The sequence below is a fragment of the Arvicanthis niloticus genome, chromosome 4, assembly GCF_011762505.2.
Source record: "Arvicanthis niloticus isolate mArvNil1 chromosome 4, mArvNil1.pat.X, whole genome shotgun sequence".
NCBI classification, from domain to species: domain Eukaryota; kingdom Metazoa; phylum Chordata; class Mammalia; order Rodentia; family Muridae; genus Arvicanthis; species Arvicanthis niloticus.
This window is the reverse complement of record NC_047661.1, coordinates 96,078,609-96,150,697: the sequence shown is the minus strand read 5'-3', so window position 1 is coordinate 96,150,697 and position 72,089 is coordinate 96,078,609. Positions and strand designations below refer to the sequence as shown.

Below are 72,089 nucleotides of genomic sequence, written 5' to 3'. Positions count from 1 at the left end.
AATAAACTATAAGAGACTTAAGATCAAATTAAAAAAAAACTATACCATAAGAATTTGAAATCAAATTTTATAGTACATCTTATAAATTCTGGTTAAGGTATCTGAAAGCCACAATCACACACACATACACACACACACACACACAGTCTCATGTATGAACACTTGTCCCAGACATTTTTTTGTGCTGTTTGAAAAGGTTGTATATCCTTTAAGGGCTGAAATCTCAAACCAGTGTGGGTTTATGAGATATGGTCCATCGTGGTTCTAGCCCAAGATTCTCTCTTTCTTTCTGATCTGATGAAAAGTACCAATTTGTCATGTTATTTCATAGCCAGAATCCCAAGGTTTTGAGTTATTCATAAATGAAATGTTTCTCCTAAATTTTTCTCAAGTATCTTGTCTCTGAGTTTAAAACATAACACTACACATATTACATAGAATACTATAGTATCATAAATGCATCATCACTGGCATTAGTGTAATGAGTTTCCTTTCCTTCACTGATGTCAGGATTAATGTCTTTATAAGTTTTCTGCACCAGGCTATCACCCAGAGAAGACTCTACAAACATTCTGAGTAATCTCACTTCAAGCTTATAAACTTACCCTCAAGAAGGCAATAACTGAAACTCTCCTTTTCCATTCTCCCATGTTCCTTGAAGATATTCATATTTTGCTGTTTCTTCTTAAATATTCAACTTCTCCCTCTTTTATGTTTTTGAATGTTTCTATGGCTATAATTTCTCCTTTCTATCACTGAAAAATTTTCCTTGTGGGGTAATTACTTCCTCAAATAAGAGGCTGTGTACTTCAGAGCATGATCAACAACAGTGCTGTTGTATTTTTCTAATGAGGTCTTACTTAATACATAAAGCTAGATCAGCTAAATTTTAAGCAGAGGGAGAAGTGGGCGTTTTGGAAGTCTCAGAGTTCTGGATAGTCAGCCAACCTCTTGTTATCCTCTATAAAAGGCAACTTGAATACAATGTATTTTTGGAAATAATTCTGCCTTTCTGATGCCCCATTCTTCCTACTTTCTGGGTCAATCAATTTTTCATAGATAGGAAAAGTTAAAACACTAAGAATCCCCAGGGCACAGATGCTTGGAAAGGGTTACACCCATCATTACTGTCTTTCTTTCAAGCTGGAGTTCAGTGTCTCTTCCTTCATTCTTTCAAGGGTAGACTCCTGTAGAGTTTCACATCTCAAAGACTTACAATTTTATACTGAGTTACCTTCTCATCTAGTACCACCTCTCAATTCTTCAGTTCTGCATGTCTAGTTCTATCCTCTAAGTTGGTGATGAGTCTTCCAAACTTTGACTGAGACACCATATACTGCGGTCCAAGTTTCTTGTCCTGTACTCTAAGAAATTCCTCTTTCTTGTTTCTTTTCATGGTCATCCAAAGACATTTTCATTGTCTTTCCAGTTTTAAGACTTGATGCTCATCTTTGAATTATGCACCTTTCTGATGTAACACACCAGAGGTCATGATGCTGGTTGAATTCTTCCCTGTTTCCTGCTAAAGATAGGGTGATAAACACTGTGAGAATCCAGCGTCCCTCACATACAACCATCACATTCATTGTGGACAGTCAGACCTTCTTAAAGAAGTTCTCTACTTCACTGCTCCAAAGTCTTAAATGAATTGCCTTCACCAACTGAATTTTAGAAACATTCTTGGGCTATTCACATTGCTCAATGGGTAAAATACCTGCTGTGTGTTCATGACAACTTAAGTGCAGTACCCTCATAAATACCAAATTGTTGGTAGTTCATTCATACTTCTAACATATATAGTATCCTCAGAGCAAGATAACAAGCCAGATTAGACAAACTGGTAATTCTTGAGTTCACATCAGAGACTTTGTTTGCCTTAATATATAAATTAGAGAGTTTATGGATAAAAACTATTTATTAATCTCTGGCCTCTATACTAATACCAATGTGGTAGTACAAAAAAACATTCACACACACACACACACACACACACACCACCACCACCACCACCAGCAGCAGCAGCAGCACCATCACCACATACATAATGAAAATTAACAATAATTAAAAAATATATTTTACTTTCAAACATTCATTGCCCTCTGAAATATGCTGTGATGGTTAATTTTAAGAATCAACTTGTCAAATATGGAGTCTCCTAGAAAGAGAATCTCAGTGAGGAACTGTGTAAATGAGGTTTGCCTGTAGGCATGTCTTTGGAGGATTATTTTAATTACAGTGATGGAAATAGGAATATTTGACCAATTTGGTGGCACATCCATGCAATCCTAAACTGCATATGAACAGAGAAAGCTAGTTGAGTGCTTACCTGTGTGTACTCATTTCATCTTTGTGCTTGACCATGGATGTGATTTGAACAGATCCCTTGAGCTTCTGCTATTGTGAATTCTCTGCTATGATGGACTGGAACTGTAAGCTAAAAGAAGCCCCCCTTTTCCTAGGTTGCTTTGAGAATTTTATACATTGTACTTTGATCATCTGTGCCTCTCTTCCTGAAGTTTATTTTCAATTCTGTACCCATCCAACTTTGTGTACTCATTATTTTTAATTCACTAAATCCAATTATTGCTGGCTATATATCTTTAGGTGAGACAGCATTAGACCTACCAGAGACCATACCCATAAGGAAAGCTAATTTTCCTTCTCCTGGTAGCTATTAATTAACAATATCTTCTCAGCTAGTGGTTGGGCTTCATAGCTATCTTATACCTTCATGCCAAGACTTTATCCAGCTTGAGGGATTTTGTTTACGCTGTCACATGTATGCAATTCTCCTATTGTGTCTGGAAAACACTGTTTCTTTGCCATCTCCACTGTTTCTGGCTCTTACAATTTTTCCACCCTCCCTCATACCCCATCTTCTACAATGATCCCTGAGTCTTGGGAGAAGTGGTCTGACATAGATGTCTCATTTAGGGCTGAGCACACTAAAGTCATTTATTCAAGCATCTTGGCAAGTTGTGTTGTCTAGTCTTAATCACTGTCTAGTGTAAAAGGAAGCTTCTCTGATAAAGCTTGAGATATGAACTAGTCTATAGCTCTAATAAGTCATTCTAACTGTGTTTAATACTATGTGCCCCTGGCAGAGTAATATTAGCAGGTTGTCTCCTAGGCCCTATGATCTGTCGAAAAACAAGTTCTTGGCCTTGCTATTAAGTAGGGGTTCTATCTTGGGATGTGGGTCTTAAATCCAATTAGAAAGTGGTTAGTTGTCCTTGCACTAGTTACTCCATTAGTGCCGAAGAAGGCAGACCTTCCCAGGCAGATTGTTACTATAACTCACATGGTTTATAGATAGACAAGCATTTCAGGTGAGAGGATGGAGCTAGGGGGAAAAAGGTATTCTGAATGAGTTAACCCAGACCCAGAAAATCAAGGACTGGATGGATTTTTGGTGTTGTTGTTTTGTTTTTAAATTTATTTTTTATTGGATATTTTATTTACATTTCAGATGCTATCCCCTTGCCTCATTTCTCTTCCCTAGAAAACCCCCATTCCATCCCCCCTTCCCCTTTTTGCTCGTATACAATTTTTTAAATGTTAATCAACGGCTTTATAACTTTGGTAACGCTCAGTAACAAGATGCCCATACAATCAGAAGTGTAACCCAATACTCAACCTAGATATATCAACTATCTTTGACTGGCCTAGACATATGAACAGCCACCTCTCTCTCTCTCTCTCTCTCTCTCTCTCTCTCTCTCTCTCTCTCTCTCTCTCTCATCACCTAGCTCCACCTCTCCTTCTCCTCCTCTCCTTGCTCCTCCTCTTCCTTTCCTTACTCCTCACACCTTAGCTTCTCCTACATATCACCCTTCCTGTTAAAAATAAACATTTCTCTCAAAATACAATTAGAGCTTATCTATACCAATTTGTGTCAGTAAGGTACAAGATAGACTTAATACCCAGTCCATCATTTTGTTGACTAACCAGAACCTCTGTCATCTCTCCTAACTAAAATACTTAGTTCTGAACCTGGCTTTTTTCTTGGCTTTAGAATGAATGTCAGCTGAAAACCATCCTCTCAAATATTTTCTCTCAAAGTAAATAGCCAGGATTGAGTATGAGACTATAAGTCTTCAACTCCATCAGAAATCCAGAATGACTGAGTTAACTGAAATTACGGGATGCACAAAGCATAGCTTCTAAAACTTAGCCAATTTATAGAGACCGCTCAACACCTGGACAGTCCCTATACTACAAAATGTTGGAGCACCTGATCTTCAGCCTTCTGTCCCAGGATCATCTGACAGACCTAGTGATGCAGAACTATTAAGGGCTGATTACTCTGTCTAAGCATATATAATCAGTCGAATATTCCCCAAGTGTGTCCTTTTCTGGACAGTAATTTGTTTATAGATGAAAAGAGGCAATTCTTGCTTAGTGGCTGTCTCACCACAACTGGAGTAACTCCAAAGATGCTCAATTTCTTCTTAGAATCCAAGACAGAAAGCTGTCAGGAGCAGACATGTCTCCAATCAAAATGAACATTAATACAGAAATTTTTGTAACATCAATTCTGTGGACTTCTGACATTTTGAAAACCAACTATTCATGTAAGGCAATCTGGACTATTATCTGTTAACTCCTCTCAGCCATTTCTAAATAAAATATAGAAAACACCCTAACAATAAACTCAGAGCCACAAATTTGCTATAGGTCCTTAACTCACAGGCTAACCATCTCAAATCAGTTAGAAAATTAAAGAAGGACTGGGTCTAAGCCTTGTATTCCCAAATGTGTTATACATGCACAATGCCTATGAGAGTAACAATATTAATCTCACGTTTATATCAATAAGAAGCTCATACTAATGAAAAACTTAAATTTGAAATCAAAGTAAATTTTGTACCATTTAAGAAATTATAACTCCATCTTAGTAACAATTATACATATTTCTACCAATAGGTCATGGCTATGCAATAAATCTTAGCTAATCCTCCAAGTTCCAACAAAACCACTACTTTTCCCTAGAAAGACAGCCCAATATTAGCCACTTCAGTCCCCAAACCCAGGGATTAGGGGTGCCGACTCTTCATTAAGTTCTTCAAGCTGATTATGGGCGTTGAGATATTAGAAGAGGGGCAGGAGGAAGAGTAAATTGATAAGCCTCTGACGCTGTGTCTTCACTGCATCCAGCTGAAATTCCAGGGCATCAGAGGTTTGAGCAAGTCTGCTCAGCTTACTTGATGAGTAGATGCACCAAAGCTGTGTATTCTGCAATAAACAATTCTCAAAACAAAATTTAGTATTAAGATAATTTTTTGTTTGATTTCTGGAATCTAGTTTTCTGGTGGCCTGCCTCTGTCATGCATAATGCATATAATTCTGGAAGTTTCTATGAGGGTGTGCTCCCACCATCCTCCCATTCCTGCCCCCCTGCTCTTGAATTCCCAAACACTAGGGAATCCACACTTTCAGGCACCAAAGCCCTCCACTTCCACTGATGCCTGGCAAGGCCACCATCAACTACCTATACAGGTAGAGCCATGAGTCCCACCCTTTGTGTTCTCGGGCTGGAGATTTTAGAATGGCTACTCCAGCTTGTTTCTTAGGACCATTTGCTTGAAAAATTGTTTTCCAGCCTTTTACTCTAAGATAGAGTCTGTCTTTGTCACTGAGGTGGGTTTCCTGTATGCAGCAAAATGCTGGGTCCTATTTACATATCCAGTCTGTTAGCCTATGTCTTTTAATTAGGGAATTGAGTCCATTGATGTTAAGAGATATTAAGGAACAGTGATTGTTGCTTCCTGTTACTTTTGTTATTAGAGGTGGAATTATCTTTGTGTGGCTATCTTCTTTTGGATTTGTTGGAAGAGGATTACATTCTTGCTCTTTCTGGGGTATAGTCTCCCTCCTTGTATTGGAGGTTTCCCGCTATTATCCTTTGTAATGCTGGGTTTGTTGAAAGATACTGTGTAAATTTGGTTTTGTCATGGAATATCTTGGTCTCTCCATCTATGGTAATTGAGAATTTTGCTGGGTATAGTAGCCTGGGCTGGCATTTGTGATCTCTTAGGGTCTGTATGACATCTGTCCACCATCTTCTAGCTTTTATAGTATCTGGTGAGAAGTCTGGTGCAATTATGATAGGTCTACCTTTATATGTTACTTGGCCTTTTTCCCTTACTGCATTTAATATTCTTTCTTTGTTTTGTGCACTTGGTGTTTTGATTATTATGTGACTGGAGGTATTTCTTTTCTGGTCTACTCTATTTGGCATTCTATAGGTTTCTTGTATGTTTATGGGCATCTCATTTTTTAGATTAGGGAAGTTTTCTTCTATAATTTTGTTGAAGATACTTTATTGGCCCTTTAAGTTGGGAGTCTTCACTCTCATTTATACCTATTATCCTTAGGTTTGGTCTTATCATTGTTTCCTGGATTTCCTGGATGTTTTTTGTTACGAACTTTTTGCATTTTGCGTTTTCTTTGACAATTGTGTCAATATTTTCTATGTTATCTTCTGCACCCGAGATTCTCTCTTCTATCTCTTGTATTCTGTTGGTGATGTTTGCATCTATGACTCCTGATTTCTTTCCTAGGTTTTCTATCTTGAGGGTAGTCTCCCTTTGTGATTTCTTTATTGTTTTTACTTCCATTTTTATGTCCTGGATTTTTTTTCAATGCTTTCACCTGTTTGGTTGTTTTCTCTTGTAATTCTTAAAGGGATTTTTGTGTTTCCTCTTTAAGGGCTTCTATCTCTTTACCTGTGTTCTCCTCAAATTCTTTGAGAATGTTATTTACGTCCTTCTTAAAGTCCTCTATCATCATCCTTAGAAGTGATTTTAAATCTGAATATTGTTTTTCTAGTGATATGGGAAATTCAGGACTTTCTTGTGTCAGAGCACTAGGTTCTAATGATGCCAAGTACCCTGGGTTGCTGATGCTAATGTTCTTGCATTTGCCTTTCGCCATCTGGATCTCTGTAGTGCTACCTGCCCTGTCTCTGACTGGATCCTGTCTTTTCTTTTATCTTGGTTGTATCAGAACTGTGTCAGGTGGGTGTTACTATTGGGGTTAGAGCTGGGGCCCAAGATCTGCTCAGTTCTCAAGCGCAGACAGGAAGTTACCAGTGCTTCAGGCCAGGAGTGATTTCCTGAGTCCCAGTGGGTCCCAGTTACTCACTGTTTGGGGCGGGTATTACTGCCTCCTAAGATAGTTCCCAGGTTAGAGCTTCGGTGAGGCCCACTTCCTCTGGGTTCTGAGAGGTTGGGGGCAGAGCTCCCAGGACTGGATGTTTTATCTCATGTGCCTGTGTGAGCTTTGAATTTTTAGATATGAGTTATCTCATTTTTAACACCTACAGAGTTCATAAAATTAGTAAGGCCCCATGAATTCAACTTGTGTTTCTTGCCAGCTTGGGAAATCCATATTGAACAGTTCCTAGAGTCATTCTGATACTTTATTGAACTATACCTGATATGATAGCCACTGTATTTTGTGCATTTCCCCTACCTACTGATATATTGAGTACTAATCTGTTATATCTTCTCTTTCACCATCATAGCAAAATATAAACATGTAATAGTTGTGTTAAAGATGCCAGTAACAAATAATGCTTTTAAATATACAAAGATACTTCTTAAACATGCAGAATTTTAAAATAAAATTAATTGAATGAACTCATATGAATATATTTCTATTGTCTCTAGAAGCCATAAATTTAATGAAATGGAAGATTTAAAAAGAAAGAAAGGGACAAGAAAGGAAAAAAGATAGAAATAAAGAAAGCCAATGGACCAAGCATATTTTATAAACTGGTCAATTAAATATGAAAGAAAAGAGAGTTTCAGGGACAGGATTCATTTGGGCCTTTTTGTGATTCCTATTTATTTATTTATTTATTTATTTTGTATAAATAAAAAGTTCTTGGGCAAGTCTATGAGGTATTTTTTTTGACTGATATTCAATATGGGAGAGCCCATCTTTCTGAAGGTGGTGCCAACTCTGGGCAGACAGTCCTGGGTTGTAAAGGAGAAAGCAAGTTAAGCATTCTATGAGAAACAAGTCAGCAAGCAGTTGTTCCTCTACAGTTAAGCTGCAGCTCCTGCCTCAGCTTCCCTTGATGATGGGCTATAATGTGTACATTAAATAAAGCCTTTCCACCCACACAAACAAACAAACAAATAAAAATAAATAAAACATTTATCTGATATAAAATAAGTAGAAGAATTCTAATGATATTGTAGTTATCCAAGCAGCCATTTACAGAGCATTTGCCCACTGTTCACTGAGAGCGTTGTTATGTAACAATCATCCTGGACAGAACAGAGCAGCAATTAACATTAAGGTCTCACTGTGCACATATTACATTGATCAGCATTTAGAAGGCTGATGGAGGCATTTATTTTCTTTAATCTCAGTTCTTAAGAGGCTTACAGTTAAAGTAAATATGTTAAGGAGGCTTGCATATCCATACACGTATTAACAAGAAATCTGAATGATCAATACCGAGTGTGGGGGAAGAGAATCATAACGCATTCGAAAATATTCTCTTTTTGATGCTTCTTTGAATGGATCTGATCTGTAGAATAAAGGAAAGATGAGTGGGACTGGAAATGCTGCTGAGAGAATGAGATGTAGATGTGTGTAGTGGGAGGGAGGGTTCCTGTCTCAAACTGCTTTCTTGTGTTCTTGTACCTTCAGTACATAATAAGGATGATTGAGTTTCAGAACCCTGCTAATTCTCTTTGTAAATATATTCAACATAACGTTTCTTCATAAAATAAACACACCATGCACTAAAATCCACCCATCATATTTTCTATTTCTATTTCATAGGTTTCTCTCTCTCTCTCCTTCCCTCTCTCCCTCCCTCTCAGGCTTGGTGTCTTTTTCTTCCTTTTGCACAGAGACTTAATCATCCGCATCTTGAATTTCTATTGCAAACAATTGAGACAATTTTACTTAATAGAAGTTTTATGCTCTTCCTTAAGTGATGGTGTCTCCTTCCAGTCTTTTTCCCCCTCCTTTTCCTCCTCCTCCACATACCCCTTGTTCTCTCTCTTCCTCTTGTCTTAGAGGGCTCCATTGCATACCCTGAATCAATAATGAGTTTTCTGAAATCCAATTTAGAATCTAGAAGCTGAGAGTCTCACTTTGTTCTCCTGAAATAGGTTGAGTGCCCCAGAATCCTACAGTCATAGTAGCAGTAGCCAAGATTTACTACAGTCTTGATTCCAAAGCCTGCTTCAAGACCCAGTGATATGTGCACTTAACATATCAAAAAAAAAAAAAAAAAAAGATGCTATTCTTTTTCTTTAGACCTAAGGGTTTGAAGTTTCAGCAATAGCTTCACAGTTGGTGATTGAATCTAAGTATTTATTATGAAGAAGTTAGTGTTGAATTCTCTGGTGAGTCAGCCTTAGATATCTCATGTCAAGTTCAAGACTAAGCTACACAGTTTTCTACCTTCATTGTTGGCTCCTGTTTTCTCTACTTAAGTTATCTCTTCTTTCTAATCACCATGCCCTCCCATCTCTAGGTTTGACAGTTCTTCCCACATTCAGCCAATCAGCACACACCTACAGGATTCATCAATTCCTGCCAAGTTGAAAATAGGAATGGAGAGATACTGTGATAGACAATGAGGAAGACTCCATTGTCCATTTTTCAGAGGGTATGGTGGCTCACACAACAGAGGGTGGACTCACTGTTAACAGACTTGTAGGTGGGTCTCTGCAACACAGGCTTCTGTCCTAGACAGGAAGCTCAATCAAGCTAGCTACCAAGAGTCACTAGCTGTTGCAGGCAGAGGAATTTCTTTCTGTTTCAGCCTCGTAGACTCACTTAATAGCCTGGGCTGCAGAAGAGAATTTTTTTCCAGCAACTGCTGTTTTAGAAACCTATGATACCATCCTCCAAGTACTACTGGACTCAGGACACTGTTTCTCCTACTCCTCTGCCCCACAGACTTGTTCTGTAAGGGACAGCTCTCATTTGGCATTCCAAGTCTCACCTAGAACTTTTGAGCTTTACCTGGCTGGAGAGCTGTAACTCCTCTCAGCCATAATTCTGCTCCTACTAAGAGTTCGAATATATTCCATGTAAATTCCCCAAAACAACCTGTTTTTAATGGCTTTATCCTATTTAAAGGCTTCTAACCAAATTGCTATGTACTTCCAGTTTGTACTATTTGCTGTTTGTCCATGGCATTTAAGAAAGATGCTCCATCAAGAATATGATGGCAGACAATAAAAGATCTTCACTCACCCACTTCACTTTCAGCCATGCTGGTACTATCTTGGTTTGTTTTGTATAATTTTCCACTTAACAAATATCCTCTACATATAATTTGTTGGATGCTCATTGGCTTATTCACATGCATTCATTATATTCTTGCAGGAACTACTGCTATGGGCAGCATTGTCTGTTCCACCTCTGAGTTCATAGCTTGAAATGTCAACTCACAAAGAGATCAGTGAGATGGTATTTGAAATCGGTCCTTAGGAGCAAATGTAGTCATGAAACCAAGACTCTTAGAATGGCACTAATGCCCACCCCTCTCCAAGAAAAATTGTAAGCTTAAGAGAGCCCACATCAGAACCTAACTATAGTCCTAGAACTATAGGAAAAGTATTTCTGTTCATAAGCCTCTAGTCCTCATCCATTATACCAGGACTGAGCCAATGCTGTCAATTGCCTTCAGAGATTATAGTACATTGTTCCCATTTTTACCAACTCAGCCTTTGCTTTACTGGAATATGACCTGCCTCCTTGACATGGAGTAAAGTTGTCCTAGTGCAGTTCCCACACTCTGTAGACTTAGTCTATGCATTGCCTCAGGGTATCATTGTTCCCTGCAGCCTGGCATTTCTATCCACCCCACACCCAAGCCACTCTTGCCTTGTACAGACTCTGAGACTTGCATATTACAGATTGTTCCATTAATGTTCTTGTGTATTTCATTTTAAAAATTAGTTAAGATCAGGTAATGTCTTTTCAATAAAATGTAATAAATAACGAAGCAGTTCTTAGCTGGCAGGGGCCACGAAGTTGCTTTCTGTTGCCACGCCTATCTGCTTTGTTTGACTTTGAGAACATACAACTTTCTTCCTTTGTCTTTCCAACTTTGAGAAAAGCCACCAAGTGTCCTTTCTTATATTTCTCCATGTCTCTAATTCTGAGAAAAGTTCTTGATACATATGAACTATTCAATAAATGTTTATAAAGGTCTTCTTGTAGTGGAGAGGTAAAGGAATGAAGGAAAGAGTAAGGAAAGTCTATGAGCACTGATTCCTCTCACCCCTCTTTCTGGAGAGGCTCAAACACATTTGCTTTCTAAATCAAAAGAGGAAAGCATCTTGAACCCAGTAAATGATTTAAAAAAAATGTTACTAGTCTCTCTACATTCCTAGATTTGGGTGGCAGTTGACCAAAAAAAAATTTTTTTTCACTTTATCTGTCTTAAAATAACCCTTGACTCCTGGGGGGGGGGAAGTATCTGGACACAAGACAATGAAATATGGGTTTTTAAATTCTAAAGGAGTAAAAAAGTCTTGAAACTTTTCTGAATTTAGTCAAATGACCAATTCAGTTAGTAAAAAAATGTAGAAATACCTGGGGACAGATGCTCTGCACCAGCTGCATGCAGAACAAAAACAGTACTCAAGGACATACTGAAAATTAAATAAAATATGACTTTGAAAATATATAAATATAGTATTTCTTTGTTTTTTTTCTTCCTTTTCCCAAGTAGTGGCAAGTGAGTATGATCTGTTGAAAAGAAAGAAAGAAAGAAAGAAAGAAAGAAAGAAAGAAAGAAAGAAAGAAAGAAAGAAAGAAAATGTTGAACCAACTTGTGGACTAGCATTAAGAAACTGAAAACCCAGACTACAAGAACAGTGGTATTCTCCTTACTGGAAAGACAGACACTGTGAGGCAATGCATGAGGCACAGGCCCACTGAACTGCTCTTACTGCTGAGTTTCTCATAGGTTCCAATGATTATTTACATAAGGAACGCAGTGCTTCACAGACTATACATACTAGTGTCCAAGTCAAGACATTACAAACGGTAGAGAACTTGCTGTGACCTGAAATCTACTTGCTGGTATTTCTCAATGTTTTCTTTCTTTCTTTCTTTCTTTCTTTCTTTCTTTCTTTCTTTCTTTCTTTCTTCCTTCCTTCCTTCCTTCCTTCCTTTCTTTTTTTTTTAACATTTTTATTGGATATTTCATTTACATTTCATATGTTATACCCTTACCCCATTCCCCACCCCCTGCCCAGTAACTCCCTATCTTATCCCCCCTCCTCCTGCTTCTATGAGGCTGTGCCCCCACCTACCCCCCACTCCCACCTCCCCATGCTCAAATTCCCCCTCATTGGGCATCCAGCCTTTATGGAACCAAGGATCGCCTTTCCCACCAATGCCTACAAGGCCATCCTCCCCTACATATACAGCTGGAGTCATGGGTTCCTTCCCATATGCATCCAGGCTGGTGGTTTAGACCCTGGGTGCTCTGGTTGGTTGGTATTGTTGCTCTCCTCATGGGACCACAAACCTTTACAGCTCCATCGGTCTTCTCTCAAACTCCTCCATTGGGAACCCCTTGGTCAATTTAATAGTTAGCTGTGAGCATCTGCCTCTGAATATGTCAGACTCTGGCAGACCTCTAAGGACACAGCTATATCAGGCTCCTGTCAGCATGCACTTCCTGACATCCATATCAGGGTCTACCTTTGGTGACTGCACATGGGATGGATACCCAGGTGGTATGGTCTTCAGATGGCCCCTCCTTCAGTTTCTGTCCCACACTTTGTCTCCATATTTGCTCTCTTGAGTATTTTGTTACTCATTCTAAGACAGACCGAAGCACCCACACTTGGTCTTTTTTCTTCATGAGCTTCCTGTTGACTGGGAGTTGAATCTTGGGTATTTCAAGTTTCTTGGCTAATATCCAATTATCAGTGAGTGAATGCCATGTATGTTCTTTTGTGATTGGGTTACCTCACTCAGGATGATATTTCCCAGTTCCATCTATTTACCTAAGAATTTCTCAAATTCATTGTTTTTAATAGCTGAGTAATACTTCATTGTGTAAATGTACCACATTTTCTGTATCTATTCCTCTGTTGAAGGACATCTGGGTTCTTTCCAGCTCTGGATATTATAAATAATGCTGCTGTGAACATAGGAAAGCATATGTTCTTGTTGTATGTTGGAGCATCTTCTGGGTATATGCCCAGAAGTTGTATAGCTGGGTCCTCAGGTAATGCTATGCCCGATTTTGAGGAATTGCCAGACTGATTTTGAGAGTGGTTACACCATCTTGCAATCCCACAAACAATGGAGGGGTGTTCCTCTTTCTCCACATCCTTGCCAGCATCTATTATCACCTGAATTTTGGATCTTAGCCATTCTGACTGGTGTGAGGTAGAATCTCAGGGTTGTTTTGATTTGCATTTCCCTGATGACTAAGGATGCTGAACATTTCTTTAGGTGCTTCTCAGCCATTCGAGTTTCCTCAGTTGAGAATTCTTTGTCTAGCTCTGTACCCCATTTTTAGTAGAGTTATTTGGTTGTCTAACTTTCAAGGGGAGACTTGATCAACATCTACTCACACCAGTGAAAGAACTCTGACATACTGAAGAACCCACCCTCCAAATCTAGCTTTTAAAACTAATGAGTTTATTGAGTCTTTCAGGAGCCTGCATGAGTAAAGGCAGCTGCATCAGTAACAAGCTCAGCCCAACATGATTAAGGACCCAGAAGCACTTCATGCCCAGTGTTCATAGCATGGCTTTCCACTGAGACAGTTTCACTCTAGTTTACTATATGTAAACTACATGGTTTGGAGAGTAGCCTCTGTGACTCTTGTAACTTTCTGACTTCTCAGAGACTTAAAAATTACCTTAACTTTCTCATTGTTTAATTTTTCCTCCTCCTTACAGGTCAGATCTATACACAATTTGGTACAGAGTAAGATTTTTGTTTTGAGGAGGGGAAGTAAATGAAGGATCTCAAGAATGCTGAACCAATGCACTATCCCTGGGCTGCACCTACATGCCAGATTGCTTTGTATAGCAAGGCTCCCGGGATTAATGTTAAAGTAAAAATTAATGTGGCAAAAATCTTTTTATTAATCAATTATTTTATTTATTTATATCCCAAATGTTGCCCCCCAAGTCCCTTCTCTTAATATCTTAAATAATATCTTAAAAGTATACTGTTACACAGATTTTGTTCCTAGAGTCCTACGTGTATTCTTTTAGCTATTTCATTAGTAAAATTAATGAAATGTTAATGCTTTCTACTTTGTTTTTAATCTTGGTGTTCTGTTAGGAAATGGATGTTGTTTTAAAATTATTTGAGGAAGATTATAGGCTGAGTAAGTATGAATAAAATACACAATCTAAATGTCAAAGAACACAACTCCTCTGGGGACTTTAATATTGAATGCTAAATGCTGGTCATAGCTAGATCATTCACTAATATCATCAAAACACCCAGTTACAGATGCCAAGTAAATATTATACAAAACCAAGTAAGATTTAGCCTGATGAAATGACCATGAGAAAAAAAATGATGCTTACTACCAAGCCCAAAGCCTTGGATATAACACCTGGAACCCACAGGATGGAAAGCACACCATCTCCTGCAAATTATCCTCTTGCACACAGTAGCATACACATGTTCACACACAAAATAAATAAGTAAAAACAGAGCAAAGCAAAGTGAAGAAAAGAAGAAAACATTAGCAAACAACCAGAAAGTTCTTATATAGTCTAATGGTGCCCATTTTCAAAACCCTCCCTAGACTTCATAGCCAATAATAACAACAAAATGTCTTCAGCAGTGCCACAATAATCTCAACATTGTCACTTGAGCCCCCAAGGAAACAACTTCCAACTTTCAGGGCCAGTGACATGCAACTGTAAAACAAAATTCCATATTTGAAAAGCGGATTTGAAAGTAAGGCAAATACTTGCTAAAGGCTTACACTAGGCAAGGAACCAGTGGCCTAGAAGTTACTTAATTATTATGTAAAAAATTCACATTCCACGTACAATTTAGAGATCAAAGCAGGAAAAATAAGAGGTATTTTTGTCTTTGAAGAATTATTTTCATTTCTTTGTACATAATGATTCCTAATAAACCAATGACGTGTATTTAACATTGTTTCATTTAATAGTTAATTTTGTATCTTTTATGTCTGTACACATGTGTCAGACATGCACATGGATGTCAAAAGACAACATGAAAAAGTCAGTGTCTTCTTTCACCTTTCCATGAATTCTCGGTTTTCAGGTTTAAGCAGTAAGTGTCACTACCTGCTGAAACATCGCACCACCCATGTGTTTCATTTTAGAATCACATAATGTTCATATGATCTAATAACAACCCTTAAGTTTTGTGGTTGTGGCTCAGATGTAGAGCACTTGCTTACCTTGTGTGAGACTCAGGGTTTAATCTCTAGCACTGAAAAAAATGTTTAGTTGTCTAAACAAACACATAGATGAATCTTGACTTAATTTGAGTTTCATCTTCTTGAATATGCATCAGAATAGTAATGTTACTGAGATGCCACCATAAATGATGTAGGTAATCACACTTAGTTGAAGACAATGTGCCATACCAATGTCTGTGCTATTTTGATGTTTAATTCCCATGGGTTTCTTTAAACCTTCCAACCTTCAGTATATCTGCACCATTCTTGTCCTTCATTTGTATGACTAATAAGACCTCTATACATTGTATTTGTTCAACTTATTGACTATTTGCTATGTGCTGGATATTTCATTACATACCATGGAAAATTCACAGAGATACAACTAGATCTCCGCAGATAAAAAATACTAACTGCCAGATACCTGAAACTTTCTTCCTTACATAATTTTTGAAAAAAAAAAATAGATGGACCAATCTGGAGTCATGAGAACTTGTTCTGAGTGTTGGGTTTGAAAAAGTTCTATGTTTCAGATTACCTGGGGCACCAATGAAAAGAGCCTCAGATACTTTCCAGATGTGGTGTTTTCCTGTTGAGCATACATCATGAAAATTGATCAAAAGGCTTTTCATGAGTGTATGTTTGCAAAGGGCAGTGTTGACATGACTAGATGATCAGACTCATAGCAGAAGGAGGTTAAATAACACCCAATTCAAGCACACTGTGGAGGAAGGCTGCCGTTATCCTCACCTAATTATGGTGACCATGAGATGAGGCTGGTCTCTCCCTTCCTCTTTCATCCATTCACCTCTCCTTCCCTCCCCTCCCCTCCTCTCCTCTATTCTCCTCTTCTTTCCTCATTTTCCCTCTCCTCCTTCTTTCAACCCTCAATCTCTCTTTCCCTCCCACTCTCCCATTTTTTTAGTGTGTGTGTGTGTGTGTGTCTGTGTGTGTGTGTACGTGCTTGTGTGTATGTATTTGTGTGTGTGTGTGTGTGTGTGTGTGTGTATAGGAGAACAGAGGTCAATCTTAGGTGTCATTTCTTGAGAGCCATTATTTTGCGGATACATTGTATAGAATTTGCCTGCTTTAACCTCTGTAGTATTACTAGTGCAGACAACCACCTTTATCTTTTTAAATGGGTGCTGAGAATCAAACTCAGGTCTTTATACACACATGGCAAGCATTTCTGTGACTGAGCTATCTTCCCAGCCTCCAGCCACATCTCTTTCAAGTAAGCCCAGAGAAGCCACGAGAAGCTTGGAAAGACACCATGCAAAGTGCACCATCAGATCAGATTTGTCTAAAGTGAATCCACATGCTCTCTGAGCTGTCAAAGAAAACTTGCACCAGATGGAGTTATTCAGTTAAGGAAGCTTTATTCAAGACAAGTACAGCAAAGCTAAGACGGCTGAAGTAGGAAACAGATTGATCTCAACCTCACTATGAAAATGTAGAAGGAGGAAGGGTTTTTCAGCACTCTGGTGAGTTAGAAAGCACAGGAGGGTGCTAGTGGGAGGTTCATTAGGCATTGTGATCAGGGCACCTATGCAAGCTATTTATTGCTTTACCACAATAGGCTGCTTGTCCCAGAGACAGTGGGAAGTAGAGGGACATATCCACACCTTTCTTGGCCTTTACTCAGACATTCTTGGGTTACAAAATGGACAAACTAAGAGAAAACTTCTTAAAGGTAGAAAAAGAATTTGCAATGGTAAGCTGTAAGTAGATATTATGTGAATATGAGATTAGAGGCTTACAGTCAGAAGGAAATTGCTTATAACTATATATAGCCAAACTGAGGGGAGCCCTGAGACCATCATAGTCATTACTATGCATAGATTAACTACCGGTTAAACGCTCATCTGCGACTGTGGAGACAAGAACATGTCACCCCTCTGGTTGGAGACAGCCTACATTGTTCCTCTTGTCCCAGATGGCCCAGTATATCTATTGGTTTTACCTATGCAGATGTGTTCTCATTGCTGATGGTAGTTTCACTTGCAAAATTTTCATGGACTGAGTGTACAGCCCTTTGGTTTAGAGATTTTAATTTTACTGGATAATGATCTTGGTGATTTTAAACATTTCCTGTTGCTTGTTAAACTGCCTGCTCGATTCAGCTCCAAATAACAGCTTAAGGCATACAAGTGAAAATTTAGCTCCTCGTATTTAACAACTACTATAATTTTAAAATCTACTTTCAATTAAGAAAAAACCTTGTAATTCTCAAAAGTGGTCGTGTTCCAAGATGTGCTAAAATGTCGAGTGAATACAAGTCCACTTTAGGTCTGGCAGAAACTATTCAGTTATCATGTGGCTTTATATTGAAAAGCCCATTCAGTAGTGCTACTGACATGACTGGTATAGTGAAGCATTTAATATTTGTCTTTATATATCTCCCCATGATGTCAGAACAGTCTCCAGTAATCAAAGGAGTTGAAAAGAGTTAAAGTATTGCTAAATCTAAATATGTACAATTGAATTCTTCAAGAAAACGTGCATAATAGATGTATCGATTTAGAAAATGAAGATCATTTATGATTCTGCATACATGGTGGCTTTTGAGATGGACAATAATCTATTTTATGCTGCCAACACTATTAGATGAAGTCAGTCTTCCAAACAGAATGATTATCTTTAAAGCAATTCCCTCCCTTGTGAAACTTACTTGAATGACCCTGTCACTGAAGAATAAAGTCCAAGCTCAGAGTGAATATTCTTTGTATTTAAAAATGAACTCGATATTAATGTAGACAGTTGAACACAGAAGTGAGCTTAAGAGTGGGCACTGAGACAGTGGAGATATTACTTGCTACATAGTAGACTTGGAAGCCATCAGTTGATCATTTCCTGGGTACCGACCAACACCAGAATTTTATAAATGTAGGAGACAGCAGTATTGCTTTAACGGGAATAGAAATCGTTGTGGTTTCAGATAGGAGAAATAAGGTTATGGCTATCTGTTAGGATGAAAGAACAAATTTGTGGTGGAAATTAGAGCTTCATGATCTTCTCAATGTCCATCCTATAAATAAGTATGTTATTTTTTTGAACAAACATAATTTAAAGAAATTGATCTGAATTTTATATATGCATGTTTGCATGATATTATATTCCAGAAGATACAAATTTTAAAATGTGGTACATCGATTTCACATTTGTCTGTGTGTGCGTGTGTGTGTGTATGTGTATGTGTGTGTGTGTGTGTTTGCGTGTGTGTGTGTGTGTAAAATTTATTTTTCTAGATCATCTCTCAACCTTAGAAAATTGTTTTGATTAGAGAGACAGGTCTTTGAGAGGGTTTTCAGTGAGTGCTTCATGGCTTATATAGGCAGGCATGTTCTATTTTCTTTTCTTCTTGGCTTTTTGTCTGGCCAAGGACATCTACATATTATGTCAATAAGCACACAAATTTATAGATGGCAGTTGAGCACAAGTTTCTTTCTCACGTAGTCACAGAGCTAAAAATATCAAATGGAGCACATTTATACTTAAGAGGGCTTGGGATGTGTCCTTCATCTGAATTGCGAACTGTCTTCTTTTTAATATGTGCTTTTAGAAATGTCAGGAAAGTTTTATATACTGTTTATTAAAGCAGAGTGCACTGAAGATAGACACTGAAAGGCTTATTTCAATCTTCTACTCTATGCAGTAGGTAGAGCTGTTGCCTACACCGGCTCTAGACAGTCCAATTTACTCGTTAGTACTCGTAAATACATGGTGATTTTTTTTCACCTGTTAATGTTACAATTCTTCTATTCTCATTAAAAGAGACATATGTAGCTCAAATATTTAGGAAAGCAGTAAGAATCTATTTAAAGGAGTTTACATCAATTTACAAAAAAAATTTGACATTGTCAAATATCACAAGAAGTAAAAAAATCAAATTTAAAAACTACTTGTAATATGCTTAACGATAATGCTTTGAAACAGAGTAATAAAGGCTGATGCTTGGGAGATGGCACATTTGGTTAGGTGCTTGCTATACAACACTCAATGATGGATCTTCAGCACTCACGTCAAATCCAGACATGATGGTACAAATCTGCAACCTCAGAAATGAGAAGAATAAACAGGAGGATCCTGGAGCCTCTCTGCTCAGCCAGTTCAGCCTAATCAGTGAACTCTAGGCTCAATGAGAGACTATCTACAAAAAAAGGTAGAAAGGGATTTAGGAAGACAGTTTAACATTAACTTCTGGTGTTTTTATGTGACAATATGAGGGAACACAACTACACACATGTATACATCTCTGTGTTTCTGTCTCTCTGTCTCTCTATTTCTCTCTCTCTCTCTCTCTCTCTCTCTCTCTCTCTCTCTCTCTCTCTCTCTCTCCCCTCTGTGTGTTTTCTCCCATAAATACAGTGATAAAGGATGTTAGCTTATTTTCAAGAATGTAACACTTTATATTTATTTTCTCATTGAATAATTCAATACTAATCATTAGCAGTTGTCCAAATTTCAACATATAGTTGGCATATCAGTCTTTATGGAGTGCTCAGATTTATCACAGTAAACAGGTTTCTGAGTATAGCTTTTCATTCATTCAGAGAAGAGCTGATTAGTTTCCTAAATGTTGAACTTCCCCCTCCTCATGTGTCTGTGTTTCCGAAACCAATAACCCTCTAGAGTTCATAATCCCCAGAGTAGCTTGCCATCTTCAGTAACCAGGGTGAGGCTAAACTTGCTTTTTCTGGCGGTCCACAGTTTATGACACAATAATCCAGTGCATAAAAAGTAAGGCACTTTAATTGTTGAAGTAAGGAGAAGCATAGATTTAGCCTCAAATGTGGGTCAGACTGCTCAATACTAGGCTGACCCTGGGAGGAAGAACTGGGAAGAGTAGACAGGACTTCCATTAGTATAGGAAAAAAAACCCTGGAATCAGTTGGGTTTAAAGTGAAAACACAAGTGTGGGTATTTTGAGCTCCTCAGAGGATGAAGTGTGGAATTTGCTGCTGAGTTCTATGACATGAAAAGTAAACTACTGTGGCCAAGGGAGAGAGAAGACAGAATTATTTTTAAGAAAGAGAAAATGTTTTTAGCTGCAAAGATTTTAAAGATATATATACATTGATGATATATATATCATCAATATGAGCCCCTCATTAGCTTTCTGTTCTACCCCACAAAAAAAGAATAGTTGTAAACTGATGAAACAACTGAGCTTACTTTTGCCTTTTCTTGTGCTACAGTTATGAGAATATTTTGGTTTGCTAGAATTGCTAACCAGTGGAAATAAATAGAAGAAGTACATTTTATTCAAATTAGATATTAAATGTGTACAGAACAATTCTGAAACTGCATATTTGTTGACCTAGAGATATCATTTTAAAAATATGGAATAGTAACATGATCAAACCAAAATTTTGCTAAAAAACCATGAAGATTCAATAGACAAAGTTAGAAACTTTTTCTGTGTTCAATAGTCTAAATATTCATATTGACATGCCTGACTTTATACTTCATAACAATTGTGCATTAAAATATATCAAATATTCCAAACACCAGGTATAAAGTAGTGAGAAAACCCCACAAAATCTATGTTCCCATAGAATCCACATTATACATGGAAGAACTGACTATAAAAAAGGGACTTTTGATATTCATATTTAAAGAAAAGAAATGAGCTGTCAGTATTGGGTTTCTAGGAGCTAATCCAACAGTGGATGAATTCCACGCTGCTGTACATTCATTCTTAGGAAGCAGATGTGACTCCAGTATGGTAGGGCTGTGAAGAAGGAAAACCTAGGGAGAGAAGGAACAGTAGGTCTGTAGCCTGGTAACTGAAAGCAGTTTCTGGTTCAGTGAGGTTGAAACCTCCTCAAGATACCACCTCAGTAGCAAACCTAGGCCCATCAAGGTGAGGTTGGGAGGGAAACATGAAAGCATGTAGTGACTGGTTTCTGTTTCCCATGAGCCAACTGCTTCCTTTTTTTGATACTTTATTTATTTATATTTCAGATGTTATCCCATTTCCCCATTAGCCCATTAATCCCCTATCCCATCCCTCCTCCTCTTTTTTTGTTGCTTTTATAGCTTTAAATTACATGCAAGTATTAAGATCAGTTCTAGTTGAGGAACTAGCAATACAATAGATGCAAATAGTCCAGGAATAAGGAAGACAATAGACCCAGATAGTCAAAGAACAAGCAGGACAATAAACCAAGTCCCATGATCACTCCCATAAACACTATTTCTAAGGGCTTATCAAGATGCCCAAAATATCTGAGCCTACTTCCCTGTTTTATCCCAAAGTCATTTTCATGCCTGAAGCCTACTTCTTTATTCTAGCTTAAGATTTAGATTTCGGCCTGTAATTACTTCTTTGTTCTAGCCTGAGATTTAGATTCCTGTCTGAAATTTCTTCTTTGTTCTAGCCTAGGATTTGGATTACAGCCTGAAATTACTTCATTGTTCTAGCCTAATGTCAGATTCCTGCTGTAGTCCACTTCCTTGTCCTTGGCCAATGTCATATTCTTGCCAGGCAGCCCCAAAAGCTCTCCACTTCTCCCCGCTTTTAATCACATAAACCAGACTGAGTCTGTCTTAGGTGGTTCTGACAAGAATGCCTTCCTTACCTGTCATGGAATATGCATTATCAAATGCAATGCATTTCTGTCTTAGGTTAGTAAGGCTCTGTGCAGAATCTTACCCCTCCTTCAGTTGCCAGCCTGTTAAATTAATAACTCTGTCTGGGGATCCATTTTCAGTTTCAAGTAATGTACTTTGGCTGCCAACATGTTGGTGATGTTAGAGACAAGCTTTAACATGATGGGCAGAAATATAAGTATTCCCAGGACAAAAAGGGCTAGCATGATCGAACTATATATGCCATGAGGTTTGACCAAAGTAGAAATACTGGCCTCGAGACATGAATAATTCTATCAGCATTATCTGCAGCATCAAAGCTCAGCAGAGCAGCATTCTTTAAACTCATAATCTCACTATGCAAAGTTAAAACAGCTAGAGAGGTGTTAGAATTGTGACAAATACCCTACAAGTATCTTTAAACTTTTTTTCTAATTATAATGACTATCACTGTAAATTTTAGAAGTAACATAACTCCAAAGGTATTTGTCATGACACTTGAGATGGCTCCTAACTCTTAAATCCTGAACCTCCATCTGATAATTTGAATAGAATATAGAGTATCAATCTGTTGTTCTAAACACCTATATAACTGCTCTAGTATACTCATAACAATAGTAGCATATTTTTACTAAATGATTAACAAAAGTAGCTGTTTTAACTTCTTGTGTCAAAGCTATTGCAGAAGCAGTGGTGCTAGCAATTAATGTAATTAAATCTGTTATACCAGCAATAATCAAGCCAACTACCCTCTTGCTTCTGCTTTAAGCCTAACTTACTTCTCCTAGCACTTGCAAGCTTTTTTTTCAGAAAATCAAGGTTTTCTAATACTCAGGGCAGTAAGACAAAAGCTGGTTCATAGAACCCCATAACAGACATGCCAGGTTTCAACACACTAACACAATTAGAAAGTACACAGTCAATGCAACTTACAATAAATACTGTAGACGAAACAAAAGTAATTTTAACTTGACAATTAAAAGAGTCTTAACACATGTACTAACATTTGTTTGATATCCAAATCCTGTCCCAACTTTATCTCTTGCTATCATAACATCATAGAAAATTGAAGCTAACTTCCAAATATGTCTCTTAAAATGTCCAGATCCAGCCTTCCAAATGAAGATTGTTATTTCCAATATTGGATTGATTTCTAGACCAGTACATAATTGAGTCTGAATAACTGTCGCCTTTAAAAAAATACAAGAGTCATTATTACTTCTCATTTTGATTTTCTGTTCCACAAGGTCTAAAAACTTGAGGCAAGGCAGCTTATCTCATCTAGAATATAGGCAAGTAAAGGTGGGTCAGGAACATATGTTCAATACAGCTTTCCAGTCACCCTTGTCAGGGCACTCAGCAAGCTCACAGGTCAGCATCATTCTTTGTCTCAGCAACAGCATGTCTCACCAATCATTCTGGCAGCCATCATGCTCCTTCAGCATCCTGCAGCCAACTGCTTCCTATGATGCACAAACTGTCCCATGTATCCAGACTACTAATGCATGCATTTTTATACAAATTGGAAATCAAAGGCATAGAAAGAGGAAATGGGGTGTTGAAGGCTTCCACTGTGACCCAAAGCATCCAAGTATGCCTGTGTGAAGTGATTCAGTCCATCTAGGAGACAACTGAGAGCTGAGGTATGTAGAACACTGATTGATGAAGAATAGACAAGAAATTGCTATACTCTGATTCTATTTTTGGTATAGAAATTACTAAAATGTCAACACTGATTGTGGTTAAATTTTTAGAATACATTTTTTACATATTTTATGTCCATTTATTTGGCTGCTTTTTTAAAAAAAAGTATGAACTACTTTTTAAAAAGGTAACTCTAAAAGGTAAATTTATTCTCTTTTATTACTGAGTAAATCATACCCATCTGCCCCCAAAAGGTTAATTACTTACTAAGGTTAAACTTAACATTTTTCATGTTTAATGGTATAAAAAAGGATAATCATCTCTAGCAAGGATAAGATTTTCAAATTAATTTTGAGTTCCCCATAAAATCTACACCCTGTGCTGTTGTTGATGATGTGTGTAATAATCCCACTATAGAATATGCTGGTCATCTTTAAGTGCTTAAAAAATTCAAAACAGAAAAAAATTAAAATGAGTAAGTCAAATATATATGTATACAGACTATTTGATAGTTAAAATACTATTTATATGTAGAGGAGATGAAACATATGGGGGCTGTTTACAATTATAGATGAGGTGGATAAACTGTCTCCCTGGTCTATTGACACTGAAGAAAGAAAGGAAGAAAATGGTGAAGTGATTCTAAAGATAATTTATGGGACTGTGTGCCAGGAGGGAATGGAGGAAAGCCCTGAGATGGTAATGAGGATGCTATTCAAGGAGCAGCAAGGAGGCTGTAGTGGGCAAGAGGAGTGACAGGAAGAATGGGAGAATCATATTGTGCTATACAGTGTCAGTGCATTCTAGTTAGTCTAGCTGTGGTGTTGGGAAGGACACAGCATTTCTGTCCAGTATCTCCATAGCTTCAAGTCTTCATATAGCATCTTGCAGAATTGACTAACTCCTTTATGCTTGCATCCTATAAGGTGTTAATCTATATTATATACATATTTAAAACTTTGTCAGTATCCACACTGTTACTTGCTGAGTTCTCTTTGAAGTGTCTGTGTAATGAAAAGCTCAACGAGGACAGTACTCGGCAGGTCTTGTTCCTTAGTGTGGTCTCCTATTGGCAGCTAGATGGTTTTGGAAAGATAACTTTGCCATCTTTCTATGGGAATTTATAGAACAGATAAAGTTAAAATATGAATGAGGCAATTAGCTGAAAATTAAATCCAGTTAAAAAAACTAAACTAGAGAATGTTCAGAAATATTCTGAACTAAACTGTGTGTGTATGAAAGTGGGCAGAAGAGTACCCTGTAATACTGGAGGCATGACAGTACAGAGTAGCATCCAAAGCCAGTCATGTAGACCAAGCTTACAACAGTGGCCAATTTCTAGCGACATAGATGCCACTCTGTCTTCATAGTTTTCACTTGACTCTATTTCATACAAGATGTAGAGTAAAAATAAATGTGTTTTTAAAGGAGCACAGCATGCCAGCCTGGTCTTTCATATTCCTACTTTCTGTCATAAGAATCTCAAATAAATCATTCCTTTGTATGCTTTCCTGGCCTCCTCTCCTGGCACTGGCTAATATACTCAATCTTCAGGTTTCAGAACAAATTCCTTCCCAAAGATAAGCAACTTCAACCATCAAAAATAATTCAGGTCATCTTGTTATAGGATGATACTATTGCATCTAATTTCTCCAGGAGAGCCTTGAACTGTCCTGTAACAAGAATTAGGAAATTACCCATGCACTTCCAGAGTTTCCTACAGATATGAAGTCTAAAAACTTCCCTAGCTATGTCACTAGGTTATTGCCTTATCACTAGAACCTGGGAGGTGTCTGAAGCACAGAATGCACTCGAGTTTATAGAGATTAAAGATTATTACTTATAACCAGAGTCAAAGAAAAAAGTGAACTCTGCTCCTTTCCTAAAAAGTCACATAGAGTACAATGGAGTCAAGTAAGCCAGAAATAAAATGTTTTTACATACAAAAAAATAAATTAAACTTGTGATCATTGGAAATGTTTTCAATACATTAAAATTATCTTCTTTGCCCAATACCTCTGTGTTCCATTTATGGTCAACACTTCTAACTGCAATCCTGGATCTGTATTCTACTCCCAGGGCCACAACTGAGTCTGCCTCCCTGGAGGCCTGATGCCACTTAAGACACCCAGAGGCCTGCTGCCATTAGGAACTACTAATTATACCTAGAGAACCCTGCTACCACTCAGGACATCTAGGTCATCCAACTAAAGACCAGTGTAAAAACACAATAAACAAAAGCCAGGCTAATATGGTACCATCAGAGCCCAGTTCTCTTACTACAGCAAACTCTTGAAAGCCTAAGACATCTGAAGAACAATAAAATTACCTTAAATCTCATCTTATAAAGATAATAAAGGCCTTTAAAGATGAATTAAATTAATTCCTTAAAGAAATACTGAAAAATATAATCAAACAGGTAGATGCCTTTAAAGAAGAAAAGAATACATATAAAGAAATACAGAAAAACAGTCAAACAGGTAATGGAAATAGATAAAACTGCTCAAGACCTAAAAAATGGAAATAGAAGCAATAAAGCAAACACATAGCAAAGCAACTGCAGAGATGGAAAACCTAAAAAGGAAACAGGAACTACAGATTCAAGCACCACCAACAGAAGACAAGAGATGGAAGAGAGAATATAAGGCATGGAAGACATGATAGAAGAAATTGATACATTTGTCAAAGAAAGTGTCAAATCTAAAAAGTTTCTAACACAAAAATCTAGGAAATTTGGGACACCATAAAAAGACAAAACCCAAGAATAATAGGACTACAAGAAGAAAAAGATTCCTAGATTAAAGGCCCAGACAATATCTTCAACAAAATCATAGAATAAAATTTCCCAAACTTAAAGAAAGAAATGGCTATAAATGTAAAAACAAAACAAAAAAACCCCAACAAAACCACTTATAAATAGCAAATAGCTTAGAATAGAAAACAAAATCCTCCCACCTCATAAAAATCAAAACACTAAATATATAGAACGATGAAAGAATATTAAAAGTTGCAAGGGTAAAAGGCCAAGTAACAAAAAATGCATATCTATCAGAATTACACCTGACTTCTATACATGTCAGATGTCATGCAGATCCTAAGAGACCACAGATGGTCAGCCCAGACTACTATACCCAGCAAAACCTTCAATCATCATAGATGAAGAAACTAAAATATTTCATGACAAAACCAAATTTAAACAAATCTTTTCACTAATTCAGTCCCACATTCAATCTAATAGAACAGAAAATGGGGAATGGCCTTGAACTCATAAGTACAGGAGACACCTTCCTGAACAGAACACTAATGTCTCAGGCACTAAGGTAAAAAAAATTGATAAATGGGACCCCTTAAAACTGAAAAGCTTCTGTAAGGCAAAGGCTGCTGACAATAGGACAAAATGGCAGCCTACAGATGGGGAAAATATCTTCACCAACCCCGCATCCAACAGAGGGCTAATATCCAAAATATATAAAGAACTCAAGAATTTAGACAACACCAAACCAAATAACCCAATTAAAAAATGGGATACACAGCTAAACAGAGTTCTCAATAAAAGAATCTCAAATAGCTGAAAAGGACTTAAAGAAAGGTTCAACATCCTTGGTACTCAGAAAAAGGCAAATCAAAATGACCTTGAGATGCCATCTTACACAGGTCAGAATGGCTAATATCAAAAACACAAGCAATAGTACATACTGAAAGAGAATGTGAAGCAAGGGAACACTCCCCCATTGCTGGTGAGAGTGCTGACTTATATAAACACTCTGGAAATCAATTTGGTGCTTTCTCAGAAAACTGGGAATCTATTTACCTCAAGACCCCACTATACTTCTCCTGGGCAAATACCTAAAAGATGCTCTATAACATCATAGGACACATGTTTCACTATGTTTATAGCAGCCTTATTTATAATAGCCAGAAAATGAAAGCAACCTAGATGTCCCACAACCCAAAAATGGATATAGGAAATGTGGTTCAGGGACTGGTAAGATTCTGCACAGAGCCTTACCAACCTAACACATAAGTGCACTACTTTTGAATGCATATTCCTCGATGGGTAAGGAAGGCATTCTTGGTAGAATGACCTAAGACTGGCTCAGACTTATTTATGAAATAAAAAAGGGGAAGAAGTGGAGAGCTTTTGGGGCTGCTTGGCAAAATACTGACATGGGCCAAGAACAAGGAAATAGGCTGCTTGGCAGGAATATGACATTGGCCAAGGACAAGGAAGTGAACTTCAGGTGGGAATCTAACATTAGGCTAGAACAAAGAAGTAATTTCAGGCAGGAATCTAAATCTTAGGCTAGAACAAAGAAGTAATTTCAGGCAGAAATCTAAATTTTAGGGTAGAACAAGGAAGTGGGCTTCAGACATGAAAATGACTCTGGGCTACAACAGGGAAGTAGACTCAGATATTTTCGTCATCCTGATAAGCCCTTAGAAACTATGATCATGGGAGTGTTCACTTAATTGGGTTTAATGCTTTGCTTGTTCTTTGACTATGTTTATTGTTTTGCTTTTTCTTTGACTATTTGCATCTATTGTATTGCTAGTTCCTCAACCTAGAACTTACCCTAATACTTGCATAAAATGGTATAAAAGCAAAATGGAGGAGGGGGAATGAGATAGGGGTTTTCTAGGGAGGGGAAACAGGGAAAAGAGATGTTAATCTGAAATGTAAATGAATAAAATACCTAATTTAAAAAAAAAGAAATTGTGGTTCACTTATACAATGAGATACTATTCAGCTATTAAGCAAGGGCATTATGAATTTTGCAGCAAATGGATGGAACTTGAGAATATTAACCTGAGTGAAGTAGCCCATACCTAAAAGTACAAGCATCATAGGTACTCACTTTTAAGTACATATTAGCTGTAATGTACAAGATAGTCATACTATACCCCATAGACCCAAAGAACCTAAACAAGAAGGAAGGCCCAAGCAAGGCTGCTTGAAAGATGCTTAGAAGGGGGAATAAAATAATCATAGGAGGGAAATGGATGGAAGGAGATGAGTGGAAGAGGAGGGGCATGGAACAGATACAGGATTAGGTGTGGGGAGAGATAGGAGAGAGGGCCAGAAGGCCTGGAGAATGAACAGAAATCTGCATCTGGCAGGTATGGGGGGGCATCTCTAAGACCTGCTAGAATCATGGAATGGGGGACTCCCAGGAGTCTATGGTGGTGACATCAGCTGAGACCCCTAACAATGAGGATAGGGGCATGAGGTGGTCACATCCTGTAGATAGGCAGAGGCCCCAGTGGAGGAATAGACACCAACCCACCCATAAAACTTTTGACCCCAAATATATCCTGTCTACAAGAAATACAGAGACAAAGATGATTCAGAGATGGGGGGAATGCCAACCAATAACTGGCCCAACTTGAGACCATCCATTTTCAAGCACCAATCCCTGACACTACTGATGATATTCTGTTATGCTTTCAGAGAAGAGTCTAGCATAACTGTCTTCTGAAAGGCTCTACCCAGCTGCTGCCTGAAACAGATATAGAGGTCTGAAGACAAATATTGGACAGAGTTTGTGGAATCTTATGGAAAAGTTTTGGGATGGATTAAGGGCCCTGGACAGGATAGGAACTACACAGGAAGACTAACAGAGTTGACTAACCTGGACTCCTGGGGGCTCTCAGAGACTGAACTACCAACCAAAGAGCACACATGGTCTGAACCTAGGCTCCCTGCACATAAGTAACAGATGTGAAAGTGGTCCTTCATGCAGATCCTCCAACAACTGGAGCTGGGAATGTCTCTAAAGCTGTTGTCTATCTATCCTGTTCCCCTAACTGGACTGCATGGTCTGGCCTCAGAGGGAGAGGATTTGCCACTCAGTGGGAGTGGCAAACACTTGATGTGCCAGGGTGGAGGGGATACTCAGTGGGTGCCTCCATCCTCACAGAGAAGAAAGAAGGGATGGGGAGAATGACTGTGTAAGGGATGGTCTGGGATGAGGTTGGCCGTGATCAGGATGTAAAGTGAATAAATAAATAAATTACTGGAAAGTTTTCTTTGTGCATGCATATCCATTTGCATGCCTGCATATGTGTGTGTGTGTGTGTGTGTGTGTGTGTGTGTGTGTGTAGATGTACATGACATATTTCACATGTAGATGTCAGAAGACATCCTTGGGTGTCGGTCCTCACCCTCCATTTTGTTTGAGATGGAATCTTCTGGTTGTTTGCTGCTGTGTAGTCTAAGTAAGCTCTCTCAATCAAAGAGCTTCTCAAGATTCTCCTGACTCCATCTCACAGCCTGGCTTAGGACCTCTGAGACTGAAGACTTGCTGGTTTCTAAGATTTGAAGCACAGGTTCTTACACTTGAGGACAAGCATTTTACACACTGGGCCATCTCCCCAGACCAAACTCTAATGTTCTTTAAAGTCTCATATTAATACTCTGTTGTGTTGATGTGATTGTGTCAGCTTTACCTCTCAGGAATAATGAAAATCTGTCATACATCAGCTTCTGCCTCTAGTTGTGCCTGTGCCAACTATGGATCTGTTTTTAAGGAGTACAATCCTTTGTTTTGTATATTGGTTCAGCACAAAGTTGTAGCAAACTGCAGAATTTTGCTACAATTACCAAACACTGCATAATTTTATCTAATTATACAGAGCTAATGTGCAACCTCCCTGTATTAATAATAAAGCAATTAACCTAAAATACCAATTGGTGTGAGTTTCTTGTCTCTTGCCTCATTACTGCAGTCTGTTCCCAGTTTGTAACAGTGAGCATTGTATTCTGTAAATGTTAGTTCTAGATAAAGTTGATTTTTTGCGTGGATCCCACTCACCCTGTCACCCCTTCCCTTCGACTCTCTCACCTTTCTCTTCCTGGAATATGTATGTGTGAAAGGTGGTATCTGCCAGAGGAGTTTATGGTGATATAGATAAATTTAAGGGTAATTAGAAACAGTAAGAGAAATAGTATTATATTATTATAGTGCTCTGGATTTACCTTTTCTCCCTTTTTAATGCCAATAGATTTTGTAAGAGACACTTTCATTGTGCCTGACAGGTCTGATGTTATGGTGTCAATGGAAGCTTGCGTGGAAACCATTATCTTGTCAATTCTGTGATGTCAGTGGCAACTTGATGTCAATGAAAATGTATAAGGTTTTTCCATTATCATTGTAGCAGCTTCTCTGGGCTTTTCAGCCTATCAAAAGACACTCATGGGTAAAAAAGACTAACAACCTGAAATTGATGAGTGAGTTTCTTGAAATTAAAGGTGGATATTGCAAGACTGTTTCTATTTTTGGCTTAGCAGTAGCAAAAAAAATACATAGAACACAAATAAAATAATAAGCAGTTATTTTTCGGTAAGAAATGTAAATAGTTTATAATTTTGAATTTATTTAAATTTTCATGACTGGGTCTTATTTTAAAGGCGAAGAGAAATTTTCTTGTAGACAATAAATTATGTTAAATAATTCTTATGCTATGAAATGTATAAAAGTAGGAATGCCACTGGAAGCAGTGACTTCCCTAAAATTATATTCATCAAGTCACAATATCCCTGTTGTGATATTGAACTGTTTCACATGGTGATTTCTCAGGAAGATGTAATCAGTGTACCACTAATGATGGGCAAGTGACATTTAGGTCTTTGTGTAATAAAATAAGTACAAATTGCATTGTACTAACACACAGTTTATGTGTCTGTAGATGTAAAGCAGTTCAGAAAAGCTTTTTCTCTTTGTTTGTGATTCTTTAGGCACAAATTTTGCCTTAATTTGCCTTGGTAAATATTGAAAATATATTAACTCAATTGAACATATATGATTTTCCAAGCAATCGTTCTGTCACTCTTTTGCTTTACATTATCCCCTAATGTAATGCCATAATTTGCTTTAAGTTCTAAACACTGGAGGTGATAAACATTGTGAATAAAAGCTGAGGCAAAAATAGAGTTTCCTTATTTTTAGTAGTCTAATTAGCTCCTTGGTACAGGTAATTCTTAAACTGAGAAGATATTTGAAAAAATAAAAACACACATTGACATGTCTGTATGTCCATATGTGTGTGTGTGTGTGTGCTCACATGTGCCTATGTATGAGATATGTATGTGTATGTCTATGTGTGTGCACATTGTTATGTATGTGCTTGTGTATGTGTATACTTCTGCCTTCAAAGATTGGACAGTGTGAAGAAAGAAAAAAAAAAAAAACCACACAGATTCAATGTAATTCCAATAAATGTACCCCTTTCTTTCTTTCTTTCTTTCTTTCTTTCTTTCTTTCTTTCTTTCTTTCTTTCTTTCTTTCTTTCTTCCTTCCTTCCTTCCTTCCTTTCTTTCTTTCTTTCTTTCTTTTTTTCTTTCTTTTTAATTTCTGTGGGGAGCCAACAGAAGGCAGCTATCATCCTTGCAGCCATCTTGAGCCATATACCCTGACAAAAGACTTGATTACAATAGCCTACAACAGCTGAGCACACTATGATAACATCTTGCTTTAGGTACCCAGGATTTTCCCTTGGGTGTGTGAGACTTAAAGGTGTGTAACTTAAGGGTGTGACTTAGAGATCAGATTTAGAGACAAGACCTAAGGGCATGACTTAAAGGCGTTACCTAAAGGTGTGGCTTAGAAGTGAGACTTAAAATGCAGAGGCAGACAGAAGAAATTATTATTATTATTAGGTATTAGGCACTTGGAGGAAGAACAGAGAAGTAGGAATTAGACATTAGGCACTTAGCACTTGGAAGAAGTAACTTCGAACTTGGAGGCACTAGGGACTAGGAACTAGGGTCTAGGAACTCAAGACTTGGGACTTGGACTAGGAAGAGAGACTGAAGAATAAATGGGATTGAATCACACTCTGTCTGGTCTCCATTCCTCACATCTGTCCTCACTCTCTCTCTTGCTGAACCCTGACCCGCGGACCAGAGCAGCTTGGGGCAGTGTGGGCTCTAACAATTTAGCCCCCAAGGCTTTTGGCACTGCGGGTTCAAACATTGATAGAGCGGTCCCCGACATTTTTGGCCCCCAAGTGTGGGGTAGCTCAGGCCGCAACACTTGGGCCCCCAAGCATGGGGCAGAGTGGTCCGCAACAAATTTCTGCTTCCTGAAGTCATGCAAGTCTTCATAATATTCAGCTGTGTCATTTGACACAGCTATAGCCTTTTCTACCTAAATGAAAATAATACGTGGAATGGTATTGGTTGAAATGAATAGGCAAAAACAAAAAATGCTACCTTTTTTAGATGCCCCAGTGTGGGGGAATTCAAGGGTGGGGATGTGGGAGTTGGTTGGGGGGCACACCCTCATACAAGCAGGAGGAGGGAGATGGAATAGGAGGTTTCTGGGGTGGGGGAATGGGAAAAGGGGATTACAACTGAAATGTAAATAAATAAAACATCCAATAAAAAAGAAAAAGAAAGACACAAGTATTGTAAGTATTGGTATGTGGGTCAAAACAAATAGTTACGTTATTATATGAACACACATGCTTACCTCTTACAGCCATATGTGTGTTGGTAGGCATAGGTAGATAGCCCAATAGTCATAATTTGATTTGAATTTTAGTCACAAAACACTCATCTCACTGTTAATTTGAGGTTTAAATATATTGTGTCTATATTTCTAAATCAGAACATCATTTTCCTTGAGGCTTTTGATGATTCTTGATTGTGGTACTTCAAGCTTTTGTATTGTGGACAGAAAGAAATCAAGATCTCTACTATGGGTGAATTCATTTGCTGCCTGTGAGCCATTCTGACATGCCTTTAAGGGGGAGAAAATGTTGAACCTGGTGGATCAGACAGGATTTTAGAAAAATTACTTTTGAATTTCCATGAATTGTTCATACTCTGATATCCTGTTGCAGAAAAACTGAATTGGTCACATCATAAACTTCTCTCTTTCCTCTTTGTTTGGGTCTGTTTGACTGTATGTGTATGTGATAATATTAGAAATAATTATGTAAATATTTATAAATATGTTATTATCTATCAAACTGAAGAAGAAGCTATTATGTTGTCCTTTGTGTTTATGTGTTTATATGATATGTGTGACTGTATATGTGTGAATGCAGGTACATCTTGCCACTGTGTTTAATGAGAGGTCACAGGACAAACTCAGGTGGAAATCCTTGAATTTCATTTAGTTTGAGACAGGATCTCTTATTTATTGTTCTATATGATAAGCTGATTGGCCAAAAGGTTTCTATGGATTCTTCTATCCCATATCCCGTGTTACAACAGGAGTTCTGGTATTATAGATAAGCTTTACATGGATTCTGGAAATTCAAACCCGGGATCTAATGATGTCACAGCAAATAGTTAACCTATTGAGCTACCTTGCCAACTGAGAAGATAATACTTAAAAAAATCATCAAACATGTTAGAATCTCTCAAATATATAACCACTGTTGAATAACTGACAGATATATGATACATTTTTTGTTTTCATGCTACATCGGGCAAGACAGTAAAAAGAGAGATGCTAGGAGAATAAGTATCATCTATCTATCTATCTATCTATCTAACCTTCCATTGATCCAGCATCTATCTACTCATCTCTTATTTGTTTATACATGTGTCTCCCTATCTTGTATATATTTACCTATGTACAATTTATCCATAGATAGAGCTCTAAATTCTATATCTGTCAAGTAATGAGTAGATAAATAAAAAGAGAGAAAAAGGGAGACTGAGAGGGATCAGGAGAGGAAGCGAGAGAACAAGGAATTTTGATACATGGAGGAAATAAGATTGAGTTTTTCAAAACCCCTTTGTTTTCTATATAGATACCTGGAGGAGGACCATTGGTGAATGGGGAAAATCACTAAGGGTGACATTCAAATTTTTTTCATTAATTTTTTTATTTTATATTTTATTTACATTTCAGATGCCATCCCCTTTCCCCATTTCCCCTCCCTAGAAAACCCCTATTCCATGCCCCCTTTTCCTTTTTGCTTTTATACAATATTTTTAAATGTTAATCAAAGACTTTATAAGTTTGGTAATGCTCAATCAGAAGTGTAACCCAATACCCAACCTAGATATATAAACTATCTTTGACTGGTGGAGACACGTGAACATCTGCCTCCATGCCCCCCTCTTTCTCTCTCTTTCTCTCTCTCATCACCTAGCTTCTCTCCTTCATCTTCTCCTCTCCTTACTCCATCTCTTCCTTTCGGTACTCCTTCCCCCTTAGCTCCTCATACATACCACCCTTCCTGTTAAAATAAAACTTTTCTCTCAAAATACAATTAGAGCATAATTATTCCTAATTGTACCAGTGAGGTACAAGATGGTCCTAATACCCAGTCCATCATTTTGTTGACTAACCAGAACCTCTGTTATTTCTCCTAACTAAAACACTTAGTTTTGAACCTGGCTTTTTTCTTGGCTTTAGAATGAATGCCAGTTGAAAACCATCCACTCAGATCTTTTCTCTCAAAGTAAATAGCCAGGATTGGCTATGAGACTATAAGTCTTCAACCCTGTCAGAAATCCAGAATGACTGAGTTAACTGAAATTATGGGAAGCACTAAGCATAGCTTCTAAAACTTAACCAATTTATAGAGACTGCTGAACACCTGGAAAGCCCCTATACTACCGAACGTTGGAGCATCAAATCTTTAGACTTCTGGCCCAGAATCATCTGACAGACCTTAGTTTTGCAGAATTATTAAGGGCTGATTAGTCTGTCTAGGCAGATATGATCAGTTGACTATTCTGCAAGTGTGTCCTTTTCTGGACAGTAATTTGTCTGTAGATGGAAAGAGGCAATTCTTGCCTAGTGGCTGTCTCCCTACAACTGGAGTAACTCCAAGGATGCTCAATTTCTTCTTAGAATCCATGACAGGAAGCTGTCAGGATCAGACAGGTCTCTAATCAAAATGAACAGTAATATAACCAGATACACTGAAACGAAGAGAAGGTGGGAAAGACACTCGAATACCTAGGCACAGGGGGGCGGGGGGAAGTTCCTGAACAGAACACCAATCGCTTATGCTCTAAAATCATGGATTGACTAATGGGGCCTCATAAAATTGCAAAGCTTCTGTATGGCAAAGGACATTGTCAATAAAATCGCAACCAACAGATTGGGAAAAGATCTTAACCAATTCTACATCCAATAGAGAGCTAATATCCAAGATATACAAAGAACTCAAGAAATTATACTCCAGACAACCATATAACCCTATTAAAAAATGGGGTACAGAGCTAAACAAAGAATTCTCAACTGAGGAAACTTGAATGGCTGAGAAGCACCTTAAGAAATGCTCAACATCCTTAGTCATCAGGGAAATGCAAATCAAAACAACCCTGAGATACCACCTCACACCAATTAGAATAGCTAAGATCAAAAACTCAGGTGATAGTAGATGCTGGCGAGGATGCGGAGAAAGAGGAACACTCCTCCATTGTTGGTGGGATTTCAAGCTGGAACAACCACTCTGGAAATCAATCTGGTGGTTCCTCAGAAAACTGGACATAGCATTACCTAAGGATCCAGCTATATCACTCCTGGGCATATACCCAGAATATGCTCCAACATATAATTATAATAAGGACATATGCTCCATTATGTTCATAGCAGCCTTATTTATAATAGCCAGAAGCTGGAAAGAACCAAGATGTCCCTCATCAGAAGAATGGATACAAAAAATGTGGTACATCTACACAATGGAGTATTACTCAGCTATTAAAAATAATGAATTTTAGAAATTTTTAGGTAAATGGATGGATCTAGAAATTATCATCCTGAATTAGTTAACCCAATAACAAAAGAACACACATGGTATTTATTCACTGTTAAGTGGATGTTAGCCCAAAAGCTTGGAGTAGTGAAGACTCAACCAGCAGACCACATGAAGCTCATGAAGGACAACCAAGAGGGGATGCCTCAGTTCTACTTAGAACGAGTAACAAAAATACTCAAGGGAACAAATATGGAAACAAAACATGGGACAGAAACTGAAGGAGGGGCCATCAGGAGACCATTCCACCTGGGTATTCATCCCGTGTACAGTCACCTAAGCTAGACACTGATGTGGATGGCTGGAAGTGCATGCTGTCAAGAACATGATATAGCTCTCTCCTTAGAGGTTTGCTAAAGACTAACACATTCAGAGGACGATGCTCACAGTTCATTTTGATTAGAGACATTCAAACTTATTTAACGTGTTACATTGAGGATCAAGTCCATCCTTGCAGATAGTTGAGTTAAATGCTGTCAGCATATGTACACATCCCACACTAAAGATGCTACAGGAAATTTGGATAGCACTTGCATTATGAAACCTTCACGACAGTTGAGAAGAACACAGAGTGCTCAAGGCAAAACTGAAATCAAACTCTAGGCAATGGGCATCACACATGCACCTAAATCCTAGCTTGATTGTTCTTAGGACAAACGACTATTCCCCTGCAAAGGACAGTTTAGATAAAGCTTATTTTTCTTGAATTAACTCAGCCTGTGCTTTGCTAAATGTTCTGTTCTGTTGGTGTTTCATGCACAGATGTGAAAAACAATATATTATACACTGAAAGGTAACTTTCTCAGCTAAAGCTAGTGTTGTCCCTATGTTCAAGGAATGAATCAATAGCATGCCATTCTACCCAGTTGAATTTCAATGGCTAATTTGTTCACATAATTCAAAATTCATGTCAGCTGCAAAAGAAATGCTTGACAATCCCTCCCTCCCATCCACTTCTTAGAGCTGATTACCCACAAATCACCAGCAGCTGATCCACCACTGAACTGATATATTTGATGCATTGCTGATTTAGGGGGTGCCTCCCTTCATATCTGGCTGCTTATCAAGTAGTTTTTGACACATACATATTTATTATCAAGCACCATTTACAAAATATTAACTAGAGTTGCTGCATCCTCAGAAATTTTAAGCCACTTATTTTGTTTCCAATTAACAAATGTATTTCCAAGATAATGAAAGACTGTTTTAAATAAAAGCAGCCTACCAGTGTCCACTTTATAATCTGCAATCACTTACCTCAAATAAAATTTGACATTTTAAAATACACTCTTATTTGCTGAGCATGTAATAATAACATCTTGATTTTGTCTTTAAAAATGTGCTCAAAGTTTGACAAATTTAGCACCCTAAATATCACCTTAAATTTTATATGATAGTGGGTAATACTTTAGATCTGGGTATATGTTTTTGCCTTTAAATATTTCTCAATACTTTGTAGTTTCCCAGAGACTGTACTTAGCTATTAGGCCTCACAAAACCCCTTTGAAGTACATATGCCATAGATATCATTCTATCCATTTCCAGGTAAAAAGAATGACATGAGTTTGAATCATGCCTACTACGACTTACCCAGCTATTAAGATCAATATCTGGAAATTACATCCACTTCTACATAATTAGTCAGCCAGTGTTCAATCATGCTAGTCTTTCTATTTACTAGATAAGATGTAATTCAAAGAAATATTTCTTGGATAATATTTTTGGATTGTACTTAAGTCTGTGTCATTCTAAATTGAATTATTTCTCTTAATTATTATGTAAATAGGACACTGAATATGTAGAAATACAGGAGCAGTGAAAAAGACATGTACAGAAGTAGGTCAGTAAAGCCAGTCATATAATGGTATGTTACTCTATTCAAGTGGAGTCATCAATATTGACTTATTCTATTGGTGCGAGAGCCAGTAACTTTAGGTTGACCTTGGGAACCTACTAGAAATGCAGGAGCTCAGCCCACTTAATTCCTTACTTATTATAATCTGGGTTTTAGGCTCATCACCAAAGTAATCATAGGTATAGCCATATTACATCTTAAGAATCACTACATGTGACTGAGTTTACAGGAGAAGGAGGAAGACAAATGGGGAGTGAAAAGAAGAAAGAAAAGAAGGAAAGAAAGAAAGAGAGAGAGAAAGAGAGAGAGAGAGAGAGAGAGAGAGAGAGAGAGAAAGAAGAAAGAAAGAAAGAAAGAAAGAAAGAAAGAAAGGAGAGAAGAGCGAGCTGAGTTGCTGATTGAGTGTGTTTGGGTTGCACCACAGTACTGTAATGAAGAGGAAGGTAGTGCCAAAAGATTTAGAATACAAAAAGCATTTGTAATAATTCTTACCTTTCTCAGGGGAAATCTCTTCAAATAGTAGAGCCTTGGTAAGCTGCCAACATCATCATAACGCCTTCTTTTTCTCTTTACTCCTTCTGCCCAGACCTGTACCTTGCAATCAGGTCTGCCTTCCCTTTAGTTCCAGTCTGAACCTGAAGAACATACAGTTAGATGATATTTAAAGCAAAGGCAGAAAGCTTTATATTTAATTGTAAGAAATATTTAAAAACAAACAGCATTGGTAAAGCAGTGAACAAGTTTGTCAGAGATGAAAAACAAAGAAATACAGAGGGGGAAGTAAAGTTTAGACAGTTATTATAGATCATTAATATTAGTTGCATAGAAACTAAATGAAAAAAATAACACAAATAAACTAGTGAACATGGTTTTAACAGATGAAAAAATGAAGAAATATGGAGGAAGTATTAAATCAAAACAATTATTGTAGACCATTGGTATTAATAGTTGCATAGAAATTATATTAAATACCTATTGTTCATTCAATACATGTAATTTTATTTTTACCTAAGCATGTGTTGGTCATACAATCAAGAGGAAGAAAAGGTTCGGCTCAATGTATACAATTACTAGTAAAAGATACTTTTACTAGTATACTTGTAATGTATTAGTAACATTTATTGCATTGAAAATGTATGACATTGAGTGCTGCTTCCTGCTTCGGACAGAGCTGTTGGTGGAGCCGTGAAGATGGTGTCAACCAGCTGTTTGGATGCTCTCCCAAGAGTCACTTGTCCTAATCATCCAGATGCAATTTTAGTTGAGGACTACAGAGCTGGTGATATGATCTGTCCTGAATGCCACCTAGTAGTAGGGGACCCAGTTATCAATGTGGGATCTGAATGGAGAACTTTCAGCACTGACAAAGCAACAAAAGACCCATCTCAAGTTGAAGACTCTCAGAATCCTCTTCTGAGTGATGGAGATTTGTCCACCACGATTGGCAAGGGTACAGGAACTGCAGGTTTTGAAGAGTTTGGTAATTCTAAGTATCAGAACCGGAGGACAATGAGTAGTTCTGATAGAGCGATGATGAATGCATTCAAGGAGATCACAACCATGGCAGCAGATAGGATCAACCTCCCACGCAATACAGTTGATCGAATAAATAATTTATTCAAGCAAGTGTATGAGCAGAAGAGCCTGAAGGGAAGAGCTAATGATGCTTGTCTGTACATCGCCTGTAGACAGAAAGGCGTCCCCAGGACATTTAAAGAAATATGTGCTGTGTCTCGAATCTCTAAGAAAGAAATTGGTCACTCTTTTAAACTGATTTTGAAAGCTTTGGAAACCAGCGGGGAGGATCTGATCACAACTGGGGACTTCATGTTTAGGTTCTGCTCCAACCTTTGCCTCCCCAAGCAAGTGCAGATGGCCGCTACACACATAGCCCACAAGGCTGTGGAACTGGACTTGGTTCCTGGCAGAAGCCCAATCTCTGTGGCGGTGGCAGCTATATACATGACTTCCCAGGCCTCAGCTGAGAAGCAAACACAGAAAGAAATTGGGGATATTGCTCGAGTAGTTGATGTTACAATCCAACAACCCCACAGACTGATCTACCCTTGGGATCCAGATCTCTTCCCTTCAGACTTCAAGTTTGACACCCCAGTGGACAAATTACCCCTCAGCTATAAGCTGAGGCAACTAAGTGTCACACTCTTAATGTACATGGAACATGGAACTTTCTATATAGCCACACAGTGCTGGCTGAGCCCTTAATGAGGAAAAAGGAGATGGTATGCATTCCAGAGCTAAATATTATTGCATAGTGTTCTGTATGTATATACTAGTGCGACATATTTAATGACTTAAGTTTCTTACTGAATCTGCTTTCTTTTTTAGTGATCTAAGAAACAGTATTTTGGAAGATATTGAAATATTTAATTCTCAAATAAAAATTTAAAACCAAAAAAAGGAAAAAGTATGATATTAAATTATAACCTTAACTATCATAGTACTATCCCATAATGGCATAATTATGACTAAACTATTATCACTATTACATCTGCACAGAATAGTTTTCTAGCTAGATGAAAGCATTGTTGTTCATTAGTTTTACCTTCAAATTATCTAAATACCCTTGAAAATGGGATTTTTCCATTGGAAATTCAGTTACATTGAAATATGTGAAAACGTTCAGATGGCAGTGTGGCATTCCTGCAGAATATACAGAAAATAAAATTCTCTGTCTCATCTACCTGTCACAAATGAATAGTTTGCATTATTAAACCTTGCTACACTTATGCTTGTTTTTCTTTTTGTAGCAGCATACAAATTACAATGGACTAGGATGGACATTCTAAAGTTCCGAAAGCCCCTGATGATATTTTTCTTCTATGAATGCATGGGCTCCAGCCCTCCATGAAACACCCTGCTCCTGATGAGCTTAACAACCTTTCCTTTTTGTAGAGAATATGTGTGATAATCAAATACATGCAAAGAAGGTTTATCATTAATGATTTACAGAAAACAGAAGAGAACTTTCCATCTGCAAAAATCAAAAATCTGAACAGGATGTAGTTCTCATGGCTTGAATGAGGATGGCCACTGAAGTCATGGGTTTGAATACTTGCTCCTCAGCTGATGGAACTATTTATAAATGATTGGGATACATGCTCTAGTTGAAGGAAGTGTTAGGCTCTGGAGGCCTCAAAAACTTCTTGTTATTGCCAGCATGTCCTCTGCCTCCTGCTTCCTGTTAGAAATGTGAGCTCTCTAGCTGTTCTTGGGTCATGTGTTTGCTAACCCATCATGGGTACGGAACATCTGAAACTGAAAGCCCAATTAAACACTTTGTTTTCTAAATTGTCTTGGTTGGTTGGTTGGTTGGTTGGTTGGTTTGATTGTTTTGCCAAAGCATTAGCAAATTTTGACTTGCCATTTAGGTGTTACAGGTTGAAGCAATTGTGATGTTCCACAAATGCAACATAGTAAGTACAAACAAAACCAAAACCTCAAAGAACTAGGTATTTTCATTATTCATAAAATACTGAAAAACTCTTCTGATGCAAGTATTGTATTACGGAGAGGTGCAAAAACCAAGTAAAGAAAGACAATATTGGATGTTACATGAACTTTACAGGCTAATGTGGGAAGAAGAGATATAAGACTAGAGAGTCAGTAAAGTTCTCTGTACAAACTATTTTACTCATAGCTACACACAATAACTGACCAAAACAACTTCAGGGAGAATTTTTTATTTGGGCTCCCTGTTTCAAAGAGTCTCTGTTCAGTATGGCGAGATTTAGGTGCATGACACATATCACCAACTCTTTACGTTCCTTCTGTCCAGCATGGATAGAAAGCCTAAAGCACTGGCTGGTCTAACCTTCAAAGATCTCATCTAGCAAACCTTCCTACAACCTTCAAAGTATCACCACAAGCTAGAGACTGAGTACTTAACCCAGGTCATGAGCTGTGGTCATGTATGACAGTTCAAAATCCTGTACTTTCAAACCAACTTAGTTGGGTTAGAGAATTTCACATCATTGAACTGGACTTAAAGAAATAAAACAAATAAAAAGAGATACCTTCATTAGATTAATGGCATCTGTGTGGGAAAGATATGGGATTAAGGTGGGAACATTCTGAGTCCATGGGGACATGGTAGTGGATAAGAAAGCCCTAATTTCAATTCAATGAAGTAAAACTGTCAGTGAGGGTAAAGAAGGAGTCAGGGGAAGAGAGGAGGAATAAGAGAGGGGGAGACAAAGGAACTTCATGGAGTCTGGACTCTGAGGAATTTTAGGCAAATGTAATGTGGGCACACTGTGAAAATGTTTATGAATTTGAGACTTCAATGAAGGTGGGAAAATTTGTGCTTTGAAAAGTTACTTGAGCAGACAGGAGGTGAATGTATAAAAACTCATGTGAGCTGTGATGAAAATTCAGAAAAGGGAAATTTCTGAGTCCAGGGACTGAATCGGGTCCTGTGCTTGCATGCTTTACCAGCTGACTTCCATGTAGCCTCTTATTACTGATTTGTTAATTTTTACAATTAGCTTTCTGTTGTGGTTTTTAAACATTTTACATATTTTATTTTCGTGCATATATTTCTCCAATTTTATTGCTATGAAAGTGAAGCATATGTTTGCATTTTATTATTAGATAAATACATCTCTATGATATATGTGTTAGATTAAGATTTTAATCTTATGAAATTTGTTTTCCTGTGATAAATAATTGCCTTTATTTTTATTTTTTATATTTATTTTTGTGTGCATATGTGTGTACTTGTGTATGTGCATTTGTATGTATGCATACTATATGTGTATGTAGGTGTTTATGTATGTATACAAGCACACATGTACTATGGAGTACCTGTCATAGGACAGACTCTCAGAAGTCAGTTTTGTCCTGCCATCTTGTGAGATCCAGATGTGAAATTAGGTCTGTTTACAAGTTCTTCTACCCGAAGAGCCAGCTCACCATCTCTGTCTCCATTTTCATTTGTTTCTATTTCTTCACATATTTTCTGAAAATTCTTGAGATATTTTGATTTACAATTACTTTTTATACTAGACTCTCAAATACATACTATGCTCCCTTGGTTCTTTTTGTCCTAGACAGACCTCTTTCACTTGTACAGCTGTCCTGACCAGAGGCTTTGATGTTAACTTCTTTTACCATCAGTACTGAATCACTTTTTCTTTTTTGCTCTGGGACATTCATAGATATTCACAAGTCTTCATGTAAATTTCAAAGATTCCTTTTCCCTTGGAGTCTTTTAGTGGCTCACATGTTGACATGATGCCTATGGGATTATATGCTTAAACAGTTATCACGTACTATTTTTGTAAGGTGTAGGTGTATCCAAGGTGTTGTAATATGTTACTTCCTTTTGTATTACTGTGATCAAATATTTTGAAAAGCAGTATAAAGAGTGGAGGATTCATTTGGCCTGTGTCTAGTCAGAAAGTTACAGCCTTTGGATGTGAAAGGAGGCATGTTCACCTCACAGGAGACAGAAAGCAGGAAGGAATCTACTTCTTTTAACTAGGCTTTTCTTACTCAAGGTTTCAGAACCTTCCACAATTGCACCGTCAGTATTCAACACACAGACTTGGGACAGTGTACTTTCAAACCTTAACAAAATTCAATTTTCCCTAATAATAATTTTTGGTAATTTTCACTCTCCTCTTATGGACCTCTTCTTTGAATTGTTGCTAATTGGATGCTGCTCCTCATGAATTTTACTCAGCATCCTCCTCCTCTTCCTTTTCTTTTTCTCTCCCTCCCTTTTCTTTAATCTTCTTTTAAATCTTTATGTCTGGAGTGTTGTCAATTACATGTTACTAATTGTTAACAGCGGGGTTTTTTTTTTTATTAATTTGAGTACTGTGCTCTTGACTTTAAGAAACTTTATTCTTTTTCTGATTTTCTTTGATTTATACATCCTATTATTTTCTTTAGATACAGTATGTCCTTTTATATTTTTATGCCTCAGAGGAAAGAAGTTATAGATCTTTAATTGACATAGTACTGTTTTCTCTGTAACCACCCTTTCCCCCATCTTACTTTTAGCTATGCTTGGATCTATTTTCCACAAAAGTAGTTTTCCTGAAATAATCTCCTATTTGTTATCACTTAGAATGAGGTACTGGTTTCAAATCTTCAATGCCACTTAGGTGATTTAGACTGGCTCTTACATTAAGAAGAGTTATGCAGAGTGTGCAAAATCAAAAAACAACCTGAGTTATTAGAACACATCTGAAATTATACCAGTATAATATCATTCCCTAAAATATATAGAGGAAAACTTAAAAATAATTATAAAGTAGACGAGTTTATAATCACAGTAAAAAATTCTTACCTCTTATAGAAACTGATAGGAAGTACAGTCCAAAAATCAGGAATGTAACTTTAAATGAATATGAATTTTGTGAAATAAAAAGAACACATTTTAATAGGATAATTCTTAATTTAAAATCTCTAATGTAAGAATTTTTCTTTTATTTTTATATTGGAATTAGATTTTTCTCTCATACAATACATCTCAATCACAGTTTCCCCTTCTTCCACTACTCCTAGTTCCCTGACTCCCTTCTCCCCCAGATACTCTTTACTCTTTCCATTTACTCTTCAGGAAAGTGAAAACTTTCAAGAGTTTTGTCAAGACTAATGGACACACATGTGTGTGTGTCAGGGAGTTCATAAATGTTAACCAAATATAGGGAGAAGAAATGAACTGAAACATCTAAGCACAAAAGTTAGAGAGACCGTATTACTATTAGCCCAGTATACCTCAGGGAAGAGAAAAGAGAATGCTATCAGGATTAAAAAAAGACACTTCAAAGTGATAAAAGGTTCCTTGATTCAGAGCCCAAAAATGTTCTAAATGTAACAGCAAATACTTGTCCAACATGAGTATAGCTATAGAACTAGATATTCTTTCTTCAGTAATTAGAAGAATGGATATGAATATGGAGTAACAATATTACTACAAACCACTGGGATGTCTATGACAGTGACATGAACCACTACCCACTACAAATACACCTCACTCCTGTTCACTGAGCCTTCATTGGAGTTATCGTGCCATAAGCTACAAGTCCAAGAATTTTTAAGAGGTTGAAATTCCATGAAAGTTAATTTTAAGTGAACTGCTTTTCTGTTCTGACGGCTGCAAAACTGAGGCAAAATAACCAAAGTATGCAGAAAGTCTCAGTATGGGTGTAAAAATTAAACAACATATTTCCCAATAACTGAGGTCAAGAAAACAATACACAAGGGGAATTTAAAAAATCTTTTGGTCTTAATAAAAGTATAAATATAACAGCCTAATTTCTGTAAGACAGAGGAGAGTGAACAAAAATGTTATAGAATTATATTAGAAAAGCAGAAAGAACTTAGATTAATAACTTAACCTTTAGCATTTATAAATAAGAAAAGCAAAAGCAAATTAAACTTAAAATTAGTAGATAAAATGAAAAAATACTTTAAATGTACATTTATATAGTCAAATTATTTATGTATTTTTATAACAGGAAAAAAACCTTAGTAATTGTCTTAGTTACTGCTATTATGCTGTGACAAGACTCTATGACCAAGGCTACTTATAAGGGAAAGCATTAAATTGAGGACTTACAGTGGGGGTTGGGGCCTGATCATCATGGAGGGAAATAGGGAGTCAGGCAAACATGGTGCTGGAGCAGTAGCAAAAAGTTTACATCTTCAAGAGAGAGGGAGTGACTGGGCCCAGTGCGGGCTTTTGAAACCTCAAAGCCCAATGACATATCTCCTCCAAGAAAGCCATACCTCCCAGTCCTCCTTAAACTGTCCATCAACTGGGAACCAAACATTCCAACATATGAGCCTATGGGGGTCATTCTCAGTCCAATCACCATGTGTTCCACTTACAGAGACTTAGTGATTTCACAGTTTCTTAAGGAGAAAGAGAAGACTAGATGTGGTCACCGGTGAGTTCTGTCATGTAGACTTGCAAGCTGCACACCATTCTGACTTGAAAACCTGACAAAACTTTTCAGTGAACGGTAACGCATAAACACTAAATTGTGTTTTTCAAGACTGAAAAGTTGTCTTACTATTTTAAAATGAATTATGCGACTTGTACATTGATACAATAAAGAGAATTATAATTATCTAAATTATAATTTAGATAATGGAGGCACAAAAAATTGAGGTGGGAAAAATCATAAACTGTAATACTCATTTATGGTAGAAATAGATTTAGGAAACTAAACATTAAAAAAAGTCTATTTACAAAAGCCTAACTTCAACAGTTCTCTCTCTCTCTCTCTCTCTCTCTCTCTCTCTCTCTCTCTCTCTCTCTCTCTCTCTGTTTGTGTGTGTGTATATACATACTAGCTAGCAACATCCTTTCCTTGATCCTCTCTTCTCTTTGTGACTCACTGTATTTTGTGACTGTTTGTGACTCCACTCACATGGTCACAGGTTTGAAGCCACTGGATCAAAGAAAGTTTACCAACTGTATCATATGGTTATCTTATTTAATGGTAAGTACTTGTTATCAGCCCCTTGGTGAGCCATGAAGTTTTGAATTGACCAGTTTTGTGTAAAGAATAAGGTTTTTTAATTGTAATTTTATTAAGGAAGGCAACAACATTAATCTATAGGTATAAACATAAGTATTTAGGAAGTAGGAAATGTATTCAGCAATATATTTTTCATAGTTATACCCTTAGTGCCTTTGACCTCCTCACTCATAAGCTTTTGTGTAAATCTATAGTATTGGGCACAAACTCCCTCAGATATCAAGTGGTTTCAGATCTAATCAGAAATCAGCTAGTTAGTCTCAATAGAACCATACCATTGTTCACAAGTAATCACCTCTTCTGTGGCATATTGGCATTGAAAGATAAGAAAGACCATTGCTGACTTTTCTCCCACAGCTCCCTGCATAGCAGCTTTCTTCACCTGGAAGACTAGAAAGCAGGGAGGAAGCTTCCAGCTCAACTCCAGAATACTCTCTGTATTCTGTACACAAGGAATGTGGTGTTTTCAGCAATATGGCCTTCAGCATTAGAACACAATTATGGCTGTGTTCTAATGGACAACAAAAGGCAATGGCCATCGCCTGCATAGTTTAGGGGCCTCTAGGTTCTTCCTGGCTAACAGCTCCTAGGAAGATATTCCACACAAGGGAGTTATTTTCACCTAATAACTCATGGCTTTGAGGGTGAGCATTATCTATTCATACATGGTACTCCTAACTCTATTTTGAAATTATGTTTTTAATTACTTGATAGAGTAGTGGTGATAAAGTTTGTTTTGTTTTGTTTTTGAGATTAGATCTCAATGTGCTTCCCTTGCTTGAAATTTACAGATGTCTATTTTTTTCTGCTTTTTGAGTGCCAAGATTTCAGGTGTGTAGCATCACTTCCAGCCTGAATGATCTGATTAACTGGTTAAAACCACTACCTGGAACCCCAGAACTGAAGAGATAGTTCAGTGGTTAAAAGCATTTGTTAATATTGCAGAAAATGAGGGTCGGGTTTCCAGAAACCATGTGATGGCTTGAAACCATGTCTAACTCCAGTTTCAGGAAATCCAACCTGGTCTTATGACCATTATAGTCATTAGGCATGCATGTGGCATATACGCCACATACATGTGGAAAAACATTCATGTGCATCAAACAAAGAATACTAAAAACAAAATTAACTCAAGTAACTGTCCCCCATTATCTCATGTGTGTGAGCACTTGGTCCCCAGTGGTAGCATTGCTTTTGAAAGTTATAAGACATTGAGGAGGTGAAACTGTGCTGGAAAAGTCCAACACTGAGGGTGAGCGTGGGGGTTTATAGCTTTGCACTGCTTTGGTTTTTCTCTCTGTTTCTTCTCTGTGTTTGTAAGTGAGATTAGCCAGTTTCCTGTTCCTTCTGCCAGATCATGCTACTGTTCCTATTATGAGTTCTAGCTCCTCTGGAACTTTAAGACATAATAAAGTTCCTCTTCCTTAAGTTGCTTTTGTCACAAGGATTTATCATATCAGTAGAAAAGTAAGGAATGCAATGGGCTTCCGAGTAATTATTTTATACATTCCTAGTTCTGGTAAACCTTTCTTTTGTACTTTATCTTCACCCCATCTCTCATCCCCATGATGATTCCTTAATATTGCCTGTCTCTATTTTCATAATACATGAGTTCTATCATATCTATGCTCTTAACACCTCTAGAAGAAACAGTCATTTATTTAGTTAATCAGAACATTTACAATATTAATTTTAGCACCTATTTTAATGATAGTTTTTTAAATGCTTTAACCTCCCTTCTAACCCACCACCCACCAGAGGTAGTGGGAAAGAACGGATACCAGAGAAGTAGACATGTTTAGAAAGGTTCTTTGGAGCAACTCCTATATGTGTTGTCTGGAAATCAGCAGTTGAGTTCACAGATTGGCGTTGGCAGCTCGATCCACTCGTGAACACTTCAGATACACCAGCAGTCCAGTTTGATAGAGTCTGGATAGCAAACATGAATCAGCAGTGGTGGTACTACCTAGCAGAGATAGCAGAGCCTCAGCCTTGACCCGAGTCAGCAGCAAGAGGGATCTAGAGGAACCCCATGAGAAGATCTCCACCATGCCTCTCTCAGCAAAGCAAAACTCACCCTCCATCACTGTCAGTCAAGTCCTGTTTATACCCTCAATTTATCACGTGTCCTCAGCTTATGAGTCTGTCTCAGCTGATATCACTCTGCCAATCAGCCTGAGTCCATGGAAAAGGCAAAACAGCTATGGCACACCACCAAAAGTTTTTGGTTTCTCTCTATGAAGTCCTGACAAATGCAGCTCAACTACGCAATGTAAAGAAAACCAATACATGCATGTTGTTAGCAAATAATACTTCATCATATTTCCTTTTATGTGCTTGCTTTAGCAGAACATCCTTTTACCTGCGTCTACTTCAGCTAAACATTCCTTCATGTGTTTGCCCCAGCAAAACACCATCCAGACAACTTTCCAAAGAACCTTTAAATTTTTACTTCAAACATTCATACCACAGGGGTAATCATGTGTGTCACAGACATACATGATAATGAACACCTTTGATCCCATAATAAGGAGTGGGAAATAGAACTGGGAATTCAAGGTTATCCTCTGCTCCATAACAATGTTGAGACTAGCATTGGCTACATGAAGTATATGAGACCCTGTCTCAAAACAAATAAAACAAGACAAAAACAAAAATATACTAAAACCCTTCTTATTCAGTATCAAAGATCTGTAAGTTGTCAATGTTTGCAGCTGCTGTTTATTGTTTTAATAATGAAATTTGTACATGTCAAAAAAGACAAGACAAAAAAGGAATTAGTAAGTATTTTTGAATAGGAAGTAAAGGGGTCATTATTTGCTAATGATATGATTTTTATACAAGCAGATTATGTAAAAGAGTCAGAGAAATGTCAATAAGGACTAAAGCTTTCTGGATATGAATCAAATATCTTAAAATTAATTGTGTTTATTTTATATTTGTAAGTTAAATATGGAAACACATACATTTTGTATGTGTGTGAATAATGCTTAATAAGAAGACATAAAGCTCACTAGAGAAAAAATACATTTGTGAATTTGAAAACCTAAACTAGCTAACATTCAATGATTTCACATGTGAACATTCTATGATGATTTAATGATAGTTGTTCTTCTGCTGATATGTAAATTAATGTTACCTCAAACAACATCTAGTTTAGTATATATTTAATAAATCAGGTAATTTAAAAGTTCATAAAGAAATACAAATGCTTAAAAATAGCTGTTGTAATTAAAATTAACATCATTTGTGGTTTCTACCACGCCTTTGATCATCTAGTTTCCAGATAAAAGACACAGAACATTTATACTTATAAGCCTTACATAGCACTAGATCTGTGCAGATAACAACCCTCTTAGCTTTTTTTGTCTACTTTTTTGCCAGTAACTCCAAGATGACTTGCCATGTTCTGCCTTGGCCATTCTTACTCCTACTGGCCAGCCCTCATGGCCAGTTCTCAAGATCCCTTACCCCACAGCATCTTCTCTCCTCCTTTGTCTTCTTGATCTCTGTCTCAGACTTCAAGCCCAAAAACTGAAGCTCTGCTTACCTCTCTTCTGCCCATTTACAGGCTGTAGGCATCTTTACTGACCAGTCAGAGATAACTTGGGGAACAAGGTTACAGAGCATCACTTGGTGTACATGAGGATTTTCTCCTCCTTGAGGGCAACCAGACCTTGGAGGCCAGTAGTTAGCATTGCAATACATAACAATAGACCAAATCTCAACAAATAGCCAAGACATCCTTAAAGAAAGTAGCAACACTATGTAAGGACTTGGGGATGGAGAGATAACTCAGAGGTTAAGAGCATTAGCTAGTCATCCAGAGGACGCAGGTTTGATTCCCAACATCTACATGCCACCTCATAGCTATGTAACACCCTTTCCAGAGTATCTGGTACCTTCCTCTGGTCTCAGTGTGTGGCAGTCACACATGTTGTACACAGAAACATATGTAGATAAAATACTCATACATAAATCAAAGGAGTAAAAAAAAGTATTTTTAAAAGATAAAAAAGATAAAAGGATTGATTTTATCATTTAACACGTCAAGGGTCTTGAGTATGTTTTATACTGACTAACCAGGATGTATTTATATATTTAGCAGTCTGAGTGTGTGTGTGTGTGTCTGTGTGTGTGTTTGTGTGTGTGTGTAAAACAACTATTAATGAAAAAAGGAGACCATGACTTTGACAGAGAACAAAGTAGGTATATGGAAAGGTTTGGGGACAGAAAAGGGAAATGGGAAATCATATAATTATATGAAAATAAAAATAATAAAATAAATACTTTTAAAGGTATATTACATTAAGAATATAAAAGCTCAATTAACATAATTTTATAGATACAGAAACAGATTTTTCATTTAGCCCATAATTCTGAAAAAGCTATCTTTTGAGAATAACAGTAAAATAAGACTTTTCTTAAAGAATTTTTCATATTACAATGGAGCTTCATAGAGAGAAATTTTATAGAGAGAAATTTAATCATTGTTTAAGTAGATATACAGATTATGTTCAGGCAGAGTTTATACCTAAATACAGCAATGGAATAAAATGCTAAGATGCATTCTTGCAGGTCTCTGATGAAATCCCTTGTCTTTGAAGTGTGCTTGACTTTATCTTATTCATTTCAGTATTACTTAGATAAAAATAAACTTCCTTAGATTCTTCATCTGTGAAACAACAACAACAACAAAAAAGGAGTTTTACCATTTTCTTAAGTCTGCATGAGCATATATTCATGATATTGGAGGTAAGAGAGATTTTTTTAAATAGGATAAACACAAAAAGTCCATAAACCATTAAATAATACTATGGGATATTAAACTAATGAAGTCTGTTTTTTTAACCAATAATTATCGTTAAGAGAGGAAATATGGAATCCATCTTTGTTACATAATTGAAAACTTGTCACATATTCATCTTGCCAAGTCTGACATGACCTTGGTAGGGACAGAATGATATGACTTTTATTCCTGAGACAGGGTCAAGAGGCATGGGCCTCCATGACTATCAATGTCTGCTATGGGTTTGTTTGTATAATAATGTACATATTTTCAAATTTCTCTGAGGAATATCCTCCCCATTAACATTAATGGCTCCATGATAAATAGAGACAGACAGCAGAAATCCAGGAGTTGAAGGTATGTCTAATGTCTCAGCAAAATGATAAATAATGGGACCTTCAGGACAGTCCTTAAGGCTGTGGAAAAGAACTCTTAAAAACATGAGTTTGAAAATATATAATTTCTCATCTATGCAAAAATATAAGGATGCTATATGAATTGTAAAAGTAGTTTCAGAGATCTGAAGGAACAGAGGCATCTACACAATGACCCAGCTTGACAGAAAGGTACAAAGAGAGGAAAATACAAATGCAAGCAGATTCCTGAGTTCAAGGTCAGTCTAGGACAGAGCAAATTTACACCCAGGTGGGGTTGGAATAGTAATCTCAGGACCAGGTGCCACCCAGCTAAGTTTATAGATAAGATCTCTGAATTCTTTGCCATGTTAAAAGAAAATGTGCTTGCTATCTCCTAAAAATCAAGGGGCAGAGATGCTAATTCATAGACTAATCAAAAGGGAACTTAGAATGAATAACTGAATTGATATGTAAATAAAAAGCTGAGCTTTTGGTCTTCATGAGATGAGCTAGCAGAAAGTGATTAACAGTTCTTTAGAAATTTTCTCTAGCAAGAGCTGCACTGTCTGAAGATTTGTGGAGACTGAAAACAACTCAAAAATTTTTTTCTAGCTTAAGATTTAGATTCTTGCTTGAAGTTACTTCTTTGTTCTAGCCAAATGTCAAATTCTTACCCAAAGTCCAAGGAAGTTATTTCAAGCAGGAATCTAAATCTTAGGCTAGAACAAAGAAGTAAGCTTCAGACATGAAAATGACTTTGGGCTAGGACAGGAAAGTAGCCTCAGATATTTTGGTTAACCATGATAAGCCCTTAGAAACAGTGATCACTGGAGTGTTCAAGGAATTTTGTTTATAGCCTTGCTTGTTCTTTGAATATTTGTGTTTATTGTCTTGCTTGTTACTTGACTATTTGCATCTATTGTATTGCTAGTTCCTCAAACTAGAACTGACCTTAATACATGTATGTAATTAAAATTGTATAAAAGCAAAAAGGAGGAAGGGGGATGGGATAGGGGTTTTCTAGGGAGGGGAAATAGGGATGTCATCTGAAATGTAAATACATTTAAAAAACATAAAAGAAAAAAAATTTCTAACAGGATTTCTGACTTTGGTAGTGTAGAGTGAAAAATTATAAAAATCATTTTATAAAATGTATATAGGCTTTTCTTTAGGCTTCACTTTAAAGGGCATGGAATGTTTTCTCTGAAGCAAGCTAAAAATGTAGACTGGCCGTTTCAGGAACTGGCTAACTAAAGGGAAGAGAGGAATGCAAGTCATCTAGGTGGTGCGGAGAAACTAGTGACCATGATGACAGGGCAGGGCCATATCCAGAGCAACTGAGAAATAGTTGAGCAAGTGACAGGGCAAGGCCACAATGACAGGGCAAAGCCACAGTGACATGGCAAGACCACATTTTTGAGAAGAATGAGTATACAGAATGTTTTACACTACACATGACTCTGACTCACTTAGGTTGGGTTCCTCTGGAATTTTCCACTACTTCTATGTTATGTTTCCTTAGCAACCCCTCACCCTCTCCTCACTCCCCAGGCTTGTGGTTTTCCCCTTTTAAAAAGCCCCTCAGCCAGCCAGTCTTTGTCAATTCAGCTCCTGCACAGGCAAACGAATTGACCTTAGCTGGATAACTCTCCCGAACAAAGCCTCTGCTGTTTGCATCCAGATTTGGTGTCTTGCGAGTTTTTGGGTGGTCGTGACGCCCCGAGATTTGAGTGAGGGTCTCCCCAGAGAGGGGGTTTTTAGTAGAAAAATCCATGAAGAGCAAACACAGTTCTTTTAGAATTTTTCATAGCTCTTTAAAATTTTTTTCTTATGGAATTTCTAATCAGAAATACCAGGAATTGCTTAGAGAGGTGATACAGCTCTTTTAAAATGTTTTCTAGCAACTATCCAGAGAATGCTGTCTGAGGAGTGAACAAAGCTGTTTTAGAATTTTTTTCTGGCTTTCTGATAATCACAGAGTTTTAAGAATAGCTGTAAGACTCTGGTAAGCCTTAGCTTACCAGTGACCCCCTAAGTGAAACATGCAGAGCCAGGAATCTATGCAAAAAGCAAGAGGAATTTATTTTTCCAATGCATTGGGGTCATCCTGCACCAAAAGGAGAGGGAGCCACCCCAGGCAGCCCATTTGGCCAATTTTTGTACAGTTTTTAGGGCAGCAGCCATTAGGCACAATGTGATTGGCAGAACAGTATGACTTTTAAACTGATTGGTCTTTAGGGATTAAGGTGGTAAGGATCTCCCTTGTGTGTAGGTGGCAATGGTTGGTCTTTCCTGTGTCCTGTGGAATGTGTCTATGATCTCTGAGCCTCCCCTACCTGCAGATGGGTTCCTGCCCCTGTGGTCTAAAGAATGTTAATTATCCTCTCCCATCAGAAGAGACAAGTATCCCATGACCTTTCCAAAGTTCTTGGGCTGACCTCTTCATAGCAATTAAAAGGTGCCTAGAGCAGAGCAGGACATATATAGAAAACAGCTTGGTAAGCCATTGCAGAAAAACTAGGCTGCCAGCATGGATCCATGATTTGACTTCAAGTTGTTTGTTTCATTGTTCCCAAACACCCATTCTTTTAGGAGCCAGGACCTAGCCAAGGCTGGTTCTTAGCATCATTTAACTTAATAATAAATAGAAATAACTCAAGAGAGACTAAAAAAAATGTAAAGATGATTTACATAAGCTACATATAAGATTTACTTAATATTATTAAGACCATGCAAATTACACAGTTACATTCTACCACATATCACCTAGAAATACCTAAAGTCCTGTCATTTCTAGATTTGACTATTAGGATAAGTAGGAACTCAAGTTCTATTCATGGTCTTGTAAATTATTACAACCTTGATAACACAGGCTTTGAAAACTGACTTGTTTTTAAAAGTACATCATATACTTGCCTGGAAGAAATACCACCCCCCCAAAAAAAAAGAAAGAAAATGTATAAGTGTTGGGCCTTGGACGAGGTAACTCCATTTAACCTGTTACTTTCAGTCACGTAGGACAGGTAGAGGGCGTGATTAACAAGTCTCTACCTCCAGAGATTTAAATATTAATGAATTATCAAAAGTCCAGGGGCGTAGCTAATTAAGTTATTCTCTCCCCTTTCTCCCTTCCCTATAAGACTGGTCTCCCCTGGCCTTTGGCGGGGGAAGCACACAACACCTGCATCCATTCACCATGCCATGAACAATAAAAGCTTTGGAAAACCGGACTCCACGTGTCCATGGTCTCTCCGCCTGATTCCCAGCTTTTGGAACCCTGGAACCTTGCCGATGCAGCCGCCGGCCAGCCCACCGACAGCTGCGTGAATGTGGGATCCTCCGCTGGTGGCGCAGGAAGCCCTGGTGCCGGACCACCCTGAGACTCTGTCGCCGGACTCCCTCCCTTCCCCCCGCCCGCGAGATTTCTGCCCCACATATAAGAATGTTTATAATGACAGAACCAACAGCCCTAAATCTAAGTATTGATCAATGGTTAAATAGAAAAAGTGAATGAAAACATTTAAATGTGAATGTTGTCATTATCAGCTTACCTTAAAAAGATCTCAAAGATATATAGAGTTAACAGCTAGATACTGTAACATGTAAGATAAAGTATGGAAAACATTAAAAACAACAACAACAGAACAGGTCCAACTAATCTCTAGCCTAGACAGTTAATAATAATTGCCTTTGAGAGAGATAGCATGCCAGGCCATGGAAAGGTAACCTGGTTCTTGGGTTGTGGGTTCTGCCATGTCCCCAGAACCCAGGCTCCTGTCACAAGGTCTAATCTCCATTCAACCTGCACCCTTCAGTCACAGTCATGTACACAGGTGGAGAGAGTGATCAACAGGCCCCAGGCCATAGAGAGATTTACATACTAATAAGGTACCTGAAGGCCAGAGGGTGGAGCCAATTAAGCATTCTTCCCCAGCCCCTTCCCCTTCTTCCCCTCCCTATTAACTCAGGTCCTCCCTGGGTTTTAGGGGGCACACATTCAGATCCATCCACCATCTGCCATGTCAATAAACCGTTTTTGGAAACTCAAGGACTTCCTCATGTGTTGGGGCTGTGCTGTGAAGAACCATGGAGAGGCCTTTAGTTAATGAGCAGCTGGGCCTAACTTCCAGCTGGAGGAACCCAGCCAACTACACACACAGCATGGCCTAAGGAACCCTGCAGTTCCCCAGCCATTTTTTTTTTTTTTTCCTACAATGGGAAAGGTAGAAGAGACCTTTTATTGTATGGGCAACGATTCATTTCTCTGTGTACATGGTTATATATATATATATATATATATATATATATATATATATATATATATATGTGTGTGTGTGTGTGTGTGTGTGTGTGTGTGTGTGTGCGCACATGTGGGTATGAACATGTGCTTGTGTGTATACGGGGGGGTGGGGTGCAAAGAACAACCTACGATGTTATTTCTCAGATGTTGGATGTTGGGTCTGTATGGTTTGCAGTTTCTTTCTCAAGCACAAACCCTGACCCAGATGGGGCCCTGTGTAGAGAACTATATTCCTAGGAGAATGCAAGTTCTCCAGTTCAAAATAAGGGCACAAGAGCAGGGAAATGCAAGAGGAAGAATCCAGAAAACAGGTTAATTTTTTTTTTTGCATAAGCTCTGCTTGCAATTTACCTCCAGTATTAGTTAAACAATAATACATTAGCAACTTAACAACAGTGAAAGGATCTTTTCTTCTTGAGGTGAAATCAGAGTCTTGTGTCTCTGTCTATCATTATTTTCTTCTCCAGATCCCTGTGATGTCCACAGCTCTGCTGCTTGTAGCAGTTGGCCACCTTAATTGAATTTAATATCTAAGACAGAGTCACAAACAACAATAAATAAAATGTTTAAAGAATAAAAGATTATGGAGTGCTAGGCTCTTAATGAAACATGTGTATACTTCATTTCAAGGCTCAGAGATCATTTCCAAGCAGTGGCTAGCCAGATAAATAGTAGATATCTAGAGTGTCTTAGGGTTTTACTGCTGTGATCAGACACCACAACAAAGGCAACTCCTGTAAAGAACAAAATTTAATTAGGAGTGGCTTACAGATTCAGAGGTTTAGTCCATTATCATCAAGGCAGGAAAATGGCAGCATGTTCAGGAGGAGCTGAGAGTTCCACATCTTCATCTGGAGGTTGCTAGCAAAATACTGACTTTCAGGCAGCTAGGATGATGGTCTAAAAGCCCAAACCCACACTGACATATCTACTCCAACAAGGCGACACCTACTCCAAAAGTCCACACCTTCTGATAGTGCCATTCCCTGGGCTGAACATATACAAACCATCACATACAGCAAAAATGTATTTTCCAGATATGACAGATCCACTGAGTACTCACAACATCTGTGACTGTTGAATATGGATGCCTACAACAGATTAATCCTTGTGGAATTCCAGCATAGACAGCAGAGGGGCTCATGAAGTCATCCATTCCTCAGATGGCAATTGATGGCTGCTCATGAAAGAATGTTCATATGGCCTTTGGTAGTCTATACCTGTTCCAGTATATAGTACTTCAGCAATGCACATACTGGAAGCCTTAAGTGGATTCAGTGTTTTTTTAAGAAATAAGGAACATGGAGTTCGTATAGAAGTGTGGTGAAGAGGCTAGGACAGGATTTGAAGGGGAGGTGATGGTAAATAGATTTGATCAAAACACACTATGTGCATTTGTGAGATCACTGAACAATAAAAACGTCTAAAGAAAAGGTGTGCATGTCTGGAGAGTTGAGATGTAGGCTAGCAGTAACTAATATTCACAACAATCTAGATGCAACCTTTTTTGCACACACAAAATATTAAAGTTAGAAATACCACATCATCTAGCAGTTTCATTCCCAGACATATCTAAGCAGGAATTCAAACAAATATTTGTACAATGTTTACTTTAGCATTATTCTCAATAGCCAAAGAATGAGAAAATCTCATATGTTTATAGACACATGAATAGACAAAATAGTCATTTTCTTACTACTAGACTATTTTTAAAATTTTAATAAAGGAAGGCAATTCTAGCAAATACTACAATGCTGCTACTATCTTGAAGACCTGCTAAATGGGATTGGAACATAAAAGAAAAATATTGTATGATTCCTTTAGTATGAGAAAACCCCAGGCATTCCAATTAGAAAGACAGTCAACAGAATCCTGGTTGGGGAGAGAGAGAGAGAGAGAGAGAGAGAGAGAGAGAGAGAGAGAGAGAGAGATTTATCATGTGTAGGTTTTAGCCTATATATAAAATTCTATTAGAAGTACCTGTCTAGGATAGGTGTGCTAACAATTAGTCTTTGTGTCACTGAGCTATACACCTAAAATTGGTTAAACCATTCAATTTTATTCTGTGTATTTTATCACAACAAAAATATAAATTTCATAATACCAAAATGTCTCTGATTTGCTGTTATATTTGTAAACTAAACAGTAATTTTTGTTAGTTGTTCTTTAACTTTGTTAAAAAGCAGTTATAAACATTAATACAATTTATTAAATGAATAACCAAGATCTGCAGAGATGGTTTAAATATTAAGAGCACTGGATGCTCTTGTAGAGGACCAAGGTGAGATTCTCAGCACTCACAACCATCTATAACTCCAGTTCTAAGATGTCTAATGCCCTCTTCTGGCTTCTGCAACATACCAGGCATGTACATGGTGCACAGAGAATGCAGAAAAACATCTGTAAAAATAAAATAAAAAATAATAATACTAAGAAAAATATCAATAATTATGTGTTTGTTAACATAAGGCATAATCCCTTATCAGGTGTTATATTTAAATTTACATATTTATAACTAGATTATAAACTGTATACCAAAAAGCATATCAGTGAGAAATTCTAGCCTACTACCTGTTGATTAGAAAAATACTCCAGGAACATAGTACCATGGTAAAAAGAGATTACTTCTCTTACAAGTTACACACCTCAATAAAAGAGACTAGAGCCTGTTTCTTGTCTTGCTAGTATATTTCTGCCACCTATACTGTAAAAGGCTGAAATTGTTTTCTTAATGGGAGCATTTGATAATGCTGTTTTAAATTAGACATCTTAATCACAAAGCTTGATTGATTTTCATCAGGTATAATATATTTTGGGGTGCTCTGTCATTGTTCCACATTCCTCTGTGTCTCATTAGATAATTTATTACCCTCAGTACATCTCTAGCTCTTCACAGACAGACTGGCCCACATGTATCTCTAAGAGCTTGTTGTTATTATTTGTAAAGCATTAATGAAATTACTAAATAGAACCCAACAGAACCAATAACTCTTTAGTGGCGTACAAGATCCCAGAACTAAACTAAAAATAGAAACACATTTCAGTCGTCTGCTAATAGAGATCCATCTATTTGTATTCAATCCATTCAATGATACTTGGTGACAGGGCAATTGGAATTAATGTTTTAATTACATTTCATCAATGTTGTCATCTCCACTCTTCTTTAATGTAATAATTTTCTCAGAGTGGGGTTCTGGGAAGTGACGATAGTGGACAAGGGGAAATGAATCAAAAAGCCATTATAATTGAAGATTAACTAAGTCCATAATAGAGACTGGAAGCCTTGAAGGAGTAGAGAAGTTTAACACACAGCTGGATTCCTTATGCCAAGTACTATGATATTATGTTTATGTACACATACTACATTTTAATGTTATTTGAAAAACAAATATGAGTTTATTATTGATTCCATACAATCATATTATTTTGAAAAACATGCACTAAATGTTAGCTTGTAATTCATACTTTTAAGAACTTGTGTTTTTCTTATTGGATATTCTATGTATTTATATTCCAAATGTTATCCCCCTTCCCAGTTTCCCCTCTGGAACCTCCCTATCCCATTCATCCTACCCTTGCTTCTACAAGGGTGCTTCCCCTCCCACCCACCTACCCCTACGTCACCACCTTAGTATTCCTCTACACTGGAGAATCAAGCTCTCACAGAACCAAGAACCTTTCATCTGGTTGATGCCAGGTAAAGCAATCCACTGCTTCATATGCAGCTTGAGCAATGAATCCCTCCATGTGTAATTTTTGGTTGGTGGTTTAGTTCCTGGGATCTCTGGGAAGTCTGGTTGGTTGATATTATTCTCCCTATGGGGTTGCAAACATTGGCTACTTTAATCCTTTCTTTAACTCCTCCATTGGGGTCCTGAGCTCACTCCAAATATTGGCCGTGAGCATCTGCCTCTGTATTTGTCAGGCTCTGGCAGAGACTCTCAGGAAACAGCTATAACAGGCTTCTATCTGAAAGCACTTCTTGGAATCCTTGATAGTGTCTGGATTTGCTGTCTGTATATGGGATAGAACCCCATGTGGGGCAGTCTCTGGATAACCTTTCCTTCAGTCTCTGCTCCACCCATTGTCCCCAAATTTCCTTTAAACAGAAGATATTATGGGTTAAAAATTTGGAGATGAGTGGGTAGCTCTATCCACCAACCCTGAGCCTTGCCTTACCTCTGGATATAGTCTCTACAGGTTCTTCCTCTCCTATGCTGGGCATTTCAGCTAATGTCATCCATGTTGGTCCTCGAAGCCTCTTGCTTTCCTGGCATCTGGGACTTGCTGGTGGCTACCTCCAATTCCCCATCCCCCATTGCTACACAAATCTGTTCAAATTCCTGACCCATTGTATATCATCCCCATCTCCTCCCATACCCGATCTTGCCCCCCTTTTCACCCTCCCCTGCTCTCTTCCTCCCAAGTTCCCCCAACCTCTACCTCCATTAAGTATTTAGTTCCCCCTTCTAAGAAGAACTGAAATATCCAAATTTTGTTATTCCTTCTTGAGCTTCATATGGTCTGTGAGTTGTATCTTGGGTATTCCATGCTTTTGGACTAATATCTACTTATCAGTGATTGTATACCATGTATGTTCTTTTGTGACTGGGTTACCTCAGTCAGGATAATATTTTCTAGTTCCAATGATTAGCCTAAGAATTTCATGAAGTCATTGTTTTTAATAGCTGTGTAGTATTCCATTGGGTAAATGTACCACATTTTCTGTATCCATTCCTCTGTTGAGGGACATCTGTTTTTTCCCAGCTTCTGGCTATTATAAATAAGGCTTCTATAAACATGATGGAGCATGTGTCCTTGTTATATGTTGAATAATCTTTTGGGCATATGCCTATGAGTGATATAGTTGGGTCCTGAGGAAGTACTATATTCAATTTTCTGAGGAAGCACCAGACTGATTTCCAGAGTGGTTGTAACAACTTGCAATCCCACCAGCAATGGAGGAATATTCATCTTTCTCATCTGCTGTCTCTTGAGTTTTTTATCTTAGGCATTCTGACTGGTGTGAGGTGGAATCTCAGGTTTAGGTACTTCTCAGCCATTTGAGTTTCTTTAGTTGAGAATTCTCTGTTTTTCTCTGTTCCCCATTTTTATTAGGGTTACTTAGTTCTCTGGAGTCTAACGTCTTGAGCTCTTTGTTTATATTGGATATTAGCCTTCTATCAGTTGTAGGATTGGTATCATGTACAATTGGAAAGATCTTTCCCTAATCTGTTGGTTGTTGTTTTGTCCTATTGACAGTGTCTTTTGCCTTACAGAAGCTGTGCAATTTTATGAGGTTCCATTTGTCTATTCTTGATCTTAGAGCATAAGCCATTGGTGTTCTGTTCAAGAAAATTTCCCCTGTGCCCATTTCTTAATTAACATGTTCCTATGATGCTTATGTCAATTTAGGCTTTTTACAAATATCATACTTCCTAGTTTTGTGAGGTAAAAGATTTAAATTTAATAGAGATGAATTGTGTTAAGCTTTGTGTTAAATTGAGAATTGTATAGGATATATACAAAAATAATTCCAGGGGCCTAGAAAATGGATGAGTCACTAAACTACCTATAAGTATGAGATGTGGATATGGATCTTTAATGCTCATGTAAAAAGCTGGCATGGTGGCATGCTTCTGTCATTCTAAGATTGGGTTATCAGAGACAGGCAGAGCCTGGGCACAAGCCCATGCATGCTGGCTGCAGTTAGAGCAATAGAGGAAAAAACCTGGATGCTGACCTTTAACCTTCACATGCACATGTACACATATTATTTCAGTATTTGAACCAGGACATGTATTGATACACATAAAGAATTCCACAATACAAACCCGTGTGAGACATCACATTAAATTTATGAACTAAATTAATGCTATGAGTATATCCAAGCACACAGCACAACTGGGACTTTTGCACTGAATTAATGTTAATTAAAAATTTTTACAGCCATGAAGAATCTGTTATGCCCTAGACAGACATTTTTAGGTCATGCTGTAATACCAATGCCGATTCAACAATAGACAAGGCAACATATGTACTTAAGAACAATAACAAAAAGATCCCGCATACATTTTATCACTAAATAATAATCAGAAGACCATGAGGCAACAGAAATGACAACATAAACTCCCTTTCTATTTGTTACCACTAAGTCACTGTCCTGTAGATCTGTTGTTCTAGTTACTAAATAATCTTCTCAGATATAACAATACTGAAAAATATTGTGTGGACTAGTAGAAATCAGTTACTTCCTGTATTCTCATTCTCTCTCTCCCTTCCCCTCTCTGTCTCTATTTCTGTCTGTGTCTCTTTTTGTCTCTCTGTGTCTGTATCTTTCTCTCTCTCATCCCAGCTCTGTCTCTTTCTGTGTCTTTGTCTCTCTCTCTGTGTGTCTCTGTGTCTGTGTGTCTGTGTCTGTCTGTCTGTCTGTCTGTCTGTCTGTCTGTCTCTCTCTCTTTCTCTCTCTCTCTCTCTCTCTCTCTCTCTGTGATTGTGTGTGTGTGTCCTCTTTTTTTCTGATTTAGTTCTCATGTAGCCAGCAGAGGATGACACCGAATTACAGATTCTAATGCTCTGACTTTCCAAGTGCTAGGATTATAGAATTGTGTCATCAAATCTGGCATTAGTACCATTTGCTTAACTTCAGTAATATATAACTTTTAAACTTTTTTTGCTTTTAATCATTATTTCAACAATTTCCTTGAGATGTCATTTTTGTTTTTTTATTTGTATTTTTATTTTTTATTGGATATTTTATTTACATTTCAGATGCCATCCCCTTTCCCCATTTCCCCTCCCCAGAAAACCCCTATCCCATGCCCCCTTTCCTTTTTGCTTTTATACAATTTTTTAAAATGTTAATCAAAGGCTTTTTAAGTTTGGTATTGCTCAATCAAAAGTGTAACCCAATACCCAACCTAGATACATCAACTAATAGGACTATCTTATACCTCACTGATACAAATAGGCATAATTATGCTCTAATTGTATTTAGAGAGAAAAGTTTTATTTTAACAGGAAGGGTGCTATGTAGGAGGAGCTAAGGGGGAAGGAGTACCGAGAGGAAGAGAAGGTTTAAGGAGAGGAGGAGAAGAAGAAGGAGAGGAGAAGCTAGGTGATGAGAGAGAGAAAGAGAGAGAAAGAGAAGGGGACATGGAGGCAGATGTTCACATGTCTCCACCAGTCAAAGATACTTTTAAACTTTTAATGGGTACTGATTTAACCCTCCCTCCCAAACTGTGTTTGCCTAATACAGAGTCATGGGAATGTTCTGCTATTTTTCTGGATTTCTCATTAAGAATTTGATTCATTTATAGACAAAAACATGTATAGTTACCTGTAAGTAAAGTTATAGGCAGTGCTGGGAATTGAACAAGGATCCTATGGAAGAGTAATCAATACTTCTATCTACTGAGCCATCTCTATAGTCCTGTCAGTTGTTTCTTTTAAGGAAAGATGTGACTTAGTAAAGTAACCCCCCAACAAAAGTGATGTGTGTGTGTGTGTGTGTGTGTGTGTGTGTGTGTGTGTGTGTGTGTGTGTGTAGCTTTACAGAAAAGCATTAGTCTAGCTCAAGGCCATCCTCTGATAATATTTCTCACTATGATATATTTTGTTTAAGCTGGCTTTCATCTTAGCAAGATATAAGGTACATATTGAATTTTCAGTCCTCCCTTGGCCTTTTGGGCATGAGATCTAAGTATGTCAACTACCCTTCTTACTCAGAACTTGGTAGCCTCCAGTCCTTTTTTAAGTTCACATATTCTCTCTTTACAATTTTTCCCCAGATAAAAAAAGATGTGATGCAAACCCACAGTGAAGGCCTTTGGTAATCTATTGCTCTAGAACTACAAGGGATGTAGGACTCTGACAAGGTCATTAGTGTGTCTCCTGTGGTTATTCCACAGGATGCAACATAAAAGATTCCACTGTTCTCAATTCATGAATCTAATGTGCATTTTATAGGTCTTACATTAGCCTATTATAAGCAAGGATAAGAGAGCTGGAGATGGTGCTCTCAGAAGACCTTTCTTCCCTGTGATGTTTTAGATAATTTCTCTTCTATACAAAGTCTCATTTTTGCCAATATTCCTTATTTCAGCAAACATTTTTTGAAAGAACACTAGATTTAGAATATCGCAGATCACATTTAAATATTTACTATGGCTCTTGATAGTTGGGACTAAACCTGTGGAACTCAAATAACTCAAGCACCCTTGTTTTCCTTGAGTGTATTTTATAAAACAACTAATTAATCAACTTGTCTTTTGTTGTATCTGCTATGTTGCCTAATAAAATGTTCAATCTTTCAGCTAATAAGCTGTTTAAATAAGGATAGTAGGGAAACGAGATCCTAGGCAGGATAAGCATTGGATATTTTATTTATTTGCAATACAGATGTCATCCCCTTTCCCAATTTCCCCTCCCTAGAGCCTCCTATCCTACACCACATATCCTTTATGCTTTAATACCATTTTGATTATATGCATGTATTAAGGTTAGTTCTAGGTTGAGGGTCTAGCAATACAATAGATGCAAATAGTCAATAAACAAGTAATACAATAAACACAAATATTCAAAGAAAAAGCAAGGCATTCAACTCAATGACATGAACAATCCCAGGATGACTGTTTCTAAAGGCTTATCAGGATGACCAGAGTATCTGAGCCTACTTCCCTGTCCTAGCCCCAAATCATTTTCATGTCTGAAGCCTACTTCCATGTTCTAGCCTAAAATTTAGATTCCTGTCTGAAATTACTTCTTTGTTCTAGCCCAATATTTAGATTCCTGTCTGAAATTACTTCTTTGTTCTAGCCCAATATTTAGATTCCTGCCTGAGATTACTTCTTTTTTTGTAGCCTAAGATTTAGGTTCCTACCTGAAATTACTTCTTTGTTCTAGCCTAGTGTCAAATTCTTGCCTGAAGCCTACTTCTTTGTCCTTGGCCAATGTCATATTCGTGCCAAGCAGCCCATTTCCTTGTCCTTGGCCCATGTCAGCTTTTTGCCAAGCAGCTCCAAAGGCTCTCCACCTCTCCCCATTTTTTTATTTCATTAACAAGACAGAGCCTGTCTTAGGTCATTCTGACAAGAATGCCTTTCTTACCCATCATGTAATATGCATTATCAAAAGCAATGCACTTCCGTCTTAGGTTGGTAAGGCTCTGTGCAGAATTTTACCTGTACTTGGCTTGCCAACCTGTTAAATTAATAACTCTGTCTGGTGGTTCATTATTGGTTTCAAGTCATGTACTTTGGCTGCCAGCCTATTAATGTAGTTAGAGGCAAGCTTTAACACAATGAGCAGGAATAAAAGTGTTTCCAGGATAAGAAGGGTTAGCCTGATCAAGCTATATATGCCATTCCTGAGGTTTGACCAAAATGGAAATACTAACCTCAGGCCATGGATAATTTTATTGGTATTATCTGCAGCATCAAAGCTCATCAGAGCAGCATTTTTTAAATTCATAATCTATGCAAAGTTAACATACCCAGGATGTTAGGATTATGCCAAATATCCTACAGGTGTCTTAAAACTTTTTCCTAATTATAATGACAATCATTGTGAATTTCAAAAGTGACACTACTCCAATGATATTTGTCATGATACTTAGAATGGCTTCTAACTCGTGAACCTGACTCTTCTTCAGATAATTTGAATAGGCTATAGAGCATCATCTGTTGTTCCAGGTAGCTATATAAGTCCTTTTGTATACTCAATACATTAGTAACATTTTTTTTCTAGATGGTTAACAAAAATAGTTGTCTTAACTCCTTTTGTCAATGCTTTTGCAGAGGCAGTGGTGCTAGCAATTGATGAAATTAAAGATGTTATACCAACAATAATCAAGCCTGCTACCCTCTTGCTTCTGCTTAAAACCTATCTCACTTCTTCCAGCACTTTGAAGCTTTTTTCAGAGAATCAAGGTTTTCTAATACTTGGGGCAATAAGACAAAAGCTCATTAATAGACCCCCATAACAGACATGCCAGGTTTCAACACTCTTAACACCATTATAACATGTACAATCAATGCAACTTAAATACTGTAGAAGTGACAAAACTAATTTTAGCTTGACAATTAATAGAGCCTTAAAACATGCGTAATCCTTGTTTGAAATCCAGATCCTGTCCCAAATTTATTTCCTGCTATTGTGACATCATAGTGAGCTACAGCTAACTTCCAAATATATCTCTGACAATGTCCAGATCCAGACTTCCAAAAGTAGACTGTTATTTCCAATATTGGATTGATTTCTAGACCAGTACATGATGGGGTCCTAATAGCTGGTTACCTTTAAGAAGAATACGAGAGACATTATAATTTCTCTTTTCGATTCTCTATCCCACAAGGTCTAAAAACTTGAGGCAATGCAGCTTGTCCCATCTGGGATACAGTCAAGCAAAGTGAATCAGTAACTTATGTTCAATACAGCTCGTCAGACACCCTTTTCAGGGCACTCAGCAAGCTCACAGGTCAGCATCATTCTTTGTCTCAGCAACAGTATGTCTTACCATTCTTTTTAAAGTTACATGGGCCTCTTCAACAATACCTTGTCCTTGAGGATTATACAAAATCCCTGTAATAATTTGTTGACAAAACATCTTCACTGCTCGACTACAATTGCTAGACACATTATATGTTTTTATTGGATATTTTATTTATTTGCCTTTCAATATTATCCCCCCTCCCATTCCCCACCCCAACCCACTTATCCCATCTCCTCTTCTACTTCTATGAGGGCATGCTCCCAACATCCACCAATTCCTGCCTCTCTGCTCTCAAATTCCCCAACACTAGGGAATTCAAACTTCAGGGACCAAGGCCCGCCTCTTCCACTGATGAGTGACAAGGCCATTCTCAACTACCTATACAAGTGAAGCCATGAGTCCATCTTTTTGTGTTCCCAGGCTGGAGGTTTAGACCCTGAAAGCTCTGGTTGAGTATTTTGATACTCCTTGTAAGAAGGCCAAATCACACACACTTTGGTATTCCTTCTTCTTCTTCTTCTTGAACTTCATGTGGTCTATGCTTTGTATTTTAGGTATTGTGAGCTTTTGGGCTAATACACACTTATAAGTGATTGCATACCATATGTGTTCTTTTGTGATTGGGTTACCTCACTCAGGGTGATATTTTCTACTTTCATCCATTTGCCTAAGAATTTCATGAACTCATTGTTTTTAATAGCTTAGTAGTACTTCACTGTGTAAATTTACAACATTTTCTGTAACCATTCCTCTGTTGAAGGACATCTGAGTTCTTTCCAGCTATTATAAATAAGGCTGCTATGAACATAGTGGAGCATGTATACCTGTTGTATGTTAAAATATCTTTTGGGTATATGCCCAGGAGTTGTATAACTGGGTGCTGAGTTAATACTATGATCAATTTTCTGAGGAACTACAAGACTGCTTTCCATAGTGGTTGTACCAGCTTATAATCCCACCATCAATAAAAGAGTGTTCCTCTTTCTCCACATCCTTGCCAGCATCTGCTGTCACCTAAGTTTTTGATCTTAGCCATTCTGAGTGGTATGAGATGGAAACTCAGGGTTGTTTTCATTTGCATCTCCCTGATGACTAAAGATGTTGAACACTTCTTTAGGTGTTTCTCAGCCATTTGTGTTTCCTCAGTTGAGAAAACTTTATTTAGCCTGTACCTCATTTTTTAAAATAGGGTTGTCTGATTATCCAGAGTCTAATTTCTTCAGTTCTTTGTATACCTTGGATATTAGCCCTCTATCAGATGTAGAATTGGTAAAGATCTTTTCCCATTCTGTTGGTTGCTGCTTTGTCCTATCGATAGTATCCTTTGCTTTACAGAAGCTTTGCAGTTTAATGAGGTCCCATTTGTCAATTCTTGATCTTAGAGCATAAGCCACTGGTGTTCTGTTCAGGAACTTTCCCCCCTGTGCCCATGTGTTCAAGGCTTTCCCCCATTTTCTCTTCAATTAATTTCAGTGTATCTGGTTTTATGTGGAGACCCTTGATCCTTTTTGGACTTGAGCTTTGTTGATCCACTTGGATTTGCGCTTTGTACCAGGAGATAAGTATGGATCAATGTGCGTTCTTCTACATGCTGACCTACAGTTGAACCAGCATCATTTGTTGAAAATGCTGTCTTTTTTTCCACTGGATGGTTTTAGCTCCTTTGTCAAAGATCAAGTGACCATAGTTATGGGGGTTTATTTTTGGGTCTTCTATTCTATTCCACTGATCCTCCTGCCTGTCTCTGTATAGTTTTTAATGCAGTTTTTAATCACTATTGCTTTGTGGTACAGCTTTAAGTCAGGGATGGTGATTCCCCCAAAAGGTCCTTTATTGTTGGGAATAGTTTTCACTATCCTGGTTTTTTTGATAATCCAAATGATTTTGAGAATTGCTCTATCTCTGTGAAGAATTGAGTGGGAGTTTTGATGGTGATTGCATTAAATTTGTAGATTGCTCTTGGCAAGATAGCCACTTTTACTATAGTAATCCTTCCAATCCATGAGCATGGGAGATCTTTCCATCTTCTGAAATCTGCTTTGATTTTTTTTTCTTCAGGGACTTGAAGTTCTTGTCATACAGATCTTTTAATTGCTTGATTAGATTCACACCAAGGTATTCTATATTATTTGTGACTATTGTGAAGGGTGTCGTTTCCCTAATTTATTTCTCAGCCTGTTTATCTTTTGAGTAGAGGAAGGCTACTGATTTGTTTGAGTTAATTTTATATCCAGCCACTTTGCTAAAGCTGTTTGTCAGGTTTAGGAATTCTCTGTTGGAAGTTTTGGGGTCACTTATGTATACTATCATATCATCTGAAAATAGTGAAATTTTAACCTCTTTCTTTCCAATTTCTATCCCTTTGACCTCCTTTTGTTACCTAATTGCTCTGGCTAGGACATCCAGTACTATATTTAATAGGTAGGGAGAGAGTGGGCAGCCTTGTCTAATCCCTGATTTTAGTGGGATTGCTTCAAGTTTCTCTCCATTTAGTTTGATGTTGGCTACTGATTTGCTGTATATTGCTTTTACTATGTTTAAGTATGGGCCTTAGATTCCTGATCTTTCCAAGACTTTTATCATCAAGGGGTGTTGACTGTTGTCAAATGGTTTCTCAGCATCTAGTGATATGATCATGTGGTTTTTTTCTTTGGGTTTGTTTATATAGTGGATTACATTGATGGATTTTTGTATACTGAACCATCCCTGCATTCCTGGGATAAAGCCTACTTGATCATTATGGATAATTGTTTTGATGTGTTCTTGGATTGGTTCTGGGAGAACTTTATTGAGTATTTTTGCATCGATATTCATAAGGGAGATTGGTCTGAAGTTCTCTTTCTTTGTTGGGTCTTTGTTTGGTTTAGGTATAAGCATAATTGTGGCTTCATAGAAGCCACAATGAATTGGGTAGTGTTCTTTCTGTTTTTATTTTGTGGAACAGTTTATAGAGAATTGGTATTAAGTCTTCTCTGAAGGTCTGATAAAACTCTTTACTAAAACCATCTGGTCCCACACTTTTTTTGGTGGGGAGACTTTTAATGACAGCTTCTATTTCTTTTGGGGTTGTGGGATTGTTTAGATGGTTTATCTGGTCCTGATTTAACTTTAGTGACTGGTATTTGTCTAGAAGATTGTCCATTTCATCAAGATTTTCCAATTTTGTTGAGTATAGGCTTTTATAGTAGGATCTGATGATTTTTTGAATTTCCTCAGTTCTGTTGTTATGTCACCCTTTTCAGTTCTGATTTTATTAATTTGGATACTGTCTCTCTGTCCTCTGATTAGTCTGGCTAAGAGTTTATCTATCTTGTTGATTTTCTCAAAGACCCAGCTCCTGATTTTACTGATTCTTTGTATAGTTCTTTTTGTTTCTACTTGGTTGATTTCAGCCCTGAGTTTGAATGTTTCCTGCCGTCTACTTCTCTTTGGTGTGTTTGCTACTTTTTGTTCTAGAACTTTTAGGTATGTTGTCAAGCTGCTAGTGTAAGTTCTCTCCAGTTTCTTTTTGTAATCACTTAGAGTTATGAGTTATCCTCTTAGCACTGTTCTTTCATTGTGTCACATAAGTTTTGGTATAATGTGTCTTCATTTTCATTAAATTCTAAAATGTCTTTAATTTCTTTCCTTATTTCTTCCCTGACCACATTATCATTAAATAGAGTGTTGTTCAGTTTCCACCTGTATGTGGGTTTTTCCATTTGTTTTGTCATTATTAAAAACCAGCCTTAGTCCACATTGATCTCATAGGATGCAAGGAATTATTTCAATCTTTTTGTATCTGTTGAGGCCTGTTTTGTGACCAATTATATGGTCTATTTTGGAGAAGGTATCATGAGGTGCTGAGAAAAAGGTATATTCTTTTGTTTTAGGATGAAATGTTCTATAGATATCTATTAAATACATTTGGTTCATAACTTCTGTTAGTTTCACTGTATCTTTGTTCAGTTTCTGTTTCCATAATCTATCCATTGCTGAGAGTGGGGTGTCAATGACTCCCACTATTATTGTGTGAGGTGCAATGTGTGCTTTGAGCTTTAGTAAGGTTTCTTTTATGAAAGTGGGTGCTTTTGCATTTGGTGCATAAATGTTCAGAATTGAGAGTTCATGTTGGTTGACTTTTCCTTTCATGAGTATGAAATGCCCTTCCTTATCCTTTTTGATGACTTTATATTGAAAGTCAATTTTATTTGATATTATAATGGCTACTCCAGGTTCTTTCTTAGGACCATTTGCTTGAAAAATTGTTTTCCAGCCTTTTACTCTAAGATAGTGTCTGTCTTTGTCACTGAGGTGGGTTTCCTGTATGCAGAAAAATGCTGGATGTTGTTTATGTATCCAGATCATTAATCTATGTCTTTTTATTGGGGAATTGAATCCACTGATTTTAAGATATATTAAGGAGGGGAGATTGTTGCTTCCTCCCATTATTTTTGTTATTAGCAGTGGCATTGTTTGTGTGGCTGTCTTCTTTTGGATTTGTTAGAAAAAGATTACTTTCTTGCTCTTTCTAGGGTATAATTTCCCTCCTTGTATTAGAGCTTTTTCTCTATTATCCTTTGTACTGCTGGGTTTGTGAAAAGATATTGTGTAAATTTGGATTTGTCATGGGATGTCTTGGTTTCTCTATCTATGCTAATTGAGAATTTTGCTGGTTAGAGTAGTCTGGGCTGGAATTTTGTTCTCTTAGGGTCTGTATGACATCTGTCCAGAATCTTCTGGCTTTTATAGTATCTGGTAGGAAGTCTGGTGTAATTCTGATAGGTCTTACTTATATGTTACTTGGCCTTTTTCCTTTACTGTTTTTAATATTTTTTCTTTGTTTTGTGCATTTGCTGTTTTGATTATTATGTGTCAGGAGGTATTTCTTTTCTGATCCAGTCTACTTGGCATTCCATATGCTTCCTGTATGTTCATGGGCATCTTGTTCTTTAGGTTAGGGAAGTTTTCTTCTATAATTTTGTTGAAGATATTTATTGGCCCTTTCAGTTGGAAATCTTCACTCTCTTCTATGCCTATTATGCTTAGGTTTGTTCTTCTCATTGTGTCCTGGATTTCCTGGATGTTTTGGGTTAAGAACTTTTTGCATTTTGTGTTTTCTTTGCCAGTTGTGTCAATATTTTCTGTGGTATCTTCTGCACCTGAGATTCTCTCTTCTATCTCTTGTATTGTTGGTGATGCTTGCATCTATGACTCCTGATTTCTTTCCTAGGTTTTCTATTTCCAGGGTAGTCTCCTTTGTGATTTCTTTATTGTTTCTACATCCATTTTTATGTCTTGGATGGTTTTGTTCAATTCCTTTACCTGTTTGGCTGTGTTCTCTTGTAATTCTTTAAGGGTTATTTTTTTGTTTTGTTTTGTTTTGTTTTTTTGTTTGTTTTCTCTTTAAGTACCTCTACCTGTTT

The 72,089-nt window shown here is 37.5% G+C and overlaps 1 pseudogene; it reads left to right on the top strand.

Moving 5' to 3' along the window:
- The first annotated feature begins 39,419 nt into the window (after positions 1 to 39,419).
- Positions 39,420 to 40,451, top strand: LOC117707421 (transcription initiation factor IIB pseudogene; annotated as a pseudogene).
- Positions 40,452 to 72,089: the final 31,638 nt, after the last annotated feature.